This window comes from Drosophila miranda, chromosome XR (assembly GCF_003369915.1).
Source record: "Drosophila miranda strain MSH22 chromosome XR, D.miranda_PacBio2.1, whole genome shotgun sequence".
NCBI lineage: Eukaryota > Metazoa > Arthropoda > Insecta > Diptera > Drosophilidae > Drosophila > Drosophila miranda.
The window spans coordinates 17,503,421-17,573,483 of NC_046674.1; the positions used below are offsets into that span (position 1 = coordinate 17,503,421).

The 70,063-nt window shown below is 44.6% G+C and overlaps 7 protein-coding genes and 2 non-coding genes across 11 annotated transcripts in view; 5 read left to right on the forward strand and 4 right to left on the reverse strand.

The window, feature by feature from the left end:
- The window catches only part of LOC108165316, a 3,456-nt gene extending 2,991 nt beyond the window's left edge, over positions 1 to 465 (reverse strand). The window contains exon 1 of the mRNA XM_033387736.1: positions 1 to 465. This exon is cut by the window's left edge and continues 141 nt beyond it. Within this exon, the coding sequence (XP_033243627.1) occupies positions 1 to 465 (465 nt within the window).
- A 30,493-nt stretch (positions 466 to 30,958) lies between these two features.
- On the forward strand, positions 30,959 to 31,682 carry LOC108151480 (probable prefoldin subunit 4). The gene is made up of 2 exons (XM_017280114.2): positions 30,959 to 31,111; positions 31,221 to 31,682. Exons 1-2 carry the CDS (start codon positions 31,067 to 31,069, stop codon positions 31,590 to 31,592), a joined length of 417 nt encoding a protein of 138 aa, XP_017135603.1. The 5' UTR covers positions 30,959 to 31,066; the 3' UTR covers positions 31,593 to 31,682.
- LOC108151478 (probable Golgi SNAP receptor complex member 2) lies at positions 31,638 to 32,578 on the reverse strand. Its single transcript, XM_017280111.2, has 2 exons — positions 32,287 to 32,578; positions 31,638 to 32,227 (listed from the first exon to the last, which is right to left on the reverse strand). The coding sequence occupies exons 1-2, from the start codon at positions 32,421 to 32,423 to the stop codon at positions 31,714 to 31,716; spliced, it is 651 nt and encodes a 216-aa protein (XP_017135600.1). The 5' UTR covers positions 32,424 to 32,578; the 3' UTR covers positions 31,638 to 31,713.
- A 575-nt stretch (positions 32,579 to 33,153) lies between these two features.
- On the forward strand, positions 33,154 to 36,396 carry LOC108151479 (ubiquitin-conjugating enzyme E2 variant 2). Its single transcript, XM_017280113.2, has 4 exons — positions 33,154 to 33,259; positions 34,336 to 34,478; positions 35,325 to 35,450; positions 35,536 to 36,396. The coding sequence occupies exons 1-4, from the start codon at positions 33,172 to 33,174 to the stop codon at positions 35,674 to 35,676; spliced, it is 498 nt and encodes a 165-aa protein (XP_017135602.1). The 5' UTR covers positions 33,154 to 33,171; the 3' UTR covers positions 35,677 to 36,396.
- A 679-nt stretch (positions 36,397 to 37,075) lies between these two features.
- On the forward strand, positions 37,076 to 58,992 carry LOC108151476 (putative phospholipase B-like lamina ancestor). Of its 3 annotated transcripts, none has more exons than XM_017280109.2 (5): positions 37,076 to 37,187; positions 54,708 to 54,764; positions 56,009 to 56,676; positions 56,739 to 56,855; positions 56,917 to 58,992. In XM_017280109.2, the coding sequence occupies exons 3-5, from the start codon at positions 56,417 to 56,419 to the stop codon at positions 58,526 to 58,528; spliced, it is 1,989 nt and encodes a 662-aa protein (XP_017135598.1). In that variant the 5' UTR covers positions 37,076 to 37,187; positions 54,708 to 54,764; positions 56,009 to 56,416; the 3' UTR covers positions 58,529 to 58,992. The 3 variants fall into 3 exon arrangements, with proteins under 3 accessions (XP_017135598.1, XP_017135597.1, XP_033243844.1); XM_017280108.2 differs by lacking the exon at positions 37,076 to 37,187 and adding an exon at positions 46,931 to 47,586; XM_033387953.1 differs by lacking the exon at positions 37,076 to 37,187 and adding an exon at positions 50,065 to 50,302.
- LOC108151477 (cytochrome c1, heme protein, mitochondrial) lies at positions 37,716 to 39,585 on the reverse strand. Its single transcript, XM_017280110.2, has 6 exons — positions 39,403 to 39,585; positions 39,043 to 39,090; positions 38,778 to 38,926; positions 38,554 to 38,686; positions 38,186 to 38,479; positions 37,716 to 38,110 (listed from the first exon to the last, which is right to left on the reverse strand). The coding sequence occupies exons 1-6, from the start codon at positions 39,472 to 39,474 to the stop codon at positions 37,883 to 37,885; spliced, it is 924 nt and encodes a 307-aa protein (XP_017135599.1). The 5' UTR covers positions 39,475 to 39,585; the 3' UTR covers positions 37,716 to 37,882.
- Positions 40,872 to 43,451, forward strand: LOC108151475 (kinesin-like protein KIF3A). The gene has a single exon (XM_017280106.2). It carries the CDS (start codon positions 41,029 to 41,031, stop codon positions 43,069 to 43,071), a length of 2,043 nt encoding a protein of 680 aa, XP_017135595.1. The 5' UTR covers positions 40,872 to 41,028; the 3' UTR covers positions 43,072 to 43,451.
- Trnav-uac lies at positions 43,920 to 43,992 on the forward strand. Its single transcript has one exon. It is a non-coding gene; the product is annotated as a tRNA-Val (tRNA).
- On the reverse strand, positions 44,300 to 44,372 carry Trnav-uac. The gene has a single exon. It is a non-coding gene; the product is annotated as a tRNA-Val (tRNA).
- Positions 58,993 to 70,063: the final 11,071 nt, after the last annotated feature.

Below are 70,063 nucleotides of genomic sequence, written 5' to 3' on the forward strand. Positions count from 1 at the left end.
AAAACCAGGCCCGGCTCCTGGTCCTGGTCGTGGTCCTGGTCGCCCTTGCACCCTGCCACCGCGCCTGGGGTCATTGCTGCTGCTGGCAGAGCCGCCTCCCGTTTGTTGGAGCACATCGAGCCGCACAATCCGCACAAAGAGCTGGCTACGGTAGAGGCTCTTAATCAGCTGCGCATTCTTGGCAGCGAATGCCGCACGCAGCTCCTCTTCATTCCCAGAGCTGGTCTCCGGATTGCGGCACGTGAAGTAGGTTAGCCGGGGTATATGCCGGTACTGCAGGCAGACCTGCAGGAGAAGGCTGCTCTGCAGCACCGAAGTGCGCAACGGCTCCTCCTCCTCCACCTCCAATTCCCTGTCTAGTTCCAGCTGCCGGCGGATGGGAATGGGGATGGGGCTGGAGGACTCCCTGGCCCTGATGGAGATAAAGAGCGGCAGAAGGAACAGCAGCAGAATCAACCAATGCATCGCGTATTGTTGTCGACTGACATTGGAATTCCTTTTGGCCAGTGCTTTATATAACGCTGGAAGGAGTTTTGAGCGGTATTCCATTACATTATTCATTCGGACGTTGGCTTTGACATTTGGCGGCTGTCAGAAATTCAATTGGCCCATAAATCGCTCATTGGAATTTGGAATTTCACTTTTCTTGTCAACTGACACCGGTCGTCTATATTCAATTTCATTCAATTACATTTCATAATTCATAAGCCACGCCCTATGGCGGCGGCTAAGGCTATGGCTATGGCTATGGCTATGGCTATGGCTATGGCTCCTGATTCTGATTCAGAATCTGATTCCGACTCTGGCCCTTGCCCATGAATATGCATAAAGGATGCGGAATCCGAATGAGGGTCGCATGTGTGTGTGTGTGTCTCAATCTACTCGAAACCCAAACCATTGTCCTTTGTGTCCTTTGGGTATACCCTCCGCTTTGTTGCGTGCGAGTGTGTGTGTGTCCCCATGTCATAAATTCGGACAGTTTGTCACTTTAATTGGATTTCCATGCCACAAAACGAAACAAAAGCAAGATTTATCCTAACACAAAACAAAACCAAAAATTGCCTCAAAATTGAATTACAACGAGGCAGAGCCAAGGCCTTGCCCCCTCCCCCCAGCCACAATCACAGCGAAAAGTAGAGAACTTTTTTTAAAGAAAAATCCTATGTGGCAACAGGTTAAAATAAACGCTATTATATAATTATGGGATCTGCGGGGGCGGATCTTTTCTAATTGCATTATCTTTGAACCAAAAAACTCCCCTCAAATAATATTAAGACACATTTAATTTTATTTATTCCAGCAAGAGCTGCCATTTTTGGTCGAAAATTTAAACAAATTTTCACTGGAGTTTTCCCATTTTCGTTTTATTTCCATTTCATTTTACCTTTGCTTTGCTGCTTAGCTTATGACTAATGCCAACTGCTGTTTGTTTTCTGTTGTTGTTTTCTGTTGTTGTTGTTGTTGCCCTTTCTGACTTTCAGGTTTTTCCTGTTTTTCATTTCAAATTTTTGCGGTCAAGCGTCGTCGTAGCCCCCGCAGAACAAAGTCATATTTCCTTATTATCTGTGCCACCCTCGTAATACCTACCCCCCCCCCCCACAGTCCTGGACTGGGGGAAAAAAATAGAATTATTAATGGCATTGTCCATTTGCTGCTAAGTGGCGCAAATTACATTTTTGTTTATTTTTCTCCTCGACGGACTCCTTCTTTGGCCTTGGGGGGCGGCAGAGCCTTGAAGGAGCAGCCGGCTGCTTCTTTCTTCTTTTTCGGTTTCTATACTTTTTTTTTGGTTTATTGTTTCCTCGACCACAATATATTTTGGTGTATGGCTTTTGGCGTTCGTTGAAATCCTTAATTGTACTTGGCTCTGAACGCGTTGGGGCGCATGGCTTTAATGGGCTTCAACTTGAGGTCTGCTTTTGTTGCGGTGCGGGAAGGGGGGGATGGATGCTTCACTTACCTTTGGCCATTATTTAGTTGGTCCTTAACAGGGGCAGGAAGACCAGCAGCAGAAGAGGATCCTTCAGCAGCAGTCAAGCAGCATTTGGGGGCATTTTGGGCATTCTTTGAAGCTCACTCCTCACTGCACAGCAGTGCGTATGCGTAATATTTTCCAAGTGCTTTTCCGTAAGCGGATTGTAGAATTTTCGAAGATCTTATGCTCGTAGAGAAGTCCTTGCCAGTTTCTGTTTATATTTTTTGTGGAGGAAAGTACGAAGCAAAGCCTGCCTTCGCTTTAATTAAATTAAATATGTTTGCACCTGCCATAAGAGCTTAGGGCCTACAAAAGATGGTCGAACGGTCGGTCGGTCTGCAGTGCTTTCCGATTGCGAAAAGGATGCCCTTCAGTGGGATGCCCAAGCGTTCACTTCCCTGGTGGTGCTTGGTGGAAAGTGCAACTAAATTGTAAAACTGTAAAACTCTCCATAATGAGTGGATCAAGAGTGGGCACGTTTGCCTTGGCCTAACCAGAGTGGCCAATAAAAAGCGACAGCGACACAAACGACAGGCGACAGAGAGGACCATTTTCAAACAAGAAGTTTGTCCCTCAACCAAAGAAAGTTTTCATAAAGGCCGACCTCATCCCTGGAGGCCCACTCTTTTTGCGTGCACTGAATATTGGCCAAAGTGTCAACGGCAGTGCCAACTGTGGGCCCACACTCTAACCCCCTCTCTCTCTCTCTCTCTCGCTCTCAGTCGCTTGGTTTATGAGACCAGTCAGCCCAAAAGCCGCCTTTGTCCGTTGGAAGCAAAAGCCAAGTCCAGGACAAAACCGCAACAAAGGCGTGCAAAAGAGCAAAATGAACAGGCGGCAAGCAGTCCAGGATCAGGAGGGCAGGAGGACACCACTGGAGAGAGAGTGCGGGAGAGAGTGCGGGGCGGTTGGCTAGGGAAGTGGCCTACCAACGACATTTGCATGCAAATGATGCAGCACTTGCAGCACAAGGCAGCTTCCAAGGCAGCTCCAGCCGTCAGCAGGAGGCTGTGGGACATGTACCTGCAGCCAGAGAAATGGAACCCAGAACCCAGGACCTAGAACCGAAGTCCAAAGTCCGAGTCGAGTCAGCAAATGAACTTGTTTTGTGCTAATGAGATCAGCATGCAAATGCGCCAACTAAGGAGCGGAAATTGCAATGCAAGAAGTGTAGGGATAATGGGTCGTCGTGCCCACTTACAGCTCCACCACTCGTCGGCATTGAATGCTTTCGCTTTTGGATTCCACTCACACACACACACGCACGCACGCAAATGGTTCGGGAGGGGGGGAGGTGGGAGCGGAATATTATGACAAGTCACATTAATCAAGGACCTCCAAGCAAAGCCCTCGCTCCGCCTGATGATGATTTCCATTCAACTCAATGAACACTCGAGGGAGCAGGGAAGGCAGAGAGAAGCCATCACAGCAGCAGGTTAATGGTAATATTTCTTACAGTTGAGCAACTCTCATGCATATGTTGCATGCAATTCAAATAATTTCTTTTTTTTCAGCTACACTTACAGAAAAAGGAGGGCATGAAGATGTTTGGACACAGAACAAAGGAAGAAAGACAGCTATAAATACACGATAAATACATAGATAAGACTCTGATTATCTGAGGAGAGCTATCTAGAGAGTATCTTAGCTACACTTACAGAAAAAGGAGGGCATGTTTGGACACACAACAAAGAAGAAAAAGAGCTATAAATGCATAGATAAGACTCTGATTATCTGAGGAGCGCTATCTACAGTGTATCTTCAGCCTCTTCAGCCTTCGAATCGCATCCTTGTCTCAGCCCAGCCTTACGCTTTCACTTTCCGAGGACTTTCACACTTTCCCTTTGCTTTTTTGCGACATTTTCGCAGCCGTGGATGATGAAGTTGACAAATTTCACTGGCATTCCCCGACGCCACGCTGGCAACAAATATTAATAAGTATAGGGGAAAGCTTTTATCCTTGAAACGTAGCTCTCAGGCGGCATCAACAAAAAACCCAAAAAAAATTCCAGCTGCATTTGTGCCCTGGAGATACGACTACGAATACGAATATTCCTTTGTTTTTGTTGGTTTGTTGGTTTTTTGTTTTTCGGTGTGCAGCCGACTTGACAGACAGTTGTGACATTTTGTTGTTACGCAAAAAGCCGAAAGCTGAATGCTGGGGCTGGGGCTCTTTACTTTCTGTCAAGCGGTTCCACGAATGCCATTTAAAGAGAAAATCCAATTGAAAATGCAACAAAATACAAAAATATATCAGAGAATAGTGGAAAAATAAGCTATCCTTGAGAGGGTGGAATACTTGGGAGAAGATGAAAGATTATAGATGAATTAGAGCCATAATATTACGAGTTTATAGCTCAGCCACTCCCCACTACGGCCCGAGGGCGCATCACCTTCATTGAATGTCTTTATCTTTTCTCGTCTTTCCTTTCTCTGCTTTCTTTGTGGCACTTTTCCAGTAACAAACTTTCTTTGATCTTAATATTTCCTTTCTTTTCTTGCTGGCTGACATTGCTCTCATTCTGCTGGCCCTGCACCATGCCCCTGCCCCTGCCCCATGCCCCATTCCCCTGCACCATTCACAGTCATAACTATAATAGCATTAAATAAATCAGACTCCAATCTTGGAACTGCTGTTTTTACCCCTGATTCCCTTCTGGTTTTCCACTTTAGACTTTTCTCTCCTTTTCCCCCTGCTGGGTATGGTAGGGGTGGGGGGGGCGTAAAAAGTTGCCGGTTTCAACTGAAAGACGCGTTGAGTGCATTCCGTTGATTTATAATAAAAATAATGTTTAAAACATATTACATCATAATGAAAGAGGGCGACGAATCGGTTCGGGGAGACTCTGACAGAGAGAAAGAGAGACAGAGAAGGAGTACTGGACAAGGCGGTACGAGGAAAAGCGCTGGGAAAACGCTTCGTAAACAAGTTTCGAGTGAAATAATAAAATGCGCTTTTTATGCATTTCCCTCCCCTCCCCTGGGCCTTTTGGCTCTCAGCTTTCAGCCAGGGCTCCTCCGACCCCTCCCAGCCCTCACCAATCTCGCCCTGCATTCTCAGGCACCTTTTGTATAATGCGTGTTATGTAATAGTTTACTCTGCCTCTCCGCACCCCTGTGCCACCGCCCACCACCCCGTTCTCTACCTTTGCTGCAAGCTGTCGTCGTCTTCGTCGTCGTCCTCGTCCGCTGCTCGCTTCTCGGCAAACTTGAAAGCGTTAAAAAATTCCCACCATATTTTCCTTTTCTCCCCCCCCCCCCCCCTTGTTTTTTCTTCGTATACCGATTATTTGTGGCAAATAAAGGTGTATTTGTTTATGCAACAGGCACCAGAAAAGCAGCGTTTGCCACACGTCTTATAATTTCCATAATTTCACGAGGAACATTACAGATAATGAGCATTAGTTTTGCTCGATTATCCTGTGGCCTTATGACCAATTACAGGATAGCATTAGGTCGTAATGCAGACTGTAGCCCTCTCATGGGTTTGCTTTTGTTGCAACATAAAACTTTTCATCCAAAGCGACATCCTCGTCGGCTGCACCACTTAACCGGGGAAATGCTGGTGAGGGGCTGTGTGAAAAGCAGTGAAATGCAGGTGGGGATGGAGCTAAGAAGTGTCCGGAGAGGGGTGCGGCGGGGCATATCTCAAGCCTGTGCATGAAATGCTCAACAAAAATAAGCGTGGCCGTAAAAGCAGCCACAAACTTTCACCAAAACAATTTTGACACCTGAACCTGAACCATTTTACCGTGTTGACAACGGACCCCTGGAACCCGTACCCCGTACCCCGTACCCGGTACCCCTAACCGGATCCGGGCATGTTAATTCCACGCAGACTATGCGAGAACGTCTTGTGACAAAAGGCAAACAAAAGTTTTCCATCTCCAGAACTCTTCCCTAGAAAACAGAAAACAGAAAAAAAGGAAAACGTAGAAAAACTTTTAAGAACTCGGAGCGGAAAAAACAGTGTCTTGGGTTAAATGTGGCACATGAATGAAGAGGGTAGTGAGTGGCAGAGTGGCAGGGTGGCAGGGTCACAGTGGTGGAGAGGGCTATGCATAAATGTGATTTAAATGGTTTTTGATTTGTTGGAGCTGTGTAGTGCTTTGGGCTATAGGGAAAGGAGATATTTAATTGAGATCCAAACGAGACTTGAGCCAAGACAAAAGGAGTTACTAGCGGACTAGAAAATCTTTCGAGATTCATAGGAAAGAGTTCCTTGGGCCTATAATCTGATCGAAACTACAGCGTTTTTTCTTGGGAATGCCATTGGATTTATTTCTTATTCTCAGATATTTAATATTTGATGAACATTTTTTCCAAAAAGGCAGAAAGGTTATTTAAACTTTATTTTTTAGATAAATTAATATCTTATTCCCCCTGCAAATGTTTAACGTTTTGAAATGTAGTCCTAACACAGAATGTTAACATAATATTTATTATAGAAAATACACGTTTTTGATGGACATAAATTCTCAGTTTTCCAGCAAAAGACAAACACTTCAATCCAATGGAAGACCCCGAAGTCTCCGCTCACATGAGAAAGAGCGAGACAGAGAGAGTATAGCAAACGAACCGTATAAGTAAACACAGAGACAAGGAGAGAGAGAGAGAAACTGAAAGACAGGTAAGCGAAAGCACGACCTAGAACCAGGCACGCAACATATTTGCAAGAGGCGCCCATCCATTCCCTTGGCTTTGCTTTAAGGAGCAGACACTCGTGGGTTCGCGGGGCCAAAACCAAAGCAAACTTGAGGCGAGGCGAGGCAAAGTCGCACCGTGACCCAGTTTAAGACACATTACCCCCGCCGCCCCCCCCCCTGGGAGAGGGTAGAGTGTAGGAAAAGCGCTTCAATCAACAGCTCAGACACATATGCTACGCTGGATTGTTATGGAAATCCATAAATAAAAGCGCACAGACACATGTTTACACGCTCATCAATTTTTGTGCCAGGCAAAAACCCCAGGAATAGGACTTCTCCTCCTCTAGGAGCGAGAGGGAGAGACAGAGCAGAGAGAGGGAGAGGGAGAGGGAGAGACTAGAAGCCCCAGTCAAGTGTCAGGCGTGAACGTTTGTTAATCTCAAACATGGCCGAGTGTTGACAATAATTCAAGACACGTACCTGCAATAAACCTTACCGAAAGCAGTCCATAAACTCGCAGACAGACAGACAGACAGACAGGCATATATCTTCTGGCTGCGTTTTATGACCTCCCCGAAAACTTGAAGCCAGTGCCGCCTGAAGTCGGGCTTCAAAATTAACTCCAGAAATTTAGGCAGCAGAGACTGCGGCCTCATTTGCTTCTCCGAGCACAGACAAATTAAATGAACTTTGTCTAAACATTTTCTATTAATAGGAGGCAGCTCTCTCCCCGACCCTTCCCTTCTCTTCGCTTCCCTTCCTGCCGAATCCTTACAGGCTGACAAAATAATAATGTGCGTGACCAGGACTCATTGAAATTTCACAGGCGCGATTCGTGTTGACATTTCGTAGGGGCTGGAGGTGGAGGAGGGGCTTGTAGATTAAGTTATAAACAAATACGAATGCGACGGCTGCTAATGAAGTGTTGTCCGGCTTTTCGCCTCTGGCAACGTAATGTCAACAAGTTTATTGTGTGAAGCTGTTTATGGGGGTGCCGGGGTGCCATTCGGGGGGGCGGGGGCAACATTGTCCAACACGCAAACCAAATTAAGTCATACTCGTAAAATGGAAAAGGCAAAAAAATAACTGGTCGAGCAGATCGAAGCATTTTATACCCTTACAGAAGTGGTAAGGTACTGTAGAGGGTGCCTGTGGACTACCCTCTCTTTAGCCCGATCTCTCATCTGCAAGGGTACTAAAAAAAGGCCAAAAACAATCCATAGTTCTAGCCAAGAAAACCGAAAGACATTTGCAAACAAATGTTTACACTCCTTTCTCGCTCTCTACCGTTCTCCCTATCGTTCTGTCTCAATAGCCTATGCATATATGTCTCTCTTTTTGTGGTCCATTCGATTTGCATAATTTGTCAGAGCAAACATAACACAATGTAACACAATGTGGCACCCGCACACACATTGCGTATGCGTAATCTGGCACTTCTAGTGCCAAAAAAAACAGAGAGAGGAAGCGGCATTTTTTTTGTTCTGTTCGCACTTCGACATGCAAATCGAGGAAGAGAAAGGAAAACGATAAACGCCTCGAAAGGAGACCAAACAAAAAAAGGAAACCCCAAACAAGCAGAGGAAACAACAATCCTTGGGTCACACAGGCAGAAGACCAAATCCTGCTAATACCCTAGTCCCCCCCCCCCCCCACGCCCCCTCGTACGTACCGACCAAAACGATTGCCCGCCCAAAACCGAAGCAAATGCATAACGTTTGTTGCCAAATCCGTCCTTTATGCCGAAATCAAACAACAACAAACGGAATGGAAACGAAAGTAAAGAATGAGGGGAGCAAAGCCAAAGCCCCAAAAGGGAATCGAGAATCAAGAGATGAGGTGGAAGCACCGTTTTATGGTTATCGCCCCAAACGTTGGGTTATGTTTTATGGTTAGCCCCAAAAACCCAACACAGAGGGACAGGCACCACACAACACTTGCGGAATACATTGGGAAATTAAAGTCGGATCAACAGAACTATTGCCAAACAGTAGGCCGGCGGGGGAGAGGGATGTGCAAGGGCAGGAGAAACAATGGAAAGATTTAAGGTGGATAAATTAGCAATTAATGACTGGACCTGTCAGGGGTCAGGGAGAGGGGGTATCTTAGGATTCCCTTCAAAAGCTGGGCTTTGCATTTGCTTAACTTTAGAATGAAAATGATCCCTATCAACGCTCGCTTTAAGTTCAATGACAATTATCATCAACTGAAGGATACTTGACGCACACAGATACACCCAACCACAGATCCACCACAGACGGACCACAACCCACCCACACACACACCACAGCCCCACCCACACACACACCACACCGCCACCCACACACACACACACACGAACACAACAAGTGTCACTTTGAACGACAAACAGAATCTCTACACAGAGAAGCACAGTGGCATCCATCCTCTCATCAAGCATATCCTCCTCATCAACGACACCCCCGCCCAGTACGAGAGCTGCGTTGTCGGCAGTATTTATTTTTATTGACAACCTACACCCCCCGCCGTGGACACCCGCCTCTGACCCCAACCAGCATAGCGACCCCTCAACAGAACCCAAAAATGCAGAAGAAAAAAAAAAAAAAAAAAAAAAGGAAAGGAAAAGGAAAGCAGAAAGCGAGACCGCGACTGAAGAGGAAAAGACCCTGTGAAAAGTAAGGAGCGCGATTTACGTGACGAGACCGCGGCGGCCATTTAATGCTGCCCCTGACCCGCCACCAGACCCCGCCCTGTGCCCCCGTCCTCGCCATCCCCTTGCCCCGTCGTGTGCCAAGGAAAAACTCGGAAAAACGCGGCAAGCACAAAGAAAATGCCATTTTCCATGTTGGTCATAATGAATGCGTAAAAGTTTATTGCGCCAGTGGGGTATGAGATTGAAATGGAAATGGAAGGGAGCAGGGGTGGATGCGGGGGATAGGGGAAAGTGGGAATGATGATGGCAGGTGAGGCTATGAAGGAATGGCAAAAGAAACGCCAAAAGAGACCCCTCTCGACAGGTGTAAGTGCCCCCCCCACCCGCACAAACAGCCAAATGATTTATTTTTATTCAAAGACCTTCACAGAGAAAGAGAGAGAGAGAGAGAGAGAGAGAAAAAGAAGGGGAGACCATTGTCGCGCTCAATCAGCTCAAGATGGATGAAAGGGATTCCCGTAGGACGTAGGAGGAATGATCGGGCAATCCTCCTGTAACGTAATCCCCCTCCTGAGCGCTGTTTTCAGTCTCAAACTAATTGAAACTGATGCAATTTGAAAGATCTGGTCCCCAGAAAAGTCCAGGCTGAGCTCATTCCCAGCAACATCTTCGATTTGAATCATTATAATCCATATCTGATGGAGATTCTCTCAGGAGATGAAGGAAATCCGACATTAGACATCAGCTAATGAAGAAAGATGCCTCAACTAATGCAGAACGACGCCCCAACTAATGCAGAATGATGTCTCAGCTCAAATTCCAAGAAGATCTTCCCAATGTCTCCACTCCCATAGTTCCATCTCTCGGTACCAATCATTAAAATGCAATTATCTTCATCATCCTGCGGTCTTGAAGTATTTTTCGATTAGAATTCCCCCCCCCCAACCATTAGGTAAAACACCGAAAATTCCCTCCTCGCCCACTGAATGTAATTATATTCCTGATAATATCTGAGGAAATAGCCAGGGCTCCCTCTAATTTCAGCTTTCAACATTCAATTATTCAAATGAGGATTCATCCACACACACACACACACACACACTGACAGAGGCCACAATTTATGCGACATTCATTTCTCCTGCGCTCCGCCCCTTCCAAAACCAATTTGCATTATTTAGTCCAGCCAAAAAATAGCTGGCAAATAGATGGGCGGACAGGAGAGGCGGCCCGGGGGGAGGCAGGAAGGTCAAAAGTTGTCCACTATCCGAAACCGAGAGACAATTGAGCCCCCAGGACCACATCAGAGGGAAACAATTAAAAGCCAGGACATCGAATGCTCCAGAGGTCAAGAACAAATAAAAATTGTGCAGCAACAGCAGAATGGCAAGGCAAGGCAAGGCAAGGAAAGGAAAGGAAAGCGAAGCAAATGGAACAAATACAAATACAAATACAAATACAAATACGAATAGTATGTACCACTCAAATGGTAGTGGCAACTACAAGATGGAGGAGACGTCTCCACCTGATCGAAGATACGAAGCATCTGACAAATGGCAAATGATAAAAATACCGTCGGTAAATGTAAATAGAAACTGAAACTCTGTGGACACTGGGCAAACCCCTGGAAGGAGTGCTGTGGCCCTGACAATAGTTGCCTTGGACTGGCACTGTCCCTGGCCCTGTCACTGGTACTGGTACTGGGACCGAGGACTGCGACTGGGACTGTTGCTGCGGGCCGTTTTGCTGGCCAATTGAACATTTCGGAAATTGGAAATTTCTCACTTGATGATGGTCCGCAAATTGGCCCACAATGAAGACACATTCGTGCGTGAGGACATCGAAGGGGGACAGATGCCAGAGAGGGGAGGCGACTAGAACTAGGGGATGTGGTTTCGCCTTTAGCTCTAGGTCTTCTTCAATCTATCTATCCTTGTGTGTGTGTGTGTGTGTGTGCGTCTGTGTGTCTCATTACACTCGGTACTTGTAGGGTATCACAAGGGTATATTGTACTCCAGAGATAGCATATGGCAGACAGTGGAAGGTGTTTGAAAAATTAGCATCCCAAAAACTTAAAGAAATAAATTTCCTATAAATTTCTTCGCCCCTTTCTTTTCTTTGTGGGTTTAATGGATATGTTCTAGCCGAAATGTAGATGGAATGGAAATGGATTTCTGGAGTTTGGTTCTTTGCTTGGGCCCATAGCCCGCAGCTTCTCCACACACACACACAAGCACGCACACCATCTCCAACAGTTCTCTCTGTCGATTCTCTCGGTTCTCTCGGTTCCCAGTTTGATTTCATTGTCACTTCTGCCATTTGGGCAGATGAGGGATTTGGCCCCAATGTTCGTTTGATTTCCCCAGCGTGAGCAATGGACTTGAAACGGGTTTTCCAGGCCCAACCCTCAGCCCCAGCCCCAGCCCCAACCCCAACGCCTACACCGTTTTACCCACCTGCCGTCCTCTCATAAAGTGTTTATGAGTGTTTGTCTGTGGTTCCTTTGAGCCTCTCTTAGTTGTGTGTGTGTGTGTGTAGCAGACACTTTTTATGTCCTGCCACACAGTTGGAGAGCCCTTTGTCCTGCCTGGCTCATAATTTACAAGGTGTTAAGGCGACAATTTGTGTGCTGGCACTTGAGAGGAGACTCGAAATGAGTTTTCCTTAGCCAATTCTTCCTTGGCCAACTCCGATTAGGCCAAGCGTCTAATGAAACACACACAAACGGTTGGGGCTTGCTCTTGAGCTCCACATTAATAAATGGCCAGGGCTTTATTTTTTCCATATAACTTATATATTTTATGCTATTTCTGCAAAAGGTCAAACGAAAAGGGGAAGGGGAAGGGGAAGCGGACGGAGAAGGAGAAGAAGAAGGAAACATTTGCTGACATCCGCCTCCGTTGGTTTCCTCTTCGAGGAAAAAGCATTTCCTTGTCAATAAAAAGCCTCTTTCCGGTGAAACCATCAACATCATCAGCATCAACATTTATGGCCACTGATGTAAATTGAAAGCGAATTGGCTGGCATGGCAACATTTTCAGCATTTACTTGTGAAAGCCACAAAACTTTTAAATCGCAGATAGAAGATAAACTTGTGCATTAATGCCTCTACCCCATCGGGAATTGTGTAGAAAGTTTTGCCTGCCCTTCAAAAAACATTTGTCAACATTTATTCGTTGCTCTGCATAGTTTATTACAAGAGACACCCGCCTCAAAGATATTTTCAATCAAAACAATAGCATCAACAACATCATCATCAGCAGGAGCAGGAGCAGCAGGAGGAGCAGGAGGAGCAGGAGCAGGAGCAGGAGCAGTAGCAGGAGCAGGAGCAGGAGCAGGAGCAGCAGTAGATACTCGCACTTTTTCGCCAAGGCGTTAGATGCTTTGCATAGCTTACGGGAAAGACATTCCACAAACAGAACAAGGACCCACACAGCAAAATGCAGGGGAGTCCTCACGGAAGGATGCAGGTTACAATGCCGCGAGCGATGGGTAAATTTCCACAGCATTGTTAGCGGCTTTTGAGGCATTGAGAAGCATGCATACCTGAGAACAGGTGGGGTAAACTGTAAAAACTGTGGCAGCAGGGTGGGACATGCAGAGGTAGATGTGGAAAATGGAAAATGGAAGATGCTGCTGTGGCAACTGTCGACAAAATGACGAACGGAAATCGTCACCGCAATGATGTCTAAGAAGCGTGAATTGTGTCTGTCTGTCGTTTCTTACACACTTCTTTGGTACTCGTATGCCCCTATATCCCCCCCAACCCCACATTTGTACACCATTGCGTGTGTGTGTGTGTCTGTGTGTGGGGTAGCAGCAAAACATCTGGCAAAGGGGCATGTTTTGCATTTGCCAAGAGAGAGTGGGGAGTGCGGGTCCCCCCCTCCGCCCCAAAAGCCATATGGCCTGAATTAAACATTTTTCCGTATGAAAATTTATGCAAAAACTTGCCTGCGCTCAACTGTCTACTATTTGCCATAAATCGCATGAACAAACTATGGAACTTTTTATTTGTCTCGTCCTCTGCATGGAAATTCAATTAAAGTGACAAACTGTCCAAAAATTTTGACATGGGAGCAGTAGAGCAGGCACCAACAACAGTAACACACAAAAATCCCATGAATGCCCAATGGACAATCAACAGAAAAAAGGTAGGAAAAAAATATGGAAAAGAAAGGGAAATGAAAAACGAAAAGCTGAAAAATCAGAGAGAAAAGAGACTTACATGCATATTCATATTTGTTAGGGAAATCTGAGGGAAAATGACACACACACACACACACACCCACACACACAGAGTGGAGAGAGGTCCAAGGTTTTCAGTCCCAGGCTCATGAATTATGAGTTCGTAATTGAATGAAATTGATTTGAGTGAAATGAATGGCATGAAAAGTGAAATTTTTGCCAAAGATTACCAGAGTCTGTCTGTCCCCCTCAAAAAAGGCAGGAGAGGACTATGCCACAGACAATAAAACAAGACATGGAAAAGGTCCACAAATCAAGGATCGACATCGATTATATTCAACTTTCGGGGGGCATCGTCATCAGCATTAAGCATACGTACTGTTGGCCCACCCGTTGGACAATTTCAAGTTTTATTTATGAGCTAATTCCCTCAGATGCCATCCGATGGCCATCTGTTTGCTGGCAAATAAAGATATATCCAAGCATTTTCCACTGGCCATTTGCCAGTTGGCCAAACAAGCAACCAACCAACCAACAGAGAGATGTGATTTGGCAGCAGAGACAGAGATCTCTCTCTCTCCCACTGACTCTCCCTCTGCCTCAAAGTTCAATTTGCAAACAAATGTGGAGCCATCAAAATGCTGATTTAGTGAGCAATCAGTGACAGCTGCAGTGTGGAATGGCTTTTAAATATCGAGGCCAACAAGTCGAACCGACAAAATGTCCATCTTTGAAACAATCTTTGCATGCAAATGACAACGCCAGCCATCCAGCCATCCAGCCATCGAGCCATTGTATTGGTCAACATCATTAGAGGGCAACAACGTTTTGCACTCATTTGCACTCCTCCCCGAGTAAACGGCAGTGGGACTCAATCAGCTGAGTGCGCCCAGCCACCTACCCCCCTGCCGACCCCAAACAGCTCACAGTTCATTTGTGGAGCGGGGAGTGCTTGGCATTTTTTAGATACGACTGCCGCCACGCACAGAAATTCCAGCCAGGTGTTCGGGCTGCCCCTCCCCCCTGGGCACCGAACTTCGTTTGATCTGGAACAGATTGAACAATCAATTACGTGCCGCCAGACACGCCCACTCCACACTCCAAACTCCAGATTGAGGTGAAGGCAAAGGGCAGATGGTGGGCCGGGAGGCGATTGATTCTCTGAGTGGCATGAAGAAAAACGCGCATACGTGCCGTTGTCCAGGTCCTTCTGCTGCCGCTGCCGCTGCTGCTGCTGGTGCAGGTCGTCCAGGTTCGTCGCTGTTGCATGAAATTGACCCGCGATGCCGGGAGTTATAAATGCAAGGTGTATATACGATATGTTTCTTTGTGTGGGTGTGTGTGTGTGCATCAGTGGTTGGAAGTGCGAACAAAGTGGAGAGTGGATAGAGAGATGAAAGCAAAGTCGCAGTCACAGTCACAGTCACAGTCTCGTAGTCGATCCCATAGCTATGAGAAATGCAAGAAATCAACCAAAAACGAACGTGCGATGCATACAAAAGCTGTCTCTGGGACTCCGAATGGATTGTTTTCTTTATGTGTGTTTGTGTGTGTGTGTGACAAACCCCTCCCACCCCCCCACCTCCCATCACACTCACAATTTTCCTTTACCTCTCTCTCTCTCCTTTGGCAAGTGAAAAATGTAATCAAGTTGAGGCGAAAAATTTCCACATGTAAACGGCTATGAATGTGCCGTCCGCCTGTCTGCCTGGCTGCCTGCCTGCATCCATCCATTCGCTGCGATTGTCCAAGGAAGCAGAACAACAATCCTGCTGCTGCAATACCTGCTGGCAACAAATAGAGATTGAACCAGAACGAACGTAAGCAAGGTGTTTGCTCTTTTATTAATATAAAAATTGGGAACAAACCCATTTGCATAGAGAGACAAGAGCTTTGCGGGTTCTCCAATGAGGATACATTTCCTGAAACTTCCTCAACTTCTCACATACATCTGCTTCGACCAAAGTGTCATTATTCATTCGCTAGCACTTATGGCCAGGTCAGAATCTCAATAAAAATTGTAACAACTGTCGAAATAAATGGTTTAAGTTACTGTTTGCTTTCGGGGATGGGGGGGGTGCCTCTGGAGAGCGTTAAGACAACAATAATGTAATATCATTGCTATTACATATATTTATACACGATTATAACGTACACATCAGCCGTACATGTGTCGTGTGTGGATTTGTATGCATTAGAAGGAGGAACAGGAGCAGCGGCAGTAGGAGGAGGAGGAGGAGGAGGAGGAGGAGCAGCAGCAGGCTGAGGCGTGTGTAAATATTTCATATTATTTATCCCCAGAGAGAATTGTCTGTTTTTGTGTGTGGCATTAAATATGCAAAGGCAGCGCTTTATACGAATGACTGACCGACCCCCGGGCCCCACGGTGTCCCTGGGCCAGCAGTCAGCAGCCAGCAGCCAGCCACTGAATGGACTGACAGGCCCTCACCACCTCTTGACCATAGGGCTACGCAAAACGAATGAATGGCAAAATGTTCAAATGCTTGGACAGCTGCCTGTAAATGCGTAGCCAGCAAAAATCATCATACAGATTCCTACTCACATTCGCAATCACGTTGTTTTTCTCTAATACTATGCCGGGGATTATCAAAGATTTTTGTGCGGTGCGGTGGGGTGGGGTGGGTGTGGTGCTCGAATTACAAGTAGCCGGTTTTCCAAATGAAATGAAATTTTATGAGCCACAAAAGTCACACTCTGCAGGACCTACACACAAATACACACACACATAGACCTTGAGAGGTAAACAAAATTTAATGTTTTCAATTAGCTGTCAGAAATCGTTGCATACTCCTCCACACGGAGGCCGCACTCCACTGCCCAGCCCCCCCCCCATCAGAACCGCACAATCAGCAACCCTTAAACATCGACAAAGAGCCCGCCACGATAATGGGGCTGGGGTTTCGGTGTTGGGGGCTGGTTGGCATTTCAGGGGTTTGACTGGTAAACAATTTGCTACCAAAAGGAATGGGAATCGAGCGTTGATTGTATGGGCCTCGGAGCCTCAGTGCCACAGAGTATCGTCCTTGTCCCCGTCCTCGTCCCTGTCCTCGTCCTCCTGCTCGTCCATGGTGTCTGTGAATAATTTCGGCATTATTGCCTGTGCTTAATTCAAATGAAATTAATTTCGCCAGGTAAACTTCATGCAGGCGGCCAGCCAGAACCAGCACTGACACCCGGACAAGGACTCAGGACTAAGGCTCAGGCTCAGGCACAGGCTCAGGTTCAGGACTCTGGCTCATTGTTTTTGGGTGATTTAATGCCCCGTAGATGTGTGCCGTTTGCTCGCTGGAGTGTGTGTGTGTGTGTGCGGGTAAATGAATTCATCCCTTGGGCAACATTTTATGGCATAATTTGAGGCGTCAGGAAGTACGTCGTCCTGGTCCGCTGGTCCGCTGGTCCTCGCTCCGCCCGTCCGTCTGGCCCCAAAAGGTCAGTGCCCATTGCCCATTGCCCAGTGGATCCTCCCTCCTTCTCCCTCACGTGGGGCGCGTGGTTGGGTTTGAATGTTAATGTCTCATATTTTATTTTCCATCGAGGTTTAGCTTTTAATATGATTGTGGGGGCGTTTGTGGTGTTGGTGTGGGTGGGGCCTGTTGATTTTTCGGGTCTTGGAGCGTATAATTATTGCCAACTTGTGGGCTGCTTTGATGCTTTAATCCCCGGTTTGCCAGACATGTTTCGCTTGCCAAGTTCCGGTGTGGATTCCTCTCCACTAAACTGTTCCGCTGACTCCAAGGAATACCGTTGTTTTTTCTTCTTTTTTTAACACGAATGGAATGTACTCCTCCTTGAACAATTTTGGCTACACCACCGCCCCCCCTTGACGCCAAAGGAGGAGAAGTGCTCTCTGCACGGGAGTACCCATCCTTGATGAGCTCTAAGAGCTCTCTGTTTCTCCGCTGGATTTGCAAGTGAGCTATAAAATATATGTTTCGTTGCTCTAAACACGTTCTTAGCATTCAGGAGTGTCTGAGTGTCGACTCCGCCAAGCCCTCCCCTGTTTTGTCTGCCAGCTCTATCTGTCGGTTTGTCTGATTTTCCAGATATTTTGCTATTTTTTATTGCCCCAGTAGCCCCCCTAGAGGACGCCGAAGGAGGCCCGTCTGGCCCAGAGAGAGAGAGAGTCTGTAGAGGCTGGCAGTGCCTTCCTACCTCTCGGCATTCAGTAGATTAAAGTGTTAATATTTAATGCAACCGATTTGTTCGACTTGAGTTATTATTATGGTCCTGCGAAGGCGCGGGGACGAAGCACCTCAAACCTAACCCTTTTTTGGAGCTCCCCTTTAAGTTTCCTCTTTAAAGTTTCGGCCAACAGATCAGGGCTTATTAAGCAGTCAAAAGTTTTCTGCCAAAACTAAACTATGCCATAACAGGCACCCACTTTATTATTCAACCAAAATTTATCCGAAAAGAAAGTTGTTGTTCAATGGGGTTTTTGCCAGCACTTGAAGTACATATTGTGGTATCTGCTGGATACATTTTTGCCCTTTGGCTTGCCAAGTTTTTGTCTCGCACAAGTTTTGCTGGGTTCTTCGTGGTTTAATTGGTTTTTGCCAATTATTGACGTGTAAAATGAGCTTTCAATTGAGTTCTGAATGTGTGAAAATAATTACGAAGCCATCCCAAAAAATGATGTGTAAAAAATGCCATTCAAATTAAATGGCAGGAAAATCATGAAACAAAAATTTTTTGTTGCTGCGTGCGTCCCCTTGCGGAATGAATGAATGAATTCAATTAAAATTTGCGCTGCAACTCTTTAATCTGATCAACCTATTAGCCAGTAATTAAAAATAATACACCAACAAAAAATTAGACAGCCGAAACAGAAGGAAGCCAAGGACGAGGACGAGGACGAGAACGAGGGGTTGAGGGTGCCACAAGTCGTTTCCTGGGGGTACTGCCTATTGCAATTAAGTTGGAACGTGTATTTAACGACATCGAAATGAACTACCAAAAACAGACACAGATCTGAACAGAGCTTGGGAAAGATAACGAGTATCTCATTATCATTCTGTGCACACTCTTACGAGGGGTACGGGGCTCCCCTTCTCCACACACCACACACGTGACACGGGTGGAGGTGGCAGTTCCGGGAGAGAGGGGGGACAAAAGATTGACATAATGACAATGAAACGCCCAAATGATTGGCTTTGCCTAAAAACACACCCACACACACACACACACAGGCACTGTCACTCTAGGAAGGAAAGAGGGAATAGAAAGAGAGGACACATAGTACACGAAGCTGGCAATTATGGCAGCCAGAAGGATAATTCGAAACAGAAGGGCAACGTTAGAGCTTCATGAAGTGGCTTTAAAGAGTAAACCCTGGAAAAAGCATTTATGCCAGAGCCAACACACACATGCCAGAGCCCACACACACACACACACATGCAGAATTTCATTAAAGTTAATAATAATCATAATAATCCCCTGCTGTGCGTGTGTGTCCTGGTTCTGGTTCCTGGTTACTGGTTCCTGCCGCACATGGTGTCCTCCGTGTGTGCTCCTGCCGGCCCGGCCCCTGAACGAACTTGGGCTCAAGTTCTCAAACACTTAATGAGGCATTCAAAACAATTATGTGTTGGTCTACTCTCTTTTCTCCCTTTCTATAGCTACTCTGCTATCTCGTTCTATGGCTCTGCTGGCATCCCTCTCTCTGTTGCTCTGCCTAATCTGTTGTTACACGATGGGGATTCTACCGAAGCGGATTGTGGCAGAAACAACACGTGCCATTCTCGTGTGAGGGAGACACAAGATTCCACTGCATTGAATGGCAAAAAAAAGGCGTCGGCAGAATATTCGTCGTGTAACAACCGCCTTATTATTTGTATCTCTATTTCATGTATCTTTCTGCACTGCTTTCTCTATTTGTGTGCCTTGCATTTGACATTATTAATATTTAAGACGTTGTGTCTGGACTCCTGGACTGCTGGACCCCTTTTTTCTTGTTCTTGTGGTTGTTGTGTGCGAGAAAATCAGTTTAATAAATTTATGCATAGCCCGAGGCGGTCCATGCCTGAACACACAAGAAATACTACGAAAAGGTAAATGAAATTTTCTTATATAATTTAATTAAAGTTTTGCCCTGTCCAGGAAAGAGCACCCACACACACACACACGCACGCACGCACGCACGCACAGATGTACATATGTATGGCTCTGTATAAGTGAAAGAGTCCTTGTCAGCAGCTGTTCTTCTGGTCCTGCATCACTCATGGTTTTGTGCCACCGAAGATTGAGTGCTGGCAAGGACACAACGGCGAGGGGCGACAGGCAGCAGGCGGCAGGCGGCAGACAATGCCACAAGTGTGCCTGGCACGATGTCTTGAATGTTAATATTTGCACTTTCAATTTGCACTCAGAGACAGAGACAGAGAGACACGGATACAGGGACACTGCTACACAGATACCTTGACAAAGGACAGCAACGTGCGAGTCCTTGAGCCGCTTTCTTTGTTACAAATGCCCATTGAAGCTGCAATTATTTGAACATTTTCCTGCACTTCCTGCCATTTAATATGAATTACATTTAAAATTCTCATGCATTTCATTTGCTGTTGGTTTTCCCTTCTTTTTCCCTCTCTCGGTTTTCCTCTCGGTTTCTCTGGTTTGTGTACGGCGACATTTTTGCTGAACAACAAAAGAGCTTCGAAAATTGCTTGCCCCATTGTGTGTTGCCACCACACACACACACATATCCTTTAGGTTTGTTTTTTTTTTTTATTATTTTTTTCATTTTGGATTTTGAGACTGTGGCAACAATGGGACTAAAACTGGAATTAAATCGCTGTGGCCACTAAAATAGTCTTTTGTGTTTATGTGTGTGGGGGGGGCGGGGGGTGGGTCGTTAAGCGATTGTTTTGGATTCAAGACCATCATTTTCTAATTGCAAAAAGATATACTCAAATTTATTTAGAGAATATTCCATTATTCCATGCCCCAGAAGCGTATCTGTATCTGTGCCTGCCCTTCTGCTTGTATCTTGAATCCATCTTCGTGGCAAAAACTTATTAAACTTCAAATATTTATTAAGCATTAGGAAAAGTGTTTTTGCTTCTTAGAAATTCTTCAACAATCTCAAGTTTCTCATCAGAGATTTTTGGGGTTTAAATTAAATATGCAAAAGCTCTCGAGCAAAGTGTCCTTAAAGTTTACACACGGATTTAGTTGGGGGATTTTGTGGGTTTACAGAAAAACCAACACAGGACAAACCCTTTTCCGGCCCCTGAGTCCTGGACGCTGGCCGGCGGCTCCATCTGTTTGTGTTGATGTTCTTTGGGGGATTTATACACCCATTTGAGGCTTTGGCAGTCATTTAAAGTCCCTCCCTCTCTGAGCATTTGTGTATAGGTTTTAGAGGGGTTTTTCTTGTCAGTGTTGTTGTTGTTGTTGTTTGGTCATGTCGGCTAACCGAGCAAATCGTTTGAGTTGGTCAGGGCCAAGTGTCAAAGTTTTAACGCATCCCAAAACCCTGGTAACTTGTTGGCAGGGGCGGGGGCGGGGGCGGGGGCGGTGCCGGGGAGGGACAAACCGAACCGAACCCATCCACACACATATTAATAATGAAAAATCATTTCGGTATTGTCCGTTCTGGGGGTTCTGCAAATGACTCTTATTTGCATTGAACAATTTTACTTGTGACAACAGCAATTCATTTGGCCATGGTATAGATCTTAATTGGAGTGGAATTGAAAGGCAGGGGCATCCTCTGGAAAGACAATGCAGAATGAGGATTATACACCACAGCCAGCAGCACACACACAGATTGCCGACTCTGAATCTGAATCTGAGTCTCACTCGGACTCGGACTCTGACTCTGACATTTGTAGGTTGTAAGTAGTCGTTGTCCTAGTGGAGCTTCATGAATGGGTGTTGGTGTTCAGTACAACAAGTTGGAAGGCTATAGATTGCCATAACGACTAAAGATTACCCGCTTGTATGTGGAACTATCCAGACTTTACATTCCAGTCGTGGTGTACCCTCCTCTGGGGATATTCTAATGGGTACCAAAAACATAAGGCGCCCGCCCGAGTCCATTGTCTTGTCTGCAGCGAGTCTATCTTTCTATCTATCTATCTATCTGTCTGTCTATCTGTCTGTCTGTCTGTCTATCTGTCTGTCTAACTGTGTGGCTAACTATCTATCGATGCTGCAGCTTCAACTGCAATTGCAGTCATCCATTCGGCAGCTTCCCCTTGGTTCCTTGGCTGCTTGGCTGCTTGGTCCATGCAGCATCCTCCCCCTTGCTGATTAAATTTATGACCCAACTGCGTTCTGGTCGCCTCGCCATTTCAGATAAATGCGTCTGTACTTTCGACAATATGGACCATTGGACCATTATTGCAGAGGATCCTGGCCCCACCCCCCCCTCTCTCTAACCGTTTTGGGGGTCGAGTGTGGCACTCGCTCTCTCTCTCTGTCTCTGCCTCTCTATACCCACAAGGGGTCCGGTCTCATATGTTGCACTCGAACAAAAGTCTGCGGTTAAATTTACACATGCTGACCGCACATGCTGACCACAAGGTAAAACCCGATCCGCTTCGTCCGCAGTCGCCCGATGACGAAGTAGATAAGAATAATTTATGGTGATGCCCCTTCAGATACATTGCTTTGTGTGTGCATGAGTATGTGTGTGTGTGTGTGTGTGCAACATGCGAAAATTAGACATGCAGACAAATTTATTGGTCTCAACAAATCTTCATTCATTTTATTCCCAGTTGTGTGTTTTTTGCCGAGTCTTTCGCCTGGAATTTCTCTGTTGAGCTCTATTAAATTATTGTTTACAAAGTCCTCCTTTGCAGCAGGACCCTGCAGTTGACACTAAGAATGAAATGTGCATAAATTCGGAATGAATGAATGGAGCTGAATAATATATGCCATATACGGACGGACGTGTGTCTGTAGGGGGGTTAAAGGGTTAGAGCTCAAGACTTGACTTGTCTTCTCATGGCATTAGCTTTGGTGTTAATTATGTATTCTTGGATTTATTGATGGATTCGTATCAGAAATTCTTGTGAAGGCCTTTCATTTGAAGTTGAAATTCCGTTTCTTCTGCCATTTTTATATGTGCATTCTCTTGATTCCACATTTAATGCCATTCATTCTACAGATAGCAAACATTTCACCAACTTTCTGTTAGCCTTTTCCTCACTCTTTCTTTCTCTCTCTCTCTCTCTGTCTTCCTCTCTGTCTCTCTTTATTTTCTTTTGAGTGCTTTCAGCTGATGTTAGCTGTTTTGGCATTTTAATTTAAATGCCAGGCGAAATTATTATTATTTCCATTGCATAAATGTAGAATGTTGCCAGCCTGCTCCTGCTCCTGCCCCATCCGAGCTCCCTCGCTGCCTTAAGACTTGATGATAGTTGGGGATGAATCTCATGCTCTCATTCCCTCTGTCTCACATTCTTTCTCTGCATAAATCTGGTACTCTCTCTCTCTCTCTCTCTTCTCCCTGTGTGTGTTTTGGTGTGTGTGTGTGTGGCAGTAGCAGCTATGAAAATAATTTTAATAGCATTTAATTTACGCAAATTCCATTAAAAGCTTTTCACTTTTCACTTTACCCCATAATCTGATTATTTTGTGCGTTGTTTCGCAATTCTCTCGTTTTCTCTCTCTCTCTCTGTCTCGCTCTCTTACCCGCAGTACAGTTTTTTGCCAGCTGACAAATGTATTCTCACCGCGAGATTCTCCAAAGCGCACAGATATAAGCCAGTGCAGATAAATGCAATTAGTTACATTATCAAAAAGCAGCAACAAATAAAACAAGATGGAGTGTAATTAATAATGGGGGGAAAATTATTACGGGCCACATGCAAAGGGAAGTCGGACAAGACTTGAGTAATGAGGCTGGCCGGCTCTGAGGTTCATAAACCTGGCTGGTCAAAAGCCAACCGCAGACAAGTGGAGCAAAGGCCAAGGCAAAGGGCGAGGGCGAGGGCAAATCCCCTTCGAGAAATGGCCAACAAATGTGCGGTAAAGCGATTGTGTTTGCCCAGTACCTGCCACAATGACTCCGTGGGTGGGACACAGGGCGAAAGTTCAACATTTTGTGGCAACTTTAACCGGCAAATATTAACACGCTCTGAAGTGTGGAAGAGTCGAAGAGTGGGACGTCTCCCACATGTCTCTAAAGTGATATGTAAATTATTTAGAATATCCTCATTATTTTATTCATATTGTTGCATTTCCCCTACTTGCAGCTTAAGCTGCTGCAGCTTCCCCCCCCCCCTCCCCCAACTCCCACTCCCTCTATATATAGATAGACAGTAAGGGGGTGGGGGGGTGGTGGGGGGGGGGGGGGGTTGGAATTTATACGATTTTTATCTCTGTATTTTCAAATATATTTGAACAGCGCGCAAATTAAATGCAAACAGAATCCAAACACACACACACACACACTCACACACACACGCGCACTCAATGCAATGCAATGCACATTCTAAAGCCAAACCAAATCTGTGCAGATTTTACCCTGTTTTTTCAGTTGTTGTTGTTCCTATTGCTTTTTATGGAGTTTGTTTTTGGATCAAAGAGCGTAATTGAAAAGTGTTTGCCAGGGCCAAAGCCTTTGATACAGCCCGACATCACATCATGTGCATAAGGGCAAGCCAAAATGAGTTTCGAAAAACTAGAGGAAAATATAAATCGAAAAATAAGGAGATGTCCAATCCATTGAGTCGGGGTTTACGGGGTTGAAACAAAACGGAATTTTTAGGTATATAGTTTTTGCTAGAATAAAGCTATGCATGGATTCCATGTGGATTCGTGTTTTCTGTCATCTTAACGGATTTCCCTTCATTAGACACTTCACTGATTGCCAAAAGATCACAAACAATTCCCAATTATTGTAATCCACTTCAAATTCAATCAAAACTTTAACTTCTCCCCGCTCTCCTTTCCCCTCTCTCTCACTCTCCATCTCTTCCTATTTTAATGGCTGAACTGCATCAGAAAAGTCATGGAAATCGTAGCAATTATCCGGCAGCCAGCGCCCCACCATCCCACCAGGCTCTCCCAATATTCACATTTTCTGATCCCACCAGAAAGGCACAGACTTCGTCCCACAGAAATGTTACAAAAAAGAAATACCAGAAGCGATAGCAGGGGAGACATAGACAGAGTCAAAGAGAAAGCGAGAGGGAGCAGTGCAGAAGCAAAAAAAAGAGGAAATAATATTTACTTTTGCCATGACAATGTCGTTTCAGTGTCTCCAACGTGGCAAACTTTTTGATGGTGTGCCCAGTGCCGCAGTGGCAGTGCCACAGTCCATTCCAGATTATCTAAGGCCCAGTCAGGGGAGGGGAGGACCAGGGGCATAGTCGGGACTAGAGGCAGAAACAGGAATAGGGATAGAGATAGAGATAGGGATAGGGATGGGGAATGGGGGATTCTGTGGATTGGGTAGCGTGGCATGTCTCTGGCAACGGCCTGGTATTATTGGCTTCTGATTGGGGATTATGTTTTTAATTGACAAACTTGAATAGCTAACGACGTTGTCAGCAACATGGAAGAAGAACAATCGCCATGAAAAAAAGTGCCGACAAACGAATGCATAACAAGCAGGGCACCCCATAGACAGAGAGAGAGAGAGGGAGAACGATGACTGGAAAGAGATAGTCATTGGGATAGAGAAAGAGATAGAGATGGAGATGGAGATGGAGCTGGAGATTGGATATGTAAGCGTTGCCGGGATGACATTACATGGCATTGGGGGCACAGACAAGAGCTGCCTGTGCGGTGCCTCGAGTAGATTGCCTTTGAGGCACTCTCAATGCATCTGATTGCAGCTGGAAAATGCAAATTATGATCTGGCTTGATGACAACGAAGGAGTAAGTCAAAATATGCTAAGACCATGGAATGGCAATCAGCATGCAAGTGGTGGATAAACATACATACATACATATATGTATGAAGAAAATCTATGCAGATATTTCTTATGCAATTCCATGAACCAAAAATCAATCAAAATCAAATGAAAATTACATTATGCCGCCTCCTGATCCCTCGCTCTCTCACTCGCATTAAAATCGAATCATGTTTGATAAAGTAATGTTTCAAAAAAGGATCATCGATATGCCTGCCACTAAAGTGGTTTTGCACACACACACACACACACACGTGAAATCTGTTGACAATATTTACCTCAAACAATTACGTAATTAACAAAAGGTGTTGGCCAAGTTCTGCACAGCAGTTAACACACTCTAATCGGATTATGGCCATAAAACACCCACACACAAAAACACCAACACCAACACTAACACAGAGCGCCGCACCAGGTCACACCAGTGAATCCCGGGACAAGTCTCATGCACACATGCACTGGGAGCCCAACAACAACTAAGCCAACAAAACAAATTGGATAAACATTACGACAATTTGAACAATAATTCTGATTACAGAATTTGCTCCATCCCCTCCCCTCCTCTGCCACCGAATCCTCACCGGCCCGTCCTTGTTCTGTGTGGGATCCACTCTGGAAATTTGTGCAGCCGCAGATGCAATTAAATGCAAATCGATTTTGTTTGTTATTTGGGGGCGGTCGTTTAGTATACGAGTCACGCCCACATCCACACCCACACTCACAGCCACAGCCACAGCCACAGCCACACCCACAGCCTATAGCCTATAGCCCCACCCCAAAAGCTATGTATATATATGGTAGATGTGCTATAAAATGCAGGCGATGAGCTTTCCCTAGGCTGAAGGTTGCAGTTGAGTGACCGACCCGACCCGACCCGATCCGACCCAATCTGACCCGTTTCCTCACTTGCATTTATGATTTGTGTGTCTGTGTCAGTGTCTGTCAAACGGATTGCGACTGAGAGAATGCTCGAAACTAATTCCAGTAATTAATTGAAAATAATTGCGGCAAACATGCTCGTATTACAACTAATTTATCGAATTTATACAGCACAGAAAGAGGCGGGACTACCAGGGAAGAGGCGACCCTCACATTGATTTAGACTTTTGGCGCAGTCTTTCAAAAATTGCACAAAATTACTCGCACGTAAAACAATAAATTTTCATAATATCCCTTTTGGAGTAGCCCCGGCCCACACGTGTTGGCCGCGACCCTGACAGGCAGGCATGCAGGCAGGCAGGCAGGCAGGCAAGCATTCGGGCCACGTGTAAAGTGCAAAACTGCAGCATCAGCGAAATGGAGCTCCAAGTTGGGACCTCGTCAGAGCCAGAGCCAAAGCCAGAGCCCAGAGCCTAGTGGCAGGGAAAGAGAGATATAGGAGTAAGGATAGGCATGGATATGGTACTGGCACTGGAGCTGGTACTGGTACTGGGTGTAGGGTGGAGCCCAGTGGCATGGCTAGCTAAAGATTACCGTTATTTGTATGCAAAGCAGCAGGCCAAAACCGACAACAACAATGTAACAGGGAGGGGGGGGGGGGGGCAGAACTGCCATTCAATGTCAGGCCAAGAGCAGGAGATGCTGCAGCAGCACGAGCAGCAGAATCCGCTGCGGCAGGATGAGGAAACGAGGAGCAACAGAACGAGGAACGTGTTTCAATTTTTATGACATTTCAATGCAGTTTGTGTCAGCGAAACGGGTTCAAAATGGCCAACGGAAAGGGTTGCGAGGAACACTGAAAAACTCGTTACAATTTTGACAATTCAAATTTTGCCCGAGGCGGACCCCCCTTAGACCAAGGAAGAAACATGTTTCTGGACAGTTTGCCACAATTCAATTGAATTGTAAAAATGTTTCACAAAATATAGAAAACAAGAAACGGAAAAGAAAGCGAACAAGAATAAACGATTGCGGTGAAAAGTATTTGTAGATAGATTGCGCATACGCCATGTGGTGTCTGAAGTTCCTCTGAAGTTGTGAGGTCCAGTTCTGGCTAAGGAATTTCTTTCCTTTTTATTTGCATATCAAAGGAGCAGAGAACAGAGTTCACCTGGATTCCACTTATTATTTATGAATTGAACATCCTTCTGGCGATTGTGGTGGCGGAGAGTAAGAGTTTTTTTATGGTTTATTTATGAGCAGACTCCCTTTCGGATGGGATACCCTTTTGTGGGGGCTCGCTCTGGCATACCCTTTTGTGTGGCATGTCGTAAACATTCATTGGTTAATTCTCAACAGACTTTCGAGTGATTAGAGACAGACAAATAGCTTTTGTTGCGAGCGGTTTACAATTAACCAAAGGCTGCACTCAATTACATTCGCTTAGCCCAACAAAGAATCTGTTACGACTGATGTTGAAAGCCTCCCCCCACACACAATGGATAGTCGACCAATAAAGACAACTTTGTTGGCCAGCCAACCCGAGTGCAGTGGCACAATGAGGCCTCATACCGCCGCCTGGTTAATGGCATAATTTAATGACACTTCCTACACCATTAACAAGCAACACAATTTCTGATCCATAAACTTTCCGCTCGCACGCTCATTAAAAGAACATTAACAAATGTCGTTGCTGGCTCCACATCCAGTTGCCGTATCACTCATCGGGTTAATCATACGACTGTACACTCGTATGGGTATAACCCATTATCATTCATTTCTAGATTATATATTGCACCTGTCGAGAGGCCAAAACAAAACTCAAATGGCGCCTCATCAAGGCACAGGACTTAAGTGTACCCATAAATCCTTTCGGAGCCTCTCAACAGAAGCCGGGTCGCGTCGTCTGCATCGTCTGAGTCGTCGAGTCTCTCTTCGAGAACGTGACTTTCTCTTATGTGGAGGACAACAGGACTGCCGCCACTGAGTGGAGTGATAAATTAACGCATTAAAGCGGAGGCTCAGAGCTCCAATGGCATGGCATTTCATGGCATGGCATGGCTCGATGTCCTACTGCTTTTAATAACACAAATTGCAATCGAATCCAAAATAAAGAGGAACGAAAACGGAATGCGAAATGAGACACCACAAAACGTTAACTCAATTTGTTGAGAGAGTGGCTGTATAGAGGGGGCGGCGGGGACAAACTTAAAGCCTTGCATATATAAGCGAAGACTTCCCATTAAATATTAACAATTGTTAAGGACAGTGTCCACTCCACTCCACTCCACTCCACTCCATAGAGAAAATTGTATGTAGACCACTCCGGAGGTAGATAGAGCAAGGGTTAGACATCCGCAAATAGTCGCTGGGATCAGAAATTGTTGGCAAAATTCCACACTACGAGATATACTGCTATGAACTACAGATACAGATACAGATACAAATAGTTTCCATCATCAAACAGCATCATTTTCCGGGACCGATACGGATGCCTGCCACTGTCTCAATGTCTCACTGTCCGCTTTTTTCCTGGCCAAATATCGTGTGCACCTGTGTGCAATGAAATCGAAATCAAAGAACACATACCATCCATCCAGCAAAATGGGCAAACAATGAAATAGTTGGTTGGGCAAATGTACGAGTAAATAAACCAACCGTACGGATACGAAATATATCAATACACCCCCGAACTAAGCAAAGTTTAAATACCTCTGGCAACAACGGCACGGCCCAGCCCGGCCCGGCCCCTTGCTGCAGCTTGCTGTGGGTTGCAACAGAGAGAATGTTTGGCAAAAAAGTGATATAGCGAGAACTAAGCGAAGAAGAGCAAAGATATATGTATGTAGTGAGAAAATATAAGAGAGGAATGTCTGCCCGCAGCAGTAGCAGGGAGCAGGAAGCAGGGAGCAGGGAGCAGGAAACCTACAACCAACCAACCAACAGCTGAAGCTTCTGTTGGTATGGGTTGCCTGCCTCCCTCTGTTGCTGCCTCAATGGCTGCCTGGTTTAGTGGCAAACTGATTGACGCCATGTCTTTTGATTTCCCTCGTGTGGGCCTCATCAACGCACTTGAGGAGTAGACCCCACCATCATGAGGAAGAGTATGAACTGAGATCCTTTTTCCACTGGGCGTGCCCCATATGTGACACTCAATGTGGCATCATTTGATGACCCGAAACTAGGTCAATGCGCAATGGGAAGCGATTGGTAATGGGAAAGAGAAGAACCAAAAAATAATTGAGATAGTTTGTTAGGAGAAGTGTAGAGGATTTCCAGTTTAAAGATCTTTAAGATTTCTACCCAAAATTGTGGATATTTTAGAACCTATTTTTCCGTACTAAATACCAAAGATTAAAATTCATTATCCTAAAAATCCCTTGTGCATTTATTCCACAATTAAATCCACAAAATTGAGCCTTTAATTCGCTAAAACCCAAAAATTGAATACTAATAATTTATTAGTTCTACAGCCATTTTATGATTATTTAACACACAAATTTCGCAAATAAATTTTGCCCCAAATCAACAGAAACGATTTTAATTTAAATACAGCCATTTTTCATTCAACGAAATTTCCATGGAAACATGAAAATAGCCCCACAGCCGCCACCTTTTTTGTGTGTCTGTGTTTGTGTGATAATCTGATTGTAATGCAAAACTGATAAACTGATGAAATTTAGCAGATACAGAGATGCAAAGATGGAAATCAACGTGCAACTTGTTGCAGCAGAAGGTTCTTCTTTCTCTCTCCCTCTCTCTTTTAAATCTCGACTGAAATTGCATTGGATCCCGATGCAAATTCAATAAATTAGGCCTTAATTTACATACAAACGGGCAAAACAGAATTGTAGGCCAGAAGTGACTTTCCATACCATCTGTTCGCAGAAATGGAAATATTTGCCTTTGCCTTAAACCAAAATGATTCCAATTTGTAAAATGACAATGCCCAGAGGGATTTTCGCTTTTCGAGGAAAAGCGGACGGGGCTGAAAGGGCGGAGGAGCGGAAAAGCAAATCCGCAGCAAACTAAACCAAAGTCGTCTCCAGGATATTAACACTCTCTCTTCTGTCCCGCCTCGCATTTAATGTCTAATTGCATTTGCATATTCTGATAATATTCCAAAAGGGAAATGAAAGTGGCAAATGCATTTTCCGTTCTCCGTTCTCCTCATCCGAGATATCCCATTTTCCCACCCATCGGGTTGGGGGTGGTATGGTATGGAGTGGTGGCGGGAGGTGTTAACGCGATTCTCCTAAGCTGCCAACGGAAATTTAATTGCATTCAAGTGAGAGAAGAAATTCCATTTAATTATTGCGATTAACCATAATTATTTATTAGTTTTTGCGTAATTTGCAACATGTGCAGACAATTAGTGGTCGAATCAAATCGAATGATTGGCCAGCCAAGGAAGCCATAACATGGCTAATCAGTTTTGTGTTGGGATTGATTCGGGCCCAAATCAATTTCGGAAATAAATGGAATATTAGCTTCACAGGAAATGGACATAATGAACGCCATATCAGAGGGATAATAACAGGCATGTTTAATAATTTCGATATTTTCGTATAATTTTTTTTGTTTTTTTTTAAATTGTATTCTTTAATTTATTTTTGTATGTAAAACCTGTATAAATTTAGTACACGCTAACTACATCCTCTTTGACTTTGACGCGTGGCTCCACCTACAGGCGCCACTTAAAAGCGGCCATAAATGGAACCATTTTTAAGAGTGCTCGCTAACGGCCTCCAGTTTCCACGTTAGCCAACACCCAAACTACAAAAAGTAAAATCTAGCCAAGCAGCAACTGTTTGTAAAATTCTTTAAAATATTTGTAAAATCTACACTAAAGCAATATAAAATGGCCGCTAAAGAAGCAAGCACTGCGAACAAGGTGTTCCAGAACGTAAGTGCCACTGAATCATCCGCTGGAGCTGCCCAAACAGCTGGCGGCGACAAGTAACCTCACTTTGCGGTGACTCCTACACATCTTTTCCATCGTTCGCAACCCACAGCACGATGATGTACACATTTCCTTAAAGGATCAGCAAGGCATCAATCGCTTTGCCAAGTACAATGCTCGCATGGATGAAATCAAGGTAGAGCTGGACGTGAAGAAGAACGAGCTGAAGTGCGTGGAAGAGGCATTAGACGAGATTGAGCTGTTCGACGAGGACGAAGACATTCCCTTCCTGGTGGGAGAGGTATTTCTGTCCCACAAGTTGGGCAAGACACAGGAGCTGCTGGCAGAGACCAAGGATATGGTCATTAAAGAGATTGCCAGCATTGAGGCTAAGGCCAAGGCAATCAAAGTGGAAATGGACGAGCTGAAGGCGCATCTCTACCATCGCTTCGGTAGTAACATCTCGCTGGAGAACGAAGACTAGGCGCAGCCCCACACCCAGTCTTCAGTTGAAAACAATTCTCTGGCATTTACCATTTACAAAATAGAGTACATTTAATTTAAACTCAACGAATACGAATGCTCTTTCTTCCCTTTCCCTTTCACTACAGCACTAAGAAGTATATAATCAGTCCGATAATCAGTAACGTGACCAGCATTCCCCCCAGAAATATCTTCCGATCCTCCACCAGCCGGCGCTCTATCAGCTTCATTGTATGATTGGACAGACCCAGAGTGCTCCCAATGGCCTGGATGCGCTTGTGCGCTCCGCCAAGTGTCATGCGCTGCGATATGAGACTCTCGAGTATGCCACTGCCCGACGAGATCATGTCGTCCACTCCTCTGTGAGCACTACCCAGCTGCGTATGGTGCTGCAGATCATAGTCCAGCTGCAGGCACGTCTCCTCCGGTTGCGTGCTGTTGGCACTGAACCGATGGTTCAGCAGCTGCTCACGCTCCGAGATCTCCTGCTCCCGGCGTTGCCGGCGGTCCTTGGCATGCTGCAGCGATGTCTGCAGGTGTCTGAGGTCGTACTTGAGCTGATCCACGCGTAGCTTCGAGCTCTGACGCTGCGATGGCGGCATCTTGAAGAGCAGCACATCCAGCCGGTCGCAATTGCTGGTGGATGTGGCGAAATTATAGCGGGAGGTCTATGCAATAGGACTCAAATGACTCACGAATTGGCTTGCGTTATTTTCAATTGAATTGAGTTTTCCACGTCAAGCGCCTCCTGGGTACTAATTTGGCCGACCCGCTGAAAGGCATGCTCGATTTCCTTGACGGTGTTATTCGTTTGATGGTACAGGGATTCCATGGCGAATGTTATAGTGCTCCTGCATTAATAGAGTGCCACCTGGTTGCCAATATATTAATAATTTATATGGAAAAGTACTCGTTCATTTAAAAAGCTGACGCGTTGCAGTTTGCGGCAGAGCAGCTGTCACGCGTTCTGGTATTTGCGCATGTTTGTTTTGGTATTTAACGCGTTGCCTTTGCCAGGGGACATATTTATTTATTGTACACGATCTATTTGAATTATTGCTTCGAATTGTTCAAGCACAAATCGAACCATAATTTTGTTAGAAAATTGCTTTTCTTTTGGGGCCTTTTATATACAATTAGCGTACTGTTTTAGTTTTAGTAAGTTTTTTTCATGTGTTTGGTATATTTTTGCCAACGTTTAGCCCGTTGTGGACCAGTAGGTATAAAAATACACTACACAAAAATAATGAAGCTGAAAGAATTTTAGTGCAGTTTAGTTGAAAGATATCGTGCTCGTTTTTTTTTTAGTAAAGGGAAAGGATGGATTTTTAAGATGAACTAGCATGAAGCATTATTTTCCTCGCTTTAACTCAAGTTTTACACCGGCTTAAATAGAAGGCGGCTAAGTGGGTTAAGTTCATCCAATCCTGATGAATGAAACGTGAGCACGCGCGGATTACTGACATCGAGTAAAAGGAAAGTTACCAGTCGTCCTTTTTAGGCATTTTTGAATCTGAGTATCGAGCTTAAATCAGCTGAGAAAAGCCATTTATGGATTTTAGATTTCAGTATTTCATTGCATGTTAATGTTTTTATACGGTCACACTTATTTTCTTGCCGTCACACTGTTAACATCCACAATGGCGAATACATCAAGTACCGGCGTTGGTAAGAAAATAATTGTTAAAATAACTATTTGCAAAGGAATAAACCCATCAAGCAGGTGCGAAAATATACTGGCAATATGTGAGCCACATTTCTGACGCGTTAAAATCGGTTTTTCTGGCGAAAGAAGCGAAAAAACGCCACCCTGTCGCCGTCTCTGCGGCCAGGGCCGTGTGAAAATTGAAAAGAAAGCAGAGGCAAAAACAGGCACTGCGAAAGCCGATAAAAGACAGGCCGCGAGTGCGGTGTGATTATAATTTCTTATTGGATTGATCAGGGCCAGCCACGCCGCTCTGTCTGGTGCTCAAAACTCCAGTTCAAATGCAAGAATTGCAGTAATTTCGCTTCGTGACTTGACAGTTTCGGTCGACGACACCCCCTCTTGCCCGTCGTCGCCGCTTGCCCTTTGCTGTGTTCCTTTTTACTTGTTTTTTTCTTCCTCTTCCGCACCGCACTCTGGCGTTCCGTGCGTTTTTCACTCTGTCGCTGCTGCTGCTGCTTCTGCTGCTGGCCAATCTGCTTCTTTTTTAATTAAATTAGCTGCAAATTTCATTTGCTTGAAATTGTTTTTGCAAATGCAAAAATTATGTCTGCAATTGGGGTGGGGTGGGATGGGGTGGTAGCCGGACCTGACTAGGTTCTCCCACCACACCCTTCCTCTATTGGGATATGATTTTATTTCGTGTTTAGTCTCTTTATAATTTTTTTCTTTGCTCTGCACCCTTCAAACATACGAAAATGCGTGCAAAGAGTCACACGGGCGAAAAGAAAAACAACGCAAAGAGCAAACAACAACAGCAGCGGTAGCGGTAGCAGCGGCAGCAGCAGCAGCAGCAGCGGCAGCAGCAGTAGTAGTAGCAGCAGCAGCACGTCCCCATATGACCCCGACCGTAGGTGGCGTGGTGAGCGCAGGGCATAGGCATAGGAAGGGAAGCAGAAAACACGCTGCTGGAACGTCGTCGATTGACGACGGACGGCGGTGTTGTGTGTGAGCCATCATTTTGAGTTATTTGCAAAAAGTTTTCAATGGAAATTTATTATGTCATCGATTTGATTCGAGCTCTTGTTCTTTCTTGCAGTGGTGCCACGAAATTTCCGCTTACTGGAGGAGCTGGATCAGGGCCAGAAGGGTGTAGGCGATGGCACCATCTCGTGGGGTCTGGAGAACGACGATGATATGACGCTCACCTACTGGATCGGCATGATCATTGGTCCGCCTAGAGTAAGTGTCCTTCCTCCTGCAAACGACCGAAAGATTGGTTCCGATTTGAACCATTTTCATGTTGGATACGTCACTTGATAAGACCCATGCACGGACGCTTCTTATCAGTTCTTTCGGTTGGATTATTGAAATTTTATCGTTTTGATTGCGTAAATTGCGAGAGTGTAATGAAAGTTAGCAAATTTCATATTTTCCGACTGATTAATGTCGTCAATGAGTAGAGAATCTGTACATGTTAGCTATGTAGCTGGTAGGAGTAGCTCTATATCAATAAGAAAGAGAGCGAGATATGTTGTAAAAGTCACTGGAAGAAGACACTGTGATCTATTATCTGTTATGGACTCAGTAAAGATAAAGTATGCCAAGGATATAGATTGTATAGATTGCCAGAAATATTCTCCTTCCAAATGATAAATAATTCACTCTCAGATATGAATAGTTCAAGAGATCTTACATACAACTATCTAAAAGTCGTTAGAGTCGTTTAGAGCATTACATATATGAAATTGCAATCGCTGTTTGGGATCTCCTACACTTTGCAACTCAAGGCTATACAAACACGATCCTTCTGCTTAGTTTCAACTCATAAATATGCAATAAATATTTGCACAGTCGTGGAATGTTGCGCGCGCCATTGCATGATTCATCGGGAGACCTCTCCAAAGCAGAGCAGAGCAGAGTCTGGCTGCAACAAGGCTAAGGGGACGGGGGCTGGGCTGATGGCTGACTCATCGACACTTGCCATGACCGTAATTACAAACCGTTTTAAGAGTTGAATGGATTTGTTTATAGTGGAGAGCAGAGCTCACTTGCTAACTTGGGAATTGGATAATCTTTTGCTTGCAGACACCATTTGAGAATCGAATGTATTCACTAAAGATTGAGTGCAACGAACGCTATCCGGATGAGCCGCCCACGCTAAGATTTTTAACTAAAGTTAATATTAATTGCATTAACCAGAACAATGGCGTGGTAAGTGAAAACACAAAACACAATTGCAATTGCAATTATAATCAATTATACTATACTGAATAATAACTGAATGGAATTCCCACAGGTTGATCATAGATCAGTGCCCATGTTGGCCCGGTGGAGTCGTGATTACACTATAAAAACGATGCTGCAGGAAATCCGTAGAATTATGACCATGAAAGAGAACCTGAAGCTGGCACAGCCGCCAGAAGGAAGCTGTTTTTAGTCGACAACATCCAGCAAACAACACCAACAGCAACCCCGGCAGATGCAGAAACAACCAGAGCCAGAGCCCCCACAGACACACTCACAGCAGAGCAACACCAGCAAACAATATCAGCCGGAATCTATACAGCCATGAATCTATACAGAAGCAAGCTGTGTGTGGCATGCGCCTCTGATCTGCGGCAGCCGCGGAGATGATTGAGAAGATGATGAATGAGAAGCGAGTGGTTATGTGGCCCGTTGATGCTTGCAGCAACGGCAACCAAAAACCAAATGCAAGTTATACTATAAGTAACAAGATCAGCAAAGCAAACAAACACGTCACTATAATGGTCGTGGTCGTCGTCCCTTCCGTCATAAACTACTGTCATCATGTGTTTGGTTACTTTACTTCTACTCCCCAAGCCATCCACCCAGCCAGCCGGCCAGCGAGACCCCACAGCAACAACAACAACAACAACAACAACGATCCTCCCTTCTTAGCTAAGAAACAAAAACCACAACAGAACCACAAAACCAGCAAGAAGTAGAACACACAACAACAACAAAAAGCCTACGAAAAACGAACCGAAGTTCAGTTTATTATTTAATTACTTCACTCACGCGCATACACAGAGTTTTTCAACAAAATAAATACAAAAGGAGAGGAAAGTAAATCCGTAAAAAAGTAAGCGTAAAAGTAAACGTAAACTAATCGAAAAGCAGAGAAATGAAAAGAAAAGAGAAGAGAAGAGAAACAGGCAGGCAGGCGCATGCATTTCTAAAACGAGAGATGGATGAGCAGCAGCCCGGATTCTTTGAGAGGAGATGCGTAATTATTGTTTTTTTGCCTAAACTAAAAATTTATTAATTATATACATAAAACAAAATATATATATTAATTTAAATAAAACAAGAAACAACAACCAATCGACGAGAACTTTCTGTAGAGCAATCCGAAAAAGGATCTCGAAAATCAATCATTTTGAGTTGATTTGAGTTTTGAATTTGAAAGTAGTAGTATCGTCTGCCACCCACTCGAGTGGGTGGGGGTCGAGAGAAAACACAATTTTAATATCTTTTATATATGTATATATATATATATATATATTTATATATATATACGAGTATATCGAAAGACACAACAACCACAAACAGACACACACACACACTATAAACTGATGAGAAAATCGAGCGGAACGATGATTAATATAATACTTTAATTTAAGCTTCAAAACAAAACAATTAATCCAATAAAAGAATGCTCCAAAACCCCTGAATATTGGTACAGATCCGTTGAGATTTTTTGCGAGTCTCTTATTCGAGATTCTTCAACAAATGACAACTGATCCAGCCAAGGATCTTATTAATTATTAGTGATCTTTATACGCTGAACGAATGTTAACTAAAGTTATATTTCTGCATTTTACAGAGCCAGAAAACTAAGATGCGGTCGTCGTTTGCAAAACCTGTCTATAAAATTCGCAAGGGCTGACTAAAAATTGGGAAACGCTAAAAATGCATGAATAAATGGTAAGCTGGATCATCTTCTACTTATGATAGTTCGATCAGCAATGCGATCAGTCAGTCAGCTACGACAAAACCGCCAATAACTCGCAATTTCCTTATCATATTCCTGCCGACTAGTTGCAAATCTAGGCAGATTTATGCATGAGTGCAGCGGAAGAAAGAAATCTGTTCCCAAATTGTCTGCATTCACAGAACCCTTTAATGACTGATCCAAAGCTCCTCTCTCTCCTCTGCAATGATCCCAAACTCCTGCCCTCTATAATTATCTCTGTTTATTTGTCAATTTTATATTTTGTTTAAATACATTATTTGAATTATAGCTTCTATACACAATCAATGTAATATTATCATCCGTGGATTCATTTTGCTAGGTTTCCTGCTGCTGTTTTACTTTAATTTTAATCTTTAATCCCCATTCAATCTTATGCGTCCGTCCGTCCGTCCGTTCTCTGATCCTGGCGATCCCAATTTGTTTTTAGCTATTTTTTTGTTTTTGGATTGACGCAGATCGAATAGTTGTTGTGGATTCGGTTTGGGCGGTAGGGAGAACACTGATTTGGTAGTGTGGTTGACGACGATGGAGTTGATGTTGGGTTTCTTTGTGTGTTCTTTTGCTTAAAATTGATTTATCTTTATTAGTCGGGTAAAGCCGAGATAACACTGCAATTCTTCAGACCACAAATCAAATTCAAACATTTCTACTTCTCCTTGGGCACGAACACGATCTTTCGCGACTTGAGCGAGGACCACTTGTGTCGCTTAATGTAATACGAGATGGCAGTCAAGAAGCCGAGAATGGCAATTACTTTGATCAGCATCTGCTTGCGATCGTCGTGCTCCGGCTCCGAAGTCCACTTGAGGAACGTGGCCACATCCTTGGCCAATTGACTCTGTGTTGGCGGTGTGCCATCCTCGTACTCAATGACCTACGAAACAAAATATCAATTGGTTTCGATTTAGATCTGTCTCCCATCCTTTTCCACTGCTGCGGCTACACTCACCTCGTTGTACAAGACCTGGGCCATGGAAATGGCGCCGCCTGGGAAGTACGGATTGAAGTACTGGCCCTCGCGCAGCAATATGCCGGCTGGCGCATCATGGTAGCCGGTCAGCAGCGAGAAGATATAGTCCTCGCCACCCTTGCGGGCCGACACGATGTAGCTCAGATCCGGTGGATAGGCACCGTTGTTGGCAGCACGCGCCGCCTCCTCGTTGGGGTACGGCGACGGGAAGTAGTCCGACAGTTTGCCGGGACGGTTGTAGAAGTTGCCGGTATCATCGGGACCATCCCTGACCTGCACAGGAATATACAGGATGTAGCCAATTGTAAATCTCTCTCTCTCTCTCTCTCTTTTCTGCGATTTCTTACCGTGATCTGCTCGGCCTCGGCCTTTGCCTCAGCTTCGGTGTGGCTGACGCCAACCAGATTGCGGTAGGCAATATATTGCATCGAATGGCAGGCGGAGCACACCTGCTTGTACACCTCATAGCCGCGACGCACACTGAAAATTGGGACAGAGAATCCACATGTTTAGTAAAGAAAGTCCCCGGAAGAAGAATGTAATCTCTGGTAAACTCTGGCAAAGTTGTTACCTCTGGTGGTCCAGCGAGGAGAAGAGGCCCTTGTGGTTCCATGGCTGGGCAGGGGAATGCACCGTGCCGTCGGAGGCATCCACGGACTGCTCCAAAGCGAAAAGGAGAGCTCCAACGCCGCCGGTAATGGCACCTACAGCGCCGATCAGCTGTTCGCGACACGCAAACAGAAGCAAGGGGCAGAGAGAGTAAACGCGTTTTGAGGTTAGGTCCGTTCGGCTATTATGAAATGCTCTGCGGGTCGGATTGGTGACTCGGAACTTACCTTCTTGTTGCTGTTGGCCCAGCTGCTGGCCGAGGAGAGGTTCTTGGCCTGCAAGGAGAGAACAATCGATTAGGCATTCGCCCAGGCAAAAGTCGGAGGTATACGATTTTTCGCACAGTGTTACATAATTGGGTGGTCTGTGGGCGACCTCTCACTGCACTTGGGCCAAAGGCAATTTCTTATCACAGATGGGAAACACTTTTTCGTTCGATTTGCGTACCCACAATTGCCTTTCACCCGTTTGCTTAGAAATTAAGGGGAAATCTTGCCATTTGACATCACTTTTTGGGGGCTGTGTCGTCCCCACTGGCTCGGGGGCCGTGAAAATTTGCTCCCATGGCTGTGCGCTTGGCGTATTACCTGCTGCAGATTCAGCGCTGGCGTGGACTTTAGCAGTCGCAGGCCATGGAATCTTCGCAATGTCGCTGCCATGGTGGCCGGAGTACAATTTTCTGCGTCGTCTGGTCGTGTAAGGAAACTCTAAGGGCAGCGCCAATCTATCTATTCCACTGGCACTGGTTTCTATCGTCGCTCTCTCGCAGATGTTTACTCGCTATTAATCGACTTCGGCTCTCGCTCGCGAATGGATGCGTTGGCGTGGGAATTCATCGTATTCCCACGGTGGTTTTTGGTATTTTTTTGGGTGATGATTTAATTTTATAAATCTAAACGTTTTTAAATTTTGAATTTAATACATTTTTCTTGCAACCTGTTGCATTGTATATTTTTCTTATTAGATTTCCACTTGATCATTGTTGTCATGAGTAACTTCATGTAGCCATTTTGTATTCATTTCTTACGTTCTTACGCTTCCATTCCCCTCATTCTTTTGTAGGACTTATTTCTTACGTTACTACGCTTCCTTTCCCCTCTTCTGTGGGATTTATTTCTTACGTTCCTACGTTTCCTTTCCCCTTAATCGTCTGTACGATTTATTTCTTACGTTCCTGCGATTCCTTTCCACTCATTATTTTATAGGAGAAGTTCTTTTTAAAAGTTTGAAGCGGAGATATGGAATGCTAAATAATTTCTTTGATTTCTATCTTGTCAATGGGGTTTACTTTAGTTATATTGTGGTTTTTTAAAATTAAACTAAACCAAAATAAAACATGCTATCGTTAGTTTCCCCATTTTTGGTATTTTATAAAATGTAGTATTTCGTTAAAAAGTAACGATGTCCAAACGATAACAGAAATGGTTATGCAAACAAAAACAAGAGCGTATCAACCAGGGTGACCATATATCATTTCATCTCTCCAATTGTTCTTCCGGGCATCACATGAAAACTTTCCTAAATTTATTCCACTGGATTCATTCATATCCTCGTCACTCCTTTCAAACAATTGCACTTTGGCGCGCAGCTCTAACGACTCTCCAGTCAACTGGTTCCAAATGTGTAGTAACCATGTAGTTACAATGTAAAAACTGGCCATTTTTGTTGACCTCTGTTTAAATCCTATTTTATAAACAATTCAATGAAAGGGAGTCCTGAAAATTAGACAATCTTGTTGAAAATGAGTTTATCAATCTGATGAAATTATGTATTCAGAGCTGAAGGTTCTAGCTACAAAGAAATAATTAAACCGAACATCAATGTCGATGAATATGATTTCCCTTCATGGACAGCGATAGATTAACCCATTGTCGACCAGTCGGTATTAAAATGCACTTCTCGAAAATTATGAATCTTAAAGAATTTAAGCGCAGTTTAGGTGAAAGATATCGGGGTCTTTTTTTTTTTAAGTAAAGAGGAAATATAGGATGGATCTATAAGAAGTCTTATTTTCCGCGGTTAATTCAAGGTGTTCTGCGTTTAAATAGAGGGGGCTTATGCGGGCTAAGATAAATCTGCGGTCAATAGCAACGGTGGGCATAAACAAATGCTAAGAAAATCCATTCTAATCGATTCCCAGTAATTGCGGTTAGCAGAAAAGGTTGCTCACTGCCGACAGATATTGGGGAATAATCGAGAGAAAGTCATACACCATGCCACAGGAGGAAACGGCAGCAACAACGGCACCGCCGCAGCAACAGCTTGATGACGAAATCGAAAATGTCCGTGTGGTGGTGCGGACGAGGCCCATGGATAAGAATGAGCTGACTGCTGGAGCCCTGAGTGCGATATCCGTGGATAAGATCAACCGGGCCATCACCGTAATGAAGCCCAACGCGACAGCCAATGAGCCGCCCAAGACGTACTACTTCGACAACGTCTTCGATGGCAGCTCAAATCAGCTGGACCTCTATGTGGACACGGCGCGGCCCATTGTGGACAAGGTGCTGGAGGGATACAATGGCACGATCCTGGCCTATGGCCAGACGGGCACCGGCAAGACGTACACAATGTCGGGGAATCCAGACTCGCCCCAAACAAAGGGAATTATACCCAATGCCTTTGCCCACATCTTTGGACACATAGCCAAGGCCCGAGAGAATCAAAAGTTCCTGGTGCGCGTCAGCTACATGGAAATCTACAACGAAGAGGTTCGGGATCTTCTCGGCAAGGATGTGAGCAAGAGTCTCGAGGTGAAAGAGCGGCCCGACATCGGGGTCTTTGTCAAGGATCTCAGCGGCTATGTGGTGCACAATGCGGACGATCTAGAGAATATCATGCGATTGGGCAATAAGAATCGCGCCGTGGGAGCCACCAAAATGAACCAAGAGTCCTCTCGGTCCCATGCCATCTTCTCCATCACAGTGGAGCGGAGCGAGTTGGGCGAAGGCGGTGTCCAGCATGTGCGCATGGGCAAACTCCAGTTGGTGGATCTGGCCGGATCGGAGAGGCAGTCGAAGACTCAGGCCAGTGGGCAGCGCTTGAAGGAGGCCACCAAGATCAATCTTTCACTTTCGGTGCTGGGCAACGTCATCAGCGCTTTGGTGGATGGCAAGAGCACGCACATTCCATACAGGAACTCAAAGCTGACGCGACTGCTGCAGGACTCCCTGGGAGGCAACTCCAAGACCGTGATGTGTGCCACCATTAGTCCAGCGGACAGCAACTATATGGAGACTATTTCCACGCTGCGCTATGCGAGCCGTGCCAAGAACATTCAGAATCGTATGCATATAAATGAGGAGCCAAAGGACGCCCTGCTGCGCCACTTCCAGGAGGAGATTGCCCGCCTGCGCAAGCAGCTGGAGGAGGGCACCCTCGAGGAGGAGCCGCCGAGCTCTGAGGAGGAGGAGGACACCGCCGACGACGAGCTCGAGGCTCCGCTGGAGATCGAAATGGAGTCCTCTACTGTACAGGTGGCCGAGAAGAAGCCGAAAAAGAAACGCGAGAAGACCGACGAGGAGAAAGAGGAGCTGGCCCAGCGTAAGGACGAGCATCTGCGCGAGATCGAGCATGCCAAGAGCGAGCAGGAGCAGCTGCGCAACAAACTGGTGTCCCTTGAGGGAAAGATCCTGATGGGTGGCGAGAATCTCCTGGAGAAGGCCCAGACGCAGGAGAAGCTGCTGGAGCAATCCATTGCCGAGCTGGACGAGCGCGAAAAGACCGAGGAACAGCTGCGGGAAACGCTGCAGAAAAAGGCCACCGAACGCATCGACATCGAGGAGCGCTACTCCACGCTTCAGGATGCCAGCACAGGGATAACAAAGAAGATCCACCGCGTGATGCAGATGCTGATGGGCGTCAAGTCGGAGCTGGCCGACCAGCAGCAGGAGCACCAGCGCGAGAAGGAGGGCATCTACGAGAACATCCGCAGCCTGTCCCGGGAGCTGGCCCTCTGCGAGCTGGTCCTCAACTCGTACGTGCCCAAGGAGTACCAGTCAATGATCAACCAGTACACGCACTGGAACGAGGACATTGGCGAGTGGCAGCTCAAGTGCGTCGCCTACACGGGCAACAACATGCGCAAGCACATCTCGGCCCACAAGTCCAGCGGCAAGGAGCCAGAGTTTGTCGATCTCTCACACGTCTATCTCAGCTACAACACCGACGGCGTCTCCAATCCCATGCGCCAATCCAAGTCGGCCAGGCCGCGCACCTCGGGTGTGCCCCGCCCCACGACAGCTCGACGATACTGAAGCCACACCAGTTCCAGTTCCAGTCTCAATCTCGTTCCCACTCCCAATGGTCCATTGCTAGTCCAAGTCCAGGTTTTAGCCGGGCTACGTGCCCAGTTTTGGTTTCTTTTGTTGCTGCTCTTACTTTTCTACGGCTTGAAGTTCATTTGCTCAGAGAATTTCCGTTTATAGTCTTTAGTTTTTGTTGAATTATTTTTTAGGCCATACTTTTAGGTTGAACAACGGTGCAATATGTCTACAATTAACATTAATTTATAATTTATTCTATGATACGACTAAGCAGGAACAAGATTTTACACCTAGGCACAAATCATGCATAAGAAAGATATTATTGATGTGCTTTTGGCTTTTAAATAAATAGCAATATTATACTCAAAATATTTTAAAGAAAGTTAGACCTCTTTACGGATGTGGAACCGCTGGCTCTAACTTGCCCTGACGTTCATTGATGGAGCTGTTCAACTGGTCCTGCGCCAAAAAGATATTGAGCACGTAGGAGAATCAGCAGTCTGCTGTTGGAATATTTTTGATTACTCAATCGCTTTCAGATATGAAAGGCAAGCCCATCTGTACAACGACAATGGCCTGTGCTCCCATGCATACGATCCCTGTAGAGCTCCTCGATTTTGATCAGCCTATGCTACATTTCAATACACGTTTTGGACATGTCAAATGTAAAATCCTGTTCGCTGTTAACAAGTCTTATAATGTTTGCAACCGCTTTTTTAGTGACACCAACAATGGGATATTAGAAAATAATTTCCTTTTTTCTCAGCAGCAAAACATGCAACGAATTCGTTCGCCGCTGTTGCTACACAAAACTGAAATTTGGCCAACAGCATACAGCTGGTTCCATAGTGTAGCGGTTATCACGTCTGCTTTACACGCAGAAGGTCTCCGGTTCGATCCCGGATGGAACCAGGTGGTGTCTTTTATATTGTATTTGTATAGTTTCTCCATCATCACTCAGTTTTAGTTTTGTTAGTCCCCAATATGTACTCTCTCTATAATATGGTTTATTTCGGCCCATGTTGCTTTAGCTTTTTAAAAAATCTGTGCATTCTGTATACAAATAAATGAAATAAAAGGAATATCAATTAATCGTAACTTTAAAGGTAGTAAATTTCTTGACCACTTTTAAAACGATTTTTCAACAGATTTAAAAAATATGTACCACTAAAGAAGGGAATGGGATGAAAAATAATTGTGGAAAAAGTTCATGTCCTTCTGGTTCCATCCGGGATCGAACCGGAGACCTTCTGCGTGTAAAGCAGACGTGATAACCGCTACACTATGGAACCAGCTGATGTCCACATTTCAGAACTCCTCCTACACAAGCCAACGCCCTAAGAATGCGACACAATTAACAGAACATTGGTATTTTGAACGATTGTGGAAACTGTGGGTTCGTTCTGTCGATCGTTAAGAAATTAAAATAACCAAGGAATTTGCACATTAGCATATTCACTTAAGGGAATTCCTTTTTACTCGAGTGATAAATAATAATTTAATAACTTTAAAAAAACCTTTCTTTCTGTTGTGCTGTTGTTGTCAGGTCAGCCATTTGTTTGGCTGTAATTTCTTCCGCTCAGGTGGTACATCGGTACGGAGTTTGCTCAGGGCAAGGCGGCATTATGTGCATTACAAATTGAGGCATAAACGCAATCGAACCGAAATAAGTAACTTACTATTGTAAGAGAGCTGTTTCCTGGTAATTAATGCCTTACCTTTGTAAAAATAAACCCTGTGTGCATGCACAGGTAGCGGCTCAACAAACATGCAGAGATAAGAGTGGGTATGACTGTATTACTGTACCGTACGTTTCCGTTACGGTGTATTTGCTTGCGACTTTGAGTGGGATTTTCGCGTTTTAGACCACCTAATAACTTGACAAATTCTCCCCCCTCCGCCCCGCCACACCATGACTGTTATCTCTTATCGCGGCACGTTTTGTTTGCTCTTTCCGATTGTGATTCGTCTGATGGGAGGTTTTGGGGGCGTGACTACACGTTCGGAGTTTCAGATTCGAGTCGTCGCTAGCGGAATTTTCTCTCTCTCTCTCTCTGACGTCACGAATAACTGTGTAATTTACATATGCATGAACAAATCAATTCGCTACGATCGAAAGGGATAGAGAGAGAGAGAGCGAGGGAGTGCAATGATGAAGAGCGTTCAGAAGAGAGCATCGTGAGATAAAGTTGGAGAGATTTATTGAGCCATTGAGTGAAACGTGTGAGAGTCATACACTGTGCTACAAGAGCGGAGTAGAGTGCGTAATTGTATAAAATGTAAATAATTAAATACTTGGCCTCTTCACATCTCACATGTCTGTATATGTGTATGTATGGTAGAGAAATGTCACCAAAAAGATAGAAAACGTAATGAGAGCATCCGGATCGGACAACTGTTGATATCGCGTCTCCCAAGGGAGAAGGTACCAAAGCGGTACCTCAACCACCACGGACCGAAACCGGCCGGCGCGACAGGTCCAAGCGTGTCTCCACTGACTAACCCATCCCTCTTCACAGTGTAGTTGAGTGTGAAATAGAGAACTGCATCGAGCCGGCTCCCACCCCACATATTCATAGAAAGAACCCCAATCTCGTTAAGTAGTGTAGTCTCGCACATTCTGCTGGCATACCACTCAAACTCTCACGCCGCACAAAATCAAGCAAGCAATCAAGTTCTCTCTTTTTATACCCGATACTCAAAATGAGTATTGAGGTATATTAGATTTGTGGTAAAAGTGGATGTGTGTAACGTCCAGAAGGAATCGTTTCCGACCCTATAAAGTATATATATTCTTGATCAGCATCAATAGCCGAGTCGATTGAGCCCTGTCTGTCTGTCCGTCTGTCCGTCTGTCCGTCCGTCCGCTTGTCCGTCTGTCCGTCCGTCCGTCTGTCCGTCCCCTTCAGCGCCTAGTGCTCAAAGACTATAAGAGCGAGAGCAACGATGTTTTGGATCCAGACTTCTGTGATATGTCACTGCTACAAGAATATTTCAAAACTTTGCCCCGCCCACTTCCGCCCCCACAAAGGGCGAAAATCTGTGGCATTCTCAAATTCAAAGATACGAGAAAACTGAAAACGCAGAATCATAGAGGATGACTATATCTTCTAGAGTGCAAAATCTGAACCAGATCGTATAATTATTATAGCCAGAATCAAGAAAACAATTTCATTCTTTCTCGCTCTGTCTCTCTCTAACACACAGGTTTCATGGTCGGTTTTTCCAATTGCAAAATATGAGTTCAAGGATCTCAGAACCCATAAGAGCTAGAGCAACCAAATTTGGTATCCACACTCCTGTGATATCGGACCTTGACCGTTTCGTGTCCAAATTTCGCCACACCCCCTTCCGCCCCCGCAAAGGACGAAAATCTGGGGCATCCACAAATCTCAGAGACTATTAAGGCTAGAGTAACCAAATTTGGTATCCGCACTTCTGTTAGATCTCACTATAAAACGTATATCTCAGAATTTCGCCCCACCCCCTTCCGCCCCCACAAAGCTAAATACGCAGAATCATAGATAACGACCATATCTATCAGATTGCTGAATCTGGACCAGATCAGATAATTTTTATAGCCAAAAGGAACAAATCAATTTGCACTGGCTACGCAGCGCCCGACGTCACGCTCAGACTGATTTTCTGTCTCTCTCGCACGCACTCTTTGTCGTGTCGTTTAATATTAGCGGCGTCTGCCGGAGGAGAGCCATACTGACTTAGTATCGGGTATAACTGTAGAGTTGCGGTGTCCGCAGCAACTCACAACGTTCCCCCTCGTTTTTCTTCTCTTTGAGTCGGACGCAATCCACGATGATCGTTCGGGGCCGATTGTTCGGCGTGCGTTTATTTCTCTTTGACTCATCGCCGCAATCGGAAGGAAAAATACATAGGTGCTTTTATTTCGTACATTTTTGTAATTTGTGTGTTTTATCGTGTTCAGCGTGTACGAGTCTTTATTGTTACTGTACAATTGTACAACTGCCGACGGCTAAAAATACGTACAAAAAAAGAGTAGCAGCCCGCTTTCGGAGTGTAACTAAAAAAGCGCCACGTTCTCGCGTTCTACAAAACTCTCCCCTCCCCGCTACTTATACACACTATATATAATTAATTTAAAACAAAGCCGCATGGCAACAACAATCCCAGCAAATTCAATGAAATAAAACTATATTTTCAAGCAAAATCAACGTGGATTTGTTATAAACCAAACGAGTGCGGATCGTCCGACGGCAAAAAAAGCGAGAGAAATCGGGAAAAAGTTATATCTCAAACCAGTGCTTTTCCAATGTAGCCCTTCACGCTTGATTAACACGAGAGCGTTGTGTGACAATATAGCAGTTTTTCGTGTTAAATACCCAAATATCGTACAAAGTGGCCGACTATAGCAAATATCCAAAGAATTCTCCTCCTCCATACCACACATTTCCCAGCAGCAGCCAAAGCGATTTTCACTCAAGTGCTAGCGCAAAATTTGACTGAGTCACGAGCCATTTCAATTTTCCGGTAAGTTGTCCTCGATCTCGATATCGAATATATATATGCACATATGTATATACCCAGAGAATACTGTATCCATCGAGTGTTAAGTGTTAGTGTTAACAGTGCCATTTGTAAGGCTCCCAGTAATTGATTATTGACCTCGTAATATTAACATTCAGACAATCAGGAAAGGCGACGCGCAATATCTGTTTACTGGCAAAAAAAAAAAGAAGAAGAAAAAACTGAAATAGGGTCAACATCTGATGAGAGAGGAGAGGATCGCCAGATGAGACGACACAGTACTATATAGGGGTGACTCTCTCTCTCTCTCTTTTTAACCACCACGCTTCCGAGGATGTTTTCGTGGTACTCTTATCTGTGGTTCACGGGGTAAATCCCAAATGGCCATTGTCTATTTTTAGTACATGTTGCCATTCGCATTCCCATTCCCATTTCCATCACCATTCCATTCCATTGATTATAAAATGTCCGATACCGACTGGACCTTGTACCTGCCCTCCGATGTGAGTCATTTGTTGAATAACATTTTCCAAGATACGAGTACGACGTGCGACATGCGGAACAGGACAAGATCACATGGGTGTTGGGCAGATCGTTGACATGGGTGAAGACCCCGGACAAACAGCATACAGACACATCTCCCGCTTGATCTGCTCTCTCGCTGAAGTTTGCCAAATAAACATGCCATATAAATGGCCAAGACGCAGGGCATCCAAAAATAATCTGTACTTGATGTATTTACGTAGATTCTCTGTCTGTCTTTCTGTCGGGGTTTAAGTGTCTTTTCCGCTGAAAGATCCCTTATCTGAAGCTAGATAACATATGGTTTTGCACATGATACTACCAGTCAAGTCCAGTCAAACAATATCAAAATTTGTGACAGTTTAGTTCAGGTCTTACCTCGCAGCGGTTCACACAGATTGTGCACTAAGCAAAGATTCAAGAAAGTTCCCAACCCAATCCAAAATGAAAACCTTGCAGACCGACGATCAAGTGTTTTTTTATTTCAGCCAATAAAAGTAAGAGTTCAACCTCAAAAGCCAATGGCCTAGAATACAAAACTCCAAAAACCGAAAAAAAACCCAAACGAAGCCAAGACAAAAAACTTCTCAAATTACCTCCAAAATCGGTTGAAAGGGGAGCTAAAGAAACTTCTCTCTGCCTAGCAACACGATGTTCAAGTTGAAGTTGAAATTCTGTAGACTGGAGACTGTGAATTCGCGGCAGTGTCGCTTCTCAGGCTTCTCCCTTGTCCCCTTCTCCCCTAGAACCCTCGGCGTCTGGGGACCAAGACAAATAAACAGCAATAAAAACTATTAAACCAACAACATGAGGCACACATCCAGAGTTGCTGAGAGGCAGGTCTTTCCAAGAAGTGCCCCGGCAGGCAGCCCCATTGTACGACAGACAAATGAGGTCAAAATCCTTGAGGTTCTTGTCCTTCCTGGCTTAGGCCTGGTCGCCGGGACTGTGGGATATCTGTGGAACAGGAATGTTTCGTGCTGCAGAACAGGAAAGAGAAAAAGTATAAATAGAAGGAGAACCAAGACTGTATATCGCTTAGCTCCTACATATCTCTCCCTCTATGTGGATCTGCACTGTGTGTCTTTGTTTGTGTGTGTGTTTGTGCTTTGATATTGACCGACAATTGTCAATCAATTTCTGCTTAGGTAAGGCTAGAAACAACGAGAGAATTATATGTATATTGCAAATACATATGTATGTAGCAGATTAATCAAGGTTTTTCCCCTTCCCATTCCCATTCTCATTCCCACTGTGCCTGGGACTTATGTAAATGTCTGGTACACAGAACTTGTCGCCATTTCAATTTCAATTCATTTCAATTGAGAGCAGTCCAAGAATTTGATTGACCCCACAACACAGACAGAGACAGAGACAGAGACAGAGACAGACAGACACATACTCTTATCAATTTATGAGAGGCAAAGAAAGTGAAAAGCGAGGCAGGCAGGCATACATTTTCATGGGAAAACTCATGTTGCACTCCTCGACAATTGCGCGCTGATGAAAATGATGCAGGGGCTGCTCAATTAAATGTCAATTCTAATTGTAAAATTGTAAAATTCTAAAACTGTAGCCAAGCGGAAACAGGCCCCAGAAGTCGGTCAACAACAAGTGCAAAGTGCATCTCGTTCATGACCCCCAAAAGAGCACTTCTTTGCTAGAGTTATCTCTGCATTCAAGCACCTGTCTACGAACCGTGTCTACGTATCTCTCCCTTGGTTCCCTCTCTCTCTCTCTGGTGTGGCGGTGGTGGTGGTGGTTGGTGGCGGCCAAGTTCAATAGAACTTTTGATCGCTGCAACAACGCAAAACACTGCACGAAGACGGCACGATTTTCCCCTCGCATTCGTTTTCGCATTCGCATTTGCCATTCGGTGGGTGCTTCGTGGCAAGAAAAACCCGAAACCCGAAAGAGCCGAAGAAAAGCCCGAAAAAGCGCCACCGTTCGACATTTTCGGTGGGAACGTCAAGGCATACGGATCGGTACGAGATCCATATTCAGAGAGGGAAAGAAAGATCACCTTTGACGCAAAAGGAGGATTCCATTTAAACGTATATTCGGTGCAGATTTTTCCGGTTTAACGGCACTTGAACGAATCGAAGAATTTCCCCATCAAGTCTTAAAGTCGCGCGCACTTGACGAATTTCCAGATAATTGCAGTTAATTGGAACGCCAAATAGATTTATTTTTTTTGGTGAGTGTGGGATCAAAACTTAAGAGGTTTCTGGTGCCGGAACCCCCCATTTCTAATAAAGAGGTAAACGAACCTGTCATTCTTTTGGGGGGGTCTTCCATAACTGGTTTCGGTCGCATCAAAGCCGATTAGTGAGCGTGTGTTCTTAAGAATTATAATATAATTACCTGACAAACGAAAGAGAGGAAATTACAAAACAGTGTAAAGTAAAGGCCAAAAGAAACAGTGTAATATCGGAGTGTGGCAAGGCAAAAAAGAACAAAGAAACGATTCGAAAAGCTCCTAATAAATAACTATAAAAATTGCTTAAAAAAGCTAAAAAAAAAAAGAAAACAAAAGCGATTCCCTGCAATGTTTACAAACTTAAATGCAGAAACAAACAAATGAAATACAAAATGAAAGAAAAAAACACACTTAAATAAAAATCAAATCTTCCCAAAGGTCTTCACAATGGATTATATCACTTCGATTGCAAAACTATTCCCAGGGGAAATAGTCTATTGCTGTTTGCTATTTGCTGATTCTCTGATAATTTGCAAATACAATATTGTATTAATTAAGAGTTTCCCGCTAATTCCACCCGATAGATAATCATCATCCATGCATATGTATGTGCATGTAGGTAGTGGCCAGATTCTGATTAAATTAAATGTCTGATCATTCATTGAATCGTTAGCATTCGATTAGGGAATGTGCTCCGAACGGAATATACATATAGTTGTGTTATTACGCTTCAGGTTCCAGGCCTTCCAGAGCTGCTGTTAAACTGTCAATCACGTTTGCTTGTCTGGAATTGGCTTGAATCGAAGACCACGGTCCCAGTGTCCCAGTGTCCACGTGTTTGATGCCATCGAAGTTCAGTACGAATCTGAATGTGAATATGAATCCGATTCGAGGGTAGGGGAGTCGTGTCTACGTTCCAGACGTCGCGACGCTTCAAGTCAATGTTTCGTCTGGCCATCCATCCATACTCTAAACACTTGTCTCTCCGTCTGCTTGCGGATTCTGTTAGCTCTGAAAATTTGTGCCATATCCACAAAAGATACAGTATCTCCCCATGTGCTGCTGATCTGCTGCCGGCTGATATTACAGAACCATAGCGCGGGGGAGGGGGGGGGGGGGGGGGGGGGGGGGGGGGGAGGGGCATTTGCATAGCTGACTCTGGACTTTGGTGCTTTTTGGGGGCATCAGTTTACTCGGAATGGAGGGGCTTATCATATCTGTGGCGACGCGTGGCAGCAGCCGAGTAAGCAGTTTTTATACCCGATACTCAAAATGAGTATTGGGGTATATTAGATTTGTGGTAAAAGTGGATGTGTGTAACGTCCAAAAGGAATCGTTTCCGACCCCATAAAGTATATATATTCTTGATCAGCATCTTCAATAGCCGAGTCGATTGAGCCATGTCTGTCTGTCCGTCTGTCCGTCCCCTTCAGCGCCTAGTGCTCAAAGACTATAAGAGCTAGAGCAACGATGTTTTGTATCCAGACTTCTGTGATATGTCACTGCTACAAAAATATTTCAAAACTTCGCCCCGCCCACTTCCGCCCCCACAAAGGACGAAAATCTGTGGCATCTACATTTTTAAAGATACGATAAAACCAAAAAAGCAGAATCGTAGAGGATGACTATATGTTTTAGAATGTAAAATCTCAACCAGATCGTATAATTATTATAGCCAGAATAAAGAAAACAATTTCATTCTTTCTCGCTCTGTCTCTCTCTAACACACAGGTTTCATGGTCGGTTTTGACAATTGCAAAATATGAGTTCAAGGATCTCAGAACCTATTAGAGCCAGAGCAACCAAATTTGGTATCCACACTTCTGTGATATCGGACCTTGACCGTTTCGTGTCCAAATTTCGCCACACCCCCTTCCGCCCCCGCAAAGGACGAAAATCTGGGGCATCCACAAATCTCAGAGACTATTAAGGCTAGAGTAACCAAATTTGGTATCCGCACTTCTGTTAGATCTCACTATAAAACGTATATCTCAGAATTTCGCCCCACCCCTTTCCGCCCCCACAAAGGACGAAAATCTGTTGCATCCACAATATTGCACATTCGAGAAAACTAAAAACGCAGAATCATAGATAACGACCATATCTATCAGATTGCTGAATCTGGATCAGATCAGATCATTTTTATAGCCAAAGGGAACAAATCAATTTGCACTGGCTACGCAGCGCCCGACGTCACGCTCAGACTGATTTTCTGTCTCTCTCGCACGCACTCTTTGTCGTGTCGTTTAATATTAGCGGCGTCTGCCGGAGGAGAGCCATACTGACTTAGTATCGGGTATAACTGTAGAGTTGCGGTGTCCGCAGCAACTCACAACGTTCCCCCTCGTTTCTGTTAGCCCAATTGATTGGGCCATTCAAAAGCTCTAAAACCTGGCCACTGCCCATTTATTTATGCATAGTCGACGTTTCATTTTTTTTTTTTTTGGTTATTCATTGAGACATTCCCACGATTGGAGACCCTCACGGTAGAGGGTAGATGTGTGTATTTCCTGTATCACTCACGTGGCACGTGAAGACACGTACCGTATTACCGCATGCCACATGTGGCGCTGCGCTGGAAGTTCTAGGAAATAGTATGATTTTGCTTTTTACTGCAGACTTAATATAAAGAAAATGAAAATTACCTATTTTTGTTGTTTATTTAGTTTATAAATTTTGGAAAAGAGATGTGGGATTTAATTTATTGCCCCAGCAATCACAAGATCCCAACAACTATGATGAAGAGAGACTACACTCGTTCGAATTTATTATATACATATATGTACCTACTCTAGGCATAAATTCCCCTTACAAATTGTGGGAATTATCTTATCTGTGGCGCTCCACTGACTCCTCCCAGACTACCGATTGATTGAACTGGCGTTCTTAATATGCCAAAAGCTAGACATGCAGATATCTACATAAATATTTCTACTCATAAATAAGTATGTATGGGACATACCCGGCCTAATCTTATCAATTTTTAGTCCCCCTTAGTGACAGTTTCAGTGGCAGTCGGTAAACGATAGACAGGGTAAACTATTTGCTCTAGACTATAGTTTGATTGAACACCATCTAGTTCAGTAGTTCAGTGGTTCTGCAGCTGAGGCTGGAATACAGAACTGAAGTACCTCTAGCGTACTCTGAGGTATAGACTGAAACAAAAAACAACTGTGTTTAAACAGCGATAATGATGTTAATCGGGGCTTAAGCAAGTTAAGTGAGCCGCAAAAGACGTCAGTGGGATGCTCTATCGCTTGTATTTTTACGCTACCATTGCTATTTTAGACAGCTTTGTGTTTTTTTTAGAGGCTTTCTAGAGCGATATAGCGGTATAGTGCTAATTCCTGACGTCAGTCCCGTGACGGAGTGTACCCTGCACCCAACGTGCGGATAGAGCAGATCTCTGGATGCCATACCTTCTGGTATCTGCATGATATCCGTATTGACAGCTCCTGGCCTTCTCAGAGGGCAAGACAATTAAGTCTGCTCTGGATTATACCTTTAATATTATTGTTTTTTCAATAAATATAAACTTGTTCCATTGATATTCGGGCGATTGATGTCCGTCCGTCTTTGGGCTGCTGCCATTTTCACTTCAAACTTGATTGCTGTTTATTTTCACAGACTGAAGACTGAAATGGTAATGGAAATGGTAATGGAACATTAATTTTTGTTTCTGTTTCGCTTTTCCTTCCCCCTCTCCCTCTCCTTCACCTTTTCCTTTCAATTGCAATGAAATTGTTTACATTCCTCTCTCTCTCTCTGGGCCTTAAAAAGCCACCCCAATGTCTTCCAGGAAAATGACTCACTGGGAGAGAGACACATAGATCTAGGGATTACTTCATTCAAAGTCAGGTGATGGAACGAGAATCAGTTTGAATAACCAACAGCCAGTAGAAGGGTTTAGTTGCTGTTGCCAAGTTATTAACCTACAACTTATTCTAGTCCAGAGTACAGAAAAATGATTGATTTAGAACCTCCCATTCGAACATCCCATTGGAACTTTCTACGCCCCCCCCACCCTGTCATTCATTTGGGTTTTACGACTCAATATCCATAATGCCTTCATTGGCTACGATGACTCCCACAGAGAGGGAGAGACAACCAATCAATTAGCATGGTGGTCATATATCATATCAAATGATTGCCACGATCAACATTTTATGACACAAACAAAATTCAGAGCACATCGCGTGCTCGTGTCCAGCTCTGGCCCAAAAGCAAACAGAGACTGTGGGACTCTGGGACTCCGGGGACACTCCTTTGTGGGTCTTATCGGCGGACATGAGACAAATGACGAGACGAGATCGCCAACTGCTGAGCCATTAAAGGCGCCCTTGTTTAATAGACCTGACCCCCAGACTAATCGTAATCTCTCCCGTTTTTCCTTCCATTGCAGTTCTTCAAATGGGTTGACTTGTGACATTGCAGCTTCCTGGACCCGGGAAATAAAAAGGTAAGAAAGCCACCACAAGATCACTCGATGCCCTCTGTTTACATGTTTGCATGCGGTCTATATGATTTACATTCGGTCTAAACAATTACATCTAGTATGTGGATATCCATTTATTTGGGGTAGAAACCATTCCATTCGAATTCGTAAATATTTGCGCCTTCGGTCATTTCCGTTGTGTGCAAAAAGGAAAAATCAAAAAGCAGATACCAGAAAGCAGAAACGTATTATGGGATATAGTACTCGTAATAGCCATCAATATAAATGTTTAATTGTATTTACCCGATGACTGACTGATGCTATAATACTATTAGATTTTCTTGAAGAAAATTTGCACAAGGAATGCGCCTGCTACACGTGCCAGACGAATGATATTGTTTTGATTTTGGTTTTTGCTTTTGTTTTGGTTTTAATATTGCTTTTAGTTTCGAATCAAATTTTTTTTGGAATTTTCCCCCCACAATGAGATTGTTCTTTGCGGATTGTGAAAGAGCTTCTTGGGCTTTGGCTGTGAATGCTAATAGAATTTCGAGTCCATTATTTAAAGATGGCCAAAGTAATTTGCCATTTGCCATTTTGCAATTAGAATGTTGTTTGAATGTTGCCCGTGGGACAAAGACACAACCCCTACTACCAGATAGGCTAAATAAACTTGCTTTAAACACTTTCCGCTGTGTGTGGCACGATCTTGTGGATACTTTTATGATACGGGTTGTGGGGGAGCCGCAGATGTTCTGCTTATCTTCGAGCAACACTCTCTTAACCAATTTAGACCCAGTCCAGCAGTAGCTGCTGTTCTTTTGCCATAAAGCAAGTACTATTCCGGCCATAAAATTAATTTATTAGTTTTACAAATGCTTTAAATTTGTTTACCCATGGAATGGAATTTCATTTGCAAAAAAAAAAAAAAAAAACCAGAGGGAAAGTGTGAAACAAACATAGATGGGATCAGATCATCTTTGAGTAGAAGTAGAAGAAAGTGAATAAAGATGAATACAATACATGTTTAAACTGGTTCAAGGGTAACGTAAAGGGAATCTCTTAAACGAGTACGAGTGGGTAATAATTCTGGATGAGCAGATCATCGAAAATTTTCCAAAATTGTTTATTATGGAAATTGGGCGAGAGAGATTGGGCGCTGAATAAATATTTGGAATAAATGGACAACTGAATGGGCGGAATTTGCCGAATTTAAATAAATATGATTTTTGCGTGTTCTAATCGAAAACTGATCTGTTTTGTTGCAGGGATACAACTTGAACCTCAAAAGACATAGCCCAAGAGAACATCAAAACATCCATATCCAAATCCATCCATAGGACATCCAACAATAGACCCAATTGAACCTATTTGGAATCTCTCTGCAACACCAATGAACCACTCGGCCGCATCGCTTTACAGCGTGGCCACCATCAACAGCACCTGCTCCTGTTCCTTCTCCTGCTCCAGCTCCAGCTCCTGCATCCCCCATCACACTGGCCAGCTGATCCGTCAACGCTTTGGCCACTCGTACGCTGCACGGGCCGATCTCAATTATAGCAAGGAACACTGATTCGCTGATACGCTGATCCGATCCCCCACTGAAGCGATTCAGCCCGTGAATCTGTATATAGCCTTTTCTTTGGATTCAAATCAGCCTCACGACGGCCGGAACAATGCTTAAAGTTGTAGGTGCATCATGGCAGAAAACACGGATAGGGACCTACATACTCATCGGAGCTGGATTACTGGTGATCGGTGCCTTCTTCATCGGCTACATGGATCGACCGGAGTATGACGGAACCTACTGTGCGACAGCGTTCTGGACCAAGCAGGTGGGCTTCCAAATTGAGAACTGGAAGCAGCAGAACGATCTGGTCAACATACCCAAGGGTGTGGCCAGGATATGCTACAAGGACTCGGTCTACGAGAATGGGTATGATCTACGACTAGAATACATTATTCAATTCATAAATACTCACGGATATCCTCCTTTAGTTGGGCACAAATTGAGGTGGAGACACAGCGATCGTATCCGGATTGGGTGCAGGCCTATGCGGCGGGTATATTGGAGGGTTCCCTCACCTGGAAGAACATCTACAATCAGTGGGCCAAGTAAGACCATTCAATGGGATCAAGCAAGATCAATGGATTGTAATAGATTCCCTTTCTTTAGTACAATTTCCTCATCCTGTGACCGAGATGAGAGCACCCAGAAGTTCTGCGAGTGGCTAAGGGATCTGCTCACGACCAACTTTGAGCATCTGAAGAAGCAGGCGGCCATCAGGGCCGATCACGATCACTACTGGCATCAGCTGCATCTGTTCTTCAATCAGCTGGAGGGCCTGGAGACGGGCTACATTCGAGGCGCCACGCGTGCCCGTTCGGACCTGGAGGAGGAGATACCTTTGTCCGATTTCCTGCTGATGAATGCCGCTGCCGACATACAGGACCTGAAGATCTACTACGAGAACTATGTGCTGCCCAACAACACGGTGCAGGAGGAGGAGGCCAGTGATCAGCCCAAGAACTTCTTTCTGCCCAGCGCATCGATGCTGACGCGGATCATCCAGCAGGAACAGTCCCCGCAGACGCTGCAGCTGCTCTTTGGCCACAGCACCGCGGGCAGCTACTCCTCAATGCTGAGGATACAGAAGCGCTACAAGTTCCACTACCACTTCTCGCCCAATCAGAGGAGCAACACTGTGCCCGGAGCGGACATCACCTTCACCGGATACCCGGGCATACTCGGCTCCACCGATGACTTCTATGTGATCAAGGGCCGGCAGGTGCAGGCCATAGTCGGAGGCGTGGGCATCAAGAACGAGAATCTGCAGCTGTGGAAGTCGGTGGACACCAAGGATGTGGTGCCGTTGGTGGCGCGAGTCATGGCCGCCAATCGCATTGCTCAGAACAGACGCACCTGGGCCAGGGCCATGGCCAGGCATCCCGCAACCGGCGCCAAGCAATGGATCACCGTGGACCTGAATAAACTGGGAGCACAGGATAATCTCTACCATGCTTTGGACACCGATGACAAGCACGATGACGCCCCTGTGCCGCTGAATGACAAGGACAAGGCGGCGATTCAGTCGCGTCACGATCAGCTGAAGGACATGGTCTGGATTGCCGAGCAGCTGCCGGGTCGCATGCCCAGTCGGGATGTCACCCAGAGCTTCCTTGTGGCTGGCAACACCTCGTGGCTGGCTAATGGGGTGCCCTACCTCAAGGAGACCCTGGAGGCCAGCGGCGTCAACTACAGTGACGACCAGCAGCTGTCTGCCGCCGATGAGGCGGAGCTGACGAACCTGGAGTCGGTGGACAAGTACCTGCGCACCCACGGCTTTCGTGGCGATCTCCTTGGCGGCGAGGAGTCGATTGCCTATGGCAACATCGACCTCAAGCTCTTCTCCTACAATGCGCGGCTGGGCATGAGCGATTACCATGCCTTTGCCGGTCCCATTTTCCTGCGACTGCAGCATGTCCAGCCGAGGGCGCTCGAGGAGGACAACCAGGAGGAGCAGCAGGATCAAGGAGGTCAGGGTGTGCCCTCCTCCATTGGCGATGAGCGTCTGAGTGTGACCATCGATGATGCGGCCAGCCTGGCCGAAATGGAGCTCATCACGGAACGGCGTCCGGTGCGGAATGATATGCGAGCCATTGCCATGCGACGGATCGGCAGTGGACCCTTCAAGTGGTCCGACATGAATCCCCTCGAGGACGGGGGCCACGAGGGCCATCCCGATGAGTGGAACTTCGACAAGGTGTCCCCCAAGTGGGCGTGGTAAGCGCTTTCCGAATACAATCTGCGGAGAAGGTGCAATCCCAAACCCACAGTAGAATTGAATCGAATTTCCCAAAGTCTCAAAGCCCCATTTCCCCTCCATCCTTCCATCCATCCCGTACAATCCAAATCCAAATCCCGAATCCCTCTAGATTCAGTAATATATGTCTCCCCATCGTATCGTCCTGTGTGTTCCTAGCTGGTAATCCAAGTTTATCCAAGTATCTTACGTCCATAGTCATATAGTGAGTGTCTACTGTACTTATCTGTGCATGTACTTTGGGTCCAATCCGTCAATTGTTGTCTTCCACATTTCATGTACATACATACGCGTCTACATCTATTTTTTTTCGTAGAAATTTTTTTAATTTAAATACAAAATTGTAACAATATTTTTTAGCCGAAAATTTTTTGTACTTTAGTAACTTTATAAAAAAGAAAAATATATGAGAAAGAAAATACCGAAAATGCAATATTTTTTTTATACAAGTGAAATTCCAAGAATATACAAAAATATACACCGAAAATACAATGTAAAAATATTATTTTTTTTGCAATAGGAATTCAAAGTTCCGTTAGCTACGTCGGGAACCATTTGAAACATATTCGACATTCGCGTAGCCTGGACAGCAATCCGTCGGTACGTCCTCCAAAATTCGCACCGTTTAGCAAGGAGATAAACCATTCGAAGTATATCCAAACAAGACGTCCGACATTCGAAAGGTGCTTGCAAATTCCAAATCGTCTAGCCAAGACTGCAACCCGTGGCAAGAAGAAGTAGTAAAAGCTATTTGGTTGAGAAATTGGATACGATGTAAGTTCATTACAAAATTCATTTGGAATCATTTACAAGAATATTTATATATTATTAATACTGAAAGAAAACTATATGTTTGAATCCGACTGTTTACGTCAGCGGTGAGCACTTGCTCCCAAAATGCTGCCATCGCGCCCACTTTGATCCTCGACTCGACACGTACAAGCGAATGATGCAAAAGAGATTGCCCAAGAACTTAAAAAAAAACTATGTACATAATTCAAATGCCCACCGCTGATGTACATACATATCCAATATTTATTTCAAACTTCTAGGACCCGATCCTGTCTTTGCTTTAAAGAGTAAAGGACATGAATCCTTAATGCTTTCTACATGTTAAATGCTTAAAGGATTCTTTATCAATTGATATACGTAGGCTGCTTCTTGTATTAATATTGAAGGACACACAAAAAGACGTTGAAAATGGTTTTATTGGTTTTCAAAATATTCTCCAGGAAGATGAAAACACATTTTGAAACGTTTTAATCTATTTTCGCAGTATTTTTGGCACTCAGAAGGAAGCATCCTTAAAAAAGGCTTCATCGGCCTCTTTCGGCAACGAAAAGCGTTGACCTTTCAATTTTTCTTGGTATGAGGACATCACTGCAAGTCAAAGGACCCGTTGATTCGATGTTTTGATTAGTTAAAAAATCTATTGAGGGCTGCGATGGCGATGTACCTGAGCCTGGAGAATGGTTATGTACCACTCAGAATTGATCTTTCCATTTTTCTGTATCGTTGACCATGTTCAAAAAAATACGGAAATTTATATGCGTTTTCTCCCCAAAAGATGAATTTCTCGTTTATCGTTAAATGGTATAAAAAGCCACCGTAAAAGAAAAGGTTCTAAGCAGGATTTGACCGAATGATTTTGGTCAGGTCATACTACGGACGTAAAAGGCAGCCCTCGTATCTTGTATTTGGCATATTTGTATTTCAAAAGAACTTATGTTTTCCAATTCTTTAATATCCATTTTGAAAATAGGAACAACGATCAGACTGTAAACTCATTATTCAAATTGGATAAAGGTGGAAAATGGTAATATCAGGGTGAATAAAATTCGAGTGCGGAATACAGAAAATTCTACTGCAACAGAAATTAGAGACAAATTTTGACCAAAGTTATAACCATTGGAAGTAATATTATCATAAATAGAATAGGTCGATGCTGGTTTTCATACCCCTTGCCCTCTAACCCCTACCCTCACATAGATATCTCCCATTCACTGTTCACTCATCTGAAACTTGTCTACTATCTCTCTTGGTGGTTCCGCTCCTCTTTCCGCTCTCATTTTCTGCGGCTGCCTGGTTGCAATTACACGCACCATTCAAGGGAGGGTGGACGGGGGCAGGGGGATGGGAAGACGTGGGCGAAGAGACCGCAATAAAATACGAGAGGCAAACTTGTCAAAAACAATTCGTAGGAGCCCCGCACCAATTACCAAACTCAAATAGATCTATTTCGAAATTCAATTTGCTCTTGTTCTCGCATCTCGCATCTCTCGTATCTCTCGCATCGTTCTCCCGGGCAGCCAACAAACGAGGCCAATTACTTTAAAATATTTCGTCGAGCAAACTTGGTCGACAAGTTTCAAAAACACAGACAAAAAAAGAACAGAAAAGAGGTTCGCTTTTGTCTCAGGCGGGGGAAAAATAGAGAAGATTCAGTGGAGTGGAGAGCAGAGGAGAGCAAGCTCTATTTGGAGCCTGGCAACAAGCTAAGCAGTAGCGGAAGGCGGGAAGGAGAGCAGGAAGCAGGAAGCTGGGGAGTGCAGGAGAGAGTGTGGGCCAAAGAATAAAACAGAAATCCCTTTTATGCTTTGATTATGGTAATTTTGCGATTTGTTTTCATTGCAGTGAAACATGCAATTTTCCTATATACATATATATAGAGAATTGAGTATAGTATATTATGCTATATATATACTTAGTACTCGTATACTATCTATGTAGCGGAAGGAGGGGAAACTTTTGAGCTCTATTTCTGGTATGCAACTGCTTTGGCTCGACAAAGACCAAGCCAAGGCAAAGAGTCGCCAATTTGCATAAGTTGTGCCCCGGCACAAGCAGGCGAGCGAAATGGAATTACGGCAATGTATTTTGCATACATTGCAGGAGGGGGGGGGGGGGGGGAGTGCCAAAAGAGGGAGTGGAATGGTAGTGGGAGGATGCATTCTCTATCCATCTGTAGGTTTCTATGATTTACCTGAATTATGGCCGCCATTGAGTTCGTTTTTGGCCTCGGTCTAATTTATAAACGTAAATTTACTTTCATGCTAATGATGCTGACCCCCCCTCACCCCCCAAGGCAAACCATTGTCATCCACAAACATAATCGTATACACACCGCTCTCAAGCCCGCATGCACCCATGCACCCATGCACCCACGTGTATGCATTGATTTGTAGTATTATGTTGATATATCAATATCCATGGCAAAGGTGCATGGAAATTAGTGCATTTGCTCAAGGCTCCCCTCTTGCCAGAACAAAACTCTACCCTGCCCAAACCTCAATTCGGTTGGCAGGTGTTGGCGTTGTGCAGGCACTGTGATTTATGGTTTAGCCACGCAATTGCGTACCGCAGCAGCAGCAGCAGCAGCAGCAACAGCAGCAGGGACAGCCAGTGACCAGCATTTTTAAATTTCCCCTACACGTGGGACCTGGGCCGTGTGCCACGCGGCGTATGCGTAACATATGCGCGTGTGGCCAGGCGTTTGTATCTATGTGTGGCTGTGTGTGTGCTTTATTTCATTTTTCATGTGTGTGGTACGGTGTGGTGGGGGAAGTTTTTAATTCTCGAGGATACATCACTTATGTATGTTGAGTGGGGTCGTTAGAGATGAGAGCAGTGAGCGGAGAGGTGGATGTAGAACAGGGCCTAAGGATGTTAATAGTAGGGGAAGTGCAATGAGAAATGCTACCAAAGACGGGAATAACTGGGACACAAGAGGAAGGCCATAGATGGCCCCAGAAATATACCTAATAATGAATGCTAGAAATGACAGAGCAACTTTGATTGTTGCACTGATCAGAGACGCTGTTGAACAGCTGTTGAATAATAATAATTATAATAAGTGATAATTTTCCTTTCCCGTATTGAAAGAGAATGATAAAGATAAAGATAAATCACGGCTGAATTTTAAATGTATGTATCTTCAAATCTTCAAATGGATATACCTTAACGTAGAACACTAATTCAAGATTTAGTTGCGTATTTAATTCAAAATTTAAACCCGACCTGCTTCCAATCGAAATTCAATTTACTGAAAGGACGGGAATTATTTGATGAAATTAGTTTTCGGCGACGAATTCTCTCTCTTTCAATAGTTGTGGCTGTTTAGATATAAATGTATCTGTATCTGTCTGTGTGTGTGTGTGTGTGTCTGTGTGTTTGTACTGCTGTGCACATTCAATTGCTTACTCGAGAATATTCCTTGCCCTGCGGCGACACAACCTCTGTACCTGAAGCAGTCAGGAATCTCTACCTCTTAAAAGAACCTTCCAGCAGACCGTCCTCTCCCCGCCCCTCCTCTGCGATATACTCGTATCATGTGGCCAGTCACACAAAAGATTCGCTAGGGCAGCTTGTTATTTATTTGCTCATTTATTTGTGGCAATTTTTTGTGCCGTTCTTTGGGTATTTCTTGTGTGCGAAGCCACATATCAGAAGCGCTTTTTTGTGGGTTTAAACATCTTAATAACAAATTTGTAAAGCTTAGCAGCAACAACAGAGGAGGGGAGCCGCACGAAGGGATGCTACATGGCATGGCATGTATCCCTTAAAGTGGTTCTTCTTCCTGCTTTTTTGGCTCCCTGCCTCCTGTCTGCCTGCTACCCCGATAAGGCCTTGAATGTTGACTTTAAAGCATTTAACCCTTCGTCATCAAGTGGCAAACAATGACCAGAGCACAGCACAGCACAGTACAGCCACGCCCCTGGATCCGCCTCCGCCCCAGAAGGCGAGGTCATTAGGTCATCAAATTGAAATGTGGAGCGGTGGTTTTTGTGTGCTGCGGCATTTCGGATGCGGATATTAATCCACAAATGGTATCAGAGGTCATCAAAGTGACATTTGCCGCAGCCTCTAATTGCTCTCAATTAATGTTGGAAGAATGGAGAGCTTTCCTCTCATTTGAATAGCTGGGAAAAACGCTGCAAAAATACTCGCTAGTTGATCGATGAATGATGAATGATTCGGCCATGGGCCACCCTTGAACGTGTACGCAATACCCCTTACCTCCTTCGATTCCAGTAGTGCACTGAAGCTGAATGGGAAGCCCCGAACTCTGTGCGGGGGGAGAGCGGGGAGGGAGGGGCAATAACTTTAATGGCTTCCCTGCAGTACCTTAAGTCAAACAGCCAAAGCAAAGCCATAACTCAAACAGACTTCAATGCCAATAAGCAGCTGGAAACCATCTTAACCAGGCAGCCAGCCAGTCAGCCAGCCAGTCAGCCAGCCAGTCAGCCAGCCAGCCAGCCAGCCAGAAGGAACAGAATGAACCGAAGGAACAGAAGGAGCTGCTCTCCACTCCAAGGATTATGAGTTGGAAAACAATAAATATTGCCTCGAGAGGGGGGGGCGGCATAGCATTAGAAATCTGTTACACAACACAAGAAATGGAGGAAGAACAAGATGGAGGATGGTAGGAGGGCAGCAGGGGAGCAGGGGAGGGAACTTGAACTGGAACACGTTCTGCATGACAGTCATGACGTTGACAAAAACAAAGTCATCAACGAAGTTGAAGTTGGAGAACTGCAATCAAAATTGAACAGAGTGCCAGTGCCATACACAGATGGGGGCAGATACATATACTCGCAAATACATACATATAGTATACGTATGGTAGATACATGCATACACACATATGTACATACCTACTCGTGGAAAGCAGAACAAAGCATCGTCTGGGCCTCGACTGTTGTTTTGCATTTTTCAAGTGTTTGTCAGTGTCGTCGTGTCCTGGTTTATGATTAAAGTGAAAGCATGGAATGGAAAACACTACATACCCCCCTGACTCCTTACTCCATACACGTATCGAATGCCATGACAGGGCCATCATCCACTCAACCTTTAGTCGAAGATCTCTACCATCTACCATCTACCATCTACCAATTTTTGGCAACTTCATCATTGTGATAAATGAGCTTTTGCCCCGTACGTACCCGGTACCCCGTGTCCACACATTTTTCACAACAAACTCAAAATTTTGTGCTATTTTTTTCCTGTTCAGTTTTTTCGTTGTTTTTTTTTTTTTGATTTTGCCTAAAAAACTTTCTCTTACCCGAATTGTTATTAACAACTTTTTTTTCCCGAGAGCACACACACACACGCACACGCACACACACACAGACATTGAAAAGTTCAAAGCTCAAGGATTTATACCACATCGAAACTAACAAACAAACTTTAAACATTCCCATACATTTCGGGGGGGGGGGGAGGGGTGGGTAGGAGGTGGGGCCATCGCCATCAGGACCGTCATCCGCTGCTGGGATGCAAATGTTTGACATGCAGCCAGCCATCGGGTCGAGTCGGTACGTAGTAGTAGCAGTAGATTCTTTTAGCGCTAACTGTGTGGCATTTGGGGGTCCTAGCTCCTCCTGGAAGCTTCATCTTTAGCCAACAACGACTTTGGCACTTTTGGCACGTGCCCTTCCTCTCTAGCCTGACACACACCAAGCCCGGGCCAGGCAGCCAGGCAGCCAGGCAGCCAGTGCCTCTTCTACACCCACTTGGAACTTAGTTAGTTTGATTTTGAATGGTTTATTTGGTTGGTTTGGCTTGGTGGTTGCCGCTGCTGCTGCCACTGCCGCTGCTGCTGTAACCCATTGTTATCAACCAATTTGCCAGGCAATGGTGCGTCCTCCTCCTCTGCAAATGGTGGCATGGCTCACTCATCGTTCTTCCTCTGCAAATGGTGCCATAGTGCGTTTCAAATGGCTGTTGATAGGGGGACGGGTGGGAGACTGGGGGTAAAGTCCACAGGAAGTTGCCAAGTAAAAGCGCGTTGGCGGTTCGCCTTTTCTTGGTTACATTTGCAAACATCATTTTGAGCGATTGCCAAGAGCGGGAGCGGGGATAAGGCAGCAGCTCTCCAAGGGTTAGAGGCGTCAAGGGCTTAAATGACTTATTCTCTTTTGGAATATTTGCTGTCAAAGAGCGGACAGAATGGAAACTTTATGCAGATGATTATCATTAGCAGTAATACAAGGGCAAGACAGAGAGAGAGAGAGATAGAGATAGAGAGCGTGGGAGTGGGAGTGGGAGTAGTTATGGCCATCAATTTCATGCACATTTTCCAACACACAAAATATTCAAGATTTATTCGCTTTCCTTATTATTTTTTTCCTTTTTTTTTTGCGTCAGAAATATTTGCAGCCACAAGGAAAATGTAAATTTTCCAGTGGGGCCAAGGTGTCCAGGTGTTAATGTGTGTCTGTGTGCGGGAAAATGCAATGAAAATAGGCCAGAAATTCTCCCGTCTCCGTCTCCGTCCCCTCCCACCGCTTTCTCTTCGTCTCGCTCTTTCTCTCTTTTCTGTCCAAAAGTTATGCGAGCAAACCGCAAGGTAATTAAATTCCTTAACCTTAAGCAGCATTATGGGTGGGCGGGATCCCATGGCCTGGGCCATGTCCTTGATGTCAGAACGGAAGCGCGCACACACACACACACACACACACACACACAATGAATGAGCTTGTGGTGACATCAATGCGTCTCTGTGTATGTGTGTGTGTGTGTGGTTAGCTCTTGAGCATTTAATTGAATTTTTTTTGGAGAGAAGATAAGGATGCCTCAACATCTTGGCCATGTCGCGCAGCACTCTTCTGCCTCCTCTGTGCGAAGATAGGACCCTTACATAGTTTTCCCCGCGGCGCGAAATGTCATAAATTATCAAATAAAGTTTTTATTTAACAAGGAAAAGAGGAGCACCGAGAGAGAGAGATAGAGATAGAGAGCGAGAAGGAAGCAGAGCACTGGAAAATGAGTAGAAATTTTCACTCTGCTCTGCTCTGCTCTCGGTTTTAATTACATTTTTTGATAAGAATGAAAATGAGGAAAATATGCCGGGGCAGAAAGCAAACAATAGCAGCCACTTCAATGTTTTGTCATTCCTGTTCAATTATTATTAAGTATTTTTACGCCCACCCCCAACCGCCCACTTCCAACCACCTGGCCAATGAGAGGGGGGGCGTTTACTCAGGCATAAATTTTCCCTAGTTGGCAGTTTTTGAGAATACATTTCCCCATCCTCCACCACTTTTTCCACCACCACTCAACAGGCATTCAGGATATTCTTCGACTAAATAAATGATGTGATAAGGTTCGAGGCGCCGAGCGAATGAATGTTGAATAATTGATTGAATTGTAAATTTAAATGGGAATAGAAATAAATTCAATTAGTGCAAATGAAAAGGAAAACCCCTACAAGTGTTCCCCAGATAAGGAAAAATACATATACAGCTTTTACAAGGTCTCCTCTTTTATTTTCAATATTTTTCAAGAGCTATTTTTGGCCATCTTTTGTTTCTTAAAATATCTTTTCGTTTCTATTTGTTAATTTTTTTTTTTTTTTTTTGTTAAATATGAATCCAATTTCCATTAATTTCGATTGAAATGTTTATTCAAGGTGGAAACCATTCATGCAACAATTTCCTGATTAGTATTATTTACACCTCTGCTTAAGCCTCACCCCTGCCTGCCACTTGCCACCTGCCACATTCCCCGAAACGAAACCCTCCGAAATAATGTCAAAACCCTTGGCGTATGCAAAGTTACTCCCAATTTCGCACTCGTAACGAGAAGAAAATCCACTGGAAAAACATTTTTCCTTTTGCTTACAAAATGAAATAATGAAATTGTACAAAAGGCAAGCCAGAATAAAACGAAAAACGAAACGAAACGAAAATGTAAGAAAACGTCGTCGTTGGAAAAAGGAAAATGTAAAGAAAAATGGAAAGCAGTGCCATGTAATCCAATTGCATGAAATGTACACAAGGACGCGGGGCGGCATTTAATTTAGGGGCGTGCCAGGCACACACACACACACACACACACATGCACATGGATAGTCAGTCACTCATACACACACATTTAGTCCATGGAAAATATGTTAAATAAATATGAGTGGAAAAGAAATGGTAAAGGAGAAAAGTTAAAGGAAAATTTACATGGATGGCTTTTGGCTTTACTTTTAAGTGGTTTCCCTTGTTGCTTATGTGAATGAGTGTGTGTGTGTGTGTGTGTGTGTGTGTGTATGTGAGTGTAACTAAGTGTGTGTGACTTGGCCACACTTTTTTTTTTTGGGGCCCCAACTCGTTGGCTCTTTTGTTGCTGTTGGCGCTTTGAAGTAAGTGCATTTAACTCTCTCTGCCTCTGCCCCTGCCCCTGCCCTCGCCCCTAGGCATTCAAACTCTGGCCTCCCCTCTTTCTCTTGGAGAAAAGTGCTAAGTGCGCTTGAGATTTAACCTCTCTGTGCGGCCCCCTTTCACTGCATTTTCGAGCCTTGTTTATGCTGTTGACTGTTTTGTGTGCAAGTGTTTTCTTTAATGTTCTTTCGCCGTATTGTTTCATGGCCTGAATGGTGTCGTGGCGTGGCGTGGCGTGGCTGTGGCCCATAATTCAGTTTCTCGCACACACAAATCTATTATGCAAAATGAAAGCCACAAAACATTAACCCATTGAGACAGCCTGTCGCCGAAAATCAAATATCATTTTCGGTTTTAATTATGCAATTGGACTTGGCCCCAGTCCCAGTCCCATTCCCAGTCCCAGCATCATTTCGATCAATTTACATTTATTTTGGCAATACAATTTTCATGTTTCACAGTCAGGAAATCTCTCTCTCTCTCTATCTCTCTCCATCTACATCTCCATCTCTCTCTGTCAGTGTCAGTGTTGTCTCTCTTTCTGCTTAGCAAAACGGAACACGTCGAACGAAAAGTCCCTGACATGTCCAGCAGTCAGACCGGTCCAGAAGGTCGCCAGAATTTCTAAAATGTTCGTTTTCGTTCCCTTTGTTCCAGATGTTGGTTTTCGGATGGATATTTGGTGATGCGCTGTTGATTCTCTGTTGATTCCCTTTGCCTGCATTAAATTCAATACATGTAAAATAAAATTATGCAAATTTATAGAAAATTGTGTGCGGCTCGGTTGACAGCAGTCAGCAGACAGCAGCTTCATTCAATTCCATTCATTTGGCTTGCACCAAAATCCAATTTTGGTTTAACAGAAAATGAGCATTTGATGTGCGACCGGTCAGGATGAGAGTCCTGCTACAAGCGGATTGGATTGTGGTTAATTAGTACAATTTTCAATGGGATTTCATCTAAATGAACAATCATTTGTAGAAGTTTTCCCAGACAAACCCACACTGCACATTCTCTTCGCTAAACTCTCAAATATTTTTTTGTTCATTTTTTAATTCCGATACATCATGTATTAAACCCAATTTCCGGTCGGCATGGCGTATGCGTATACGCAATGTGCTTTTGCCATTTCCTCCTGATGCCATTGTCCATTGGAAACCTTTGGCTAATTACAACTATTTCGCTAGCTCATATGGCATCCATAATTGTTCCATATTTGCTGTTCATTCCATAACCAATTTGCCATGCCACTCTGCCGCTGCCGCTGCCGCTGCCGCCTCCTGCAGTACTTCTGCTAATTCATCAGATGCGTTACAATTTGAACCGACTGCAGCAGCAGCAGCAGCGTTGATGCATTGGCTGGGCTTCGTGGCAATTGTTGCTGCTCTGTGTGGCAGGCAGGCAGGCAGGCAGGCAGGCAGGCTACTGAGTGGAGTGGAGTGGTGTGGAGTGCTGATGTAGCAGCCATTGCTGTTAAATGTCGGCAAATTAGCGATGGCGGTTCGGTGGAGGGGCAGGGTGGAAGCTCAGCTTGGCTGTCAGCTCTGGTCATTGCCATGTGGTTGTCACTTGTCGTCGGTCGCTGGGTCGGTGGGTTGGTATGGTTTCCATATCCCATTTCCCACCCCCTATGACAGTTTTTGATTAGTTGCCCTGCAGCCAGAGTGGTTCTGCAGGCAGGGTTAGGAGCCGTACAGTTGTATATATTCCATAGAAATTGCTAATTGAAGCTGCAAAAGCAATGGCACTGTGTATTTCTTTGAGTTTTAAGGAATTTCAATGCTTTTCTTTGACTGTCATGGCCTTTAGAAGGCAGATCCTTAATAGGACGGAATCATTTGGGAACTTTAAAAATGGTTTATGTAGGACTTTTATATAGTTTATTCTATGATTCGTTTTTCTGCAAAGAAATCAATGGCAAAATAGCTATCAATCGGTTGTGTATAACATATATAACTGGATCACTGGATCTGCTATTGTATCCATAGCTTTTTTCGCTAAAAGCTGGCCCTTGTATTCCTACTTTGAGCGCCGTTCCGTTTCGTCTTGGCTGAAGGCAAAAGTTTTCCCTTTTTTTGCTTTTTTGTGCGTAAGTCAGCTCATCCTCATTCTCATTCTTTAGTCCTTGCTCCTGAAGGCTTCGTTCCTTCAGTTTCGTTTGTCTCCGCTTACCCCCTAGCCCATACCCACTCTCCAATCTCCACTCTGCTCCGCTCAATGCAATTGTAATCCTTTAAGCATCTTGTCGAGAGGTCTCTGGGATAAATGCAATGCGCTTCATTTAAAATTTACTTTTCTCTGTTTCTTTTTAAGAGCCTCTCTCTACTGCCATTCGCACTGTTGGTTACTT

Bases quoted from the DNA above. Each gene is read 5' to 3' on its own strand.
- LOC108151476 (XM_017280109.2), top strand. From the start codon at position 56,417: ATGCTTAAAGTTGTAGGTGCATCATGGCAGAAAACACGGATAGGGACC. The intron at 56,677-56,738 runs GTATGATCTACG...ATCCTCCTTTAG, and splicing joins GACTCGGTCTACGAGAATGG to TTGGGCACAAATTGAGGTGG. The intron at 56,856-56,916 runs GTAAGACCATTC...CCCTTTCTTTAG, and splicing joins ATCTACAATCAGTGGGCCAA to TACAATTTCCTCATCCTGTG.
- LOC108151479 (XM_017280113.2), top strand. From the start codon at position 33,172: ATGTTAATGTTTTTATACGGTCACACTTATTTTCTTGCCGTCACACTG. The intron at 33,260-34,335 runs GTAAGAAAATAA...TCTTTCTTGCAG, and splicing joins TACATCAAGTACCGGCGTTG to TGGTGCCACGAAATTTCCGC. The intron at 35,451-35,535 runs GTAAGTGAAAAC...GAATTCCCACAG, and splicing joins TTAACCAGAACAATGGCGTG to GTTGATCATAGATCAGTGCC.
- LOC108151478 (XM_017280111.2), bottom strand. From the start codon at position 32,423: ATGGAATCCCTGTACCATCAAACGAATAACACCGTCAAGGAAATCGAG. The intron at 32,228-32,286 runs GTGAGTCATTTG...CACATCCACCAG, and splicing joins AAAATAACGCAAGCCAATTC to CAATTGCGACCGGCTGGATG.
- LOC108151480 (XM_017280114.2), top strand. From the start codon at position 31,067: ATGGCCGCTAAAGAAGCAAGCACTGCGAACAAGGTGTTCCAGAAC. The intron at 31,112-31,220 runs GTAAGTGCCACT...CGCAACCCACAG, and splicing joins CGAACAAGGTGTTCCAGAAC to CACGATGATGTACACATTTC.
- LOC108151475 (XM_017280106.2), top strand. From the start codon at position 41,029: ATGCCACAGGAGGAAACGGCAGCAACAACGGCACCGCCGCAGCAACAG.
- LOC108151477 (XM_017280110.2), bottom strand. From the start codon at position 39,474: ATGGCAGCGACATTGCGAAGATTCCATGGCCTGCGACTGCTAAAGTCC. The intron at 39,091-39,402 runs GTAATACGCCAA...CTCTCCTTGCAG, and splicing joins CAGCGCTGAATCTGCAGCAG to GCCAAGAACCTCTCCTCGGC. The intron at 38,927-39,042 runs GTAAGTTCCGAG...TGTCGCGAACAG, and splicing joins GGGCCAACAGCAACAAGAAG to CTGATCGGCGCTGTAGGTGC.